The sequence below is a fragment of the Colius striatus genome, unplaced genomic scaffold (assembly GCF_028858725.1).
Source record: "Colius striatus isolate bColStr4 unplaced genomic scaffold, bColStr4.1.hap1 scaffold_46, whole genome shotgun sequence".
In the NCBI taxonomy this organism is placed as follows: Eukaryota; Metazoa; Chordata; class Aves; order Coliiformes; family Coliidae; genus Colius; species Colius striatus.
This window is the reverse complement of record NW_026908527.1, coordinates 340,001-411,544: the sequence shown is the minus strand read 5'-3', so window position 1 is coordinate 411,544 and position 71,544 is coordinate 340,001. Positions and strand designations below refer to the sequence as shown.

The 71,544-nt window shown below is 46.8% G+C and overlaps 1 protein-coding gene and 1 long non-coding RNA gene across 2 annotated transcripts; both read right to left on the bottom strand.

Moving 5' to 3' along the window:
- Window positions 1-49,409: 49,409 nt before the first annotated feature.
- LOC133629460 (DNA-(apurinic or apyrimidinic site) endonuclease-like) lies at window positions 49,410-55,718 on the bottom strand. The gene is made up of 4 exons (XM_062020089.1): window positions 55,675-55,718; window positions 53,475-53,607; window positions 51,748-51,934; window positions 49,410-49,936 (listed from the first exon to the last, which is right to left on the bottom strand). Exons 1-4 carry the CDS (start codon window positions 55,716-55,718, stop codon window positions 49,410-49,412), a joined length of 891 nt encoding a protein of 296 aa, XP_061876073.1.
- A 12,673-nt stretch (window positions 55,719-68,391) lies between these two features.
- On the bottom strand, window positions 68,392-70,655 carry LOC133629490 (uncharacterized). Its single transcript, XR_009821049.1, has 4 exons — window positions 70,607-70,655; window positions 70,103-70,180; window positions 69,520-69,616; window positions 68,392-68,478 (listed from the first exon to the last, which is right to left on the bottom strand). It is a non-coding gene; the product is annotated as an uncharacterized LOC133629490 (long non-coding RNA).
- Between the last annotated feature and the right edge of the window lie 889 nt (window positions 70,656-71,544).

The following is a 71,544-nucleotide window of genomic DNA, read 5'->3' as shown; positions in this document are numbered from 1 at the left end:
GATTGCCCGAGGGGTTCTGACTCAGGCCCTTGGTCCGTGCAAATGCCCAGTGGCCTATTTACCCATTATCAAAGCCTGCTGTTAACAGATCGTATCGTTTTCGCACCACCGGCTGTCCTGAATCCGGCCACCCTGCTGCCTGAGGTAGGGAATCTTCCTGTCCACAGCTGCGAGAATATACTGGTGGAAGAGACTGGTATTCGGGCAGATCTCCCAGACCAGCCCTTGCCAGGGGTGCAGTCGTGGTTCACAGATGGGAGTAGCTACCTCGTGGAAGGTAAGCGAAGGGCCGGAGCAGCAGTGGTAGATGGGAAGAGGGTCGTATGGGCCAGCGCCTTGCCTGAAGGGACCTCAGCGCAGAAGGCTGAATTAATAGCCCTGATACAGGCCCTATGATTGGCAGATGGGCGACTGATTAACATATACACAGATAGCCGGTATGCCTTTGCAACAGCACATGTACATGGCACCGTCTATCAACAGAGAGGACTATTAACCTCAGGGGGAAAAGACATAAAAAACAAGGAGGAAATACTAAGCCTCTTGGAAGCCATCCATCTTCCGAAGGAGGTAGCCATTATACACTGTCCTGGGCACCAGAAAGGAACAGACTTTATAGCAAAAGGGAACCAAATGGCTGATAAACATGCCAAGGAGGCGGCCCAAGGACCCATGATCCTACTGACCAAAATCAAAGAACTCACCTCGGTGGGAAGCTCAGAAACCAGAGAAAAGGTCATCCTGTCTGAAGAAGAGAGTGTGGCCTACCTTACTCATATCCACTAATTGACGCACTTGGGACCTGAGAAAATGCGGAGTCCCCAAGGTAATTGGGTCAGACAATGGACCTGCCTTTGTCGCCCAGGTAAGTCAGGGGCTGGCCAAACAATTGGGGATTGATTGGAAGCTTCATTGTGCTTACTGGCCCCAAAGTTCAGGACAGGTAGAAAGGATGAATAGAACTATAAAGGAGACTTTTAACTAAGTTGGTTACAGAGACCGGCGGGGGTGATTGGACAGCCCTTCTCTCCCTTGCTCTTTTCTGCGCGCGAAATACCCCAGGACCCACGGGGTTGACCCCCTTTGAGATTATGTATGGGGCGCCCCGCCCATTAATGAGACTTTGGGGAGCTGGGCACGTCCTGATGATGATATTGTTATGTTTGTTGTATTAGTAGCTATGATTTATGTTGTCTACAAGTGTATTTTAGGAATCATTGCCAGAGAAAAGCGCACCATCAGCCGACTTATGGGAGAAGGTTACATAAGAAGAGAGCTGAAGTAGCCTGAAAACTTCTGTCAGAAAAGGCTTGACAAGAGACTGGGGTCTGTGTGGATGGCTCGCACTGATCAACCTGGTCTCCAGCCTTGCTTTGTTACAATAATTAGTAGATTAGTTGTTTTTGTTAGATGATAGGATTGGTAATAAGCCCAACTCAATTACCCTGGAGCGTGAACATGAATTCTAAGATTAGAATTATTAACAAAAAGGAGTGGGGAATGAAAGAAAGGGAAAAAAATTGACATTACTACCCCGCCCCCTCCACGCTATCAGGGTGACCTGGGTTGGGGCTTGTTTGGGTTTTGGCTCGTTTGGGCATGTCTGGAAATGTTGGGGTTTGTATGGAATGGAACTGCCCAGGTGTGCTGGGATTTTCCACTCTCCTTCCCCACACTATTGATGTGCAGATGTGCTGGAATTTTCCGCTCTCCTCCCCTCTCTATATGAACCCTCCCCGCCGGGCCTCGTGGTCGCCTCCTCTATCTCCTGCGTGAGGTATGAGACGGCCCGGAGCTCCGAAATAAAGCCACCTCGTGTTTTTGCAGCAAGCTGGTCTGCACAGGAAAGCAGCTGCAAATGTGACACCGTGCTGGCTGATAGACTGCATGGAGACCTACTTACTACTGTAGCTGGGGTCTGCCGTCCTGCTTTCTTGTAGCTCCCATATTCAGTGGTATACCTTAACAGACACATGTATTTTTTCAATGGGAGTAGAACAGAAAAAGTGTGGTATTGAAGATAGCTCCCACAGGAAAGGAGCTGCAAATGTGACACCGTGCTGGCTGATAGACTGCATGGGGACCTACTTACTACTGTAGCTGGGGTCTGCCTTCCTGCTTTCTTGTAGCTCCAATACTCAGTGGCATAATTTAACATACACATATATTTTGTCAAAGGGAGCTGAGGATAAAAACTGTGGTATTGAAGATAGCTCCCAGAGGAAAGCAGCTGCAAATGTGACACCGTGCTGGCTGATAGAATGCATGGGGACCTACTTACTACTGTAGCTGGGGTCTGCCTTCCTGCTTTCTTGTAGCTCCCATACTCAGCGATATAATTTTACAGACAAAATGCATTTTATTCAATGGGAGCTGAACAAAAAAAGTGTGGTATTGAAGATAGCTCCCACAGGAAAGCATCTGCAAATGTGACACCGTGCTGGCTGATAGACTGCAAGGGGACCTACTTACTACTGTAGCTGGGGTCTGCCTTCCTGCTTTCTTGTAGCTCCCATACTCAGTGGCATAACTTAACATACACATGTATATTTCAATGGGAGCTGAGGATAAAAACTGTGGTATTGAAGATAGCTCCCACAGGAAAGCAGCTGCAAATGTGACACCGTGCTGGCTGATAGACTGCATGGGGACCTACTGACTACTGTAGCTGGGGTCTGCCTTCCTGCTTTCTTGTAGCTCCCATACTCAGCGGCATAATTTAACAGACAAAATGGATTTTTTCAATGGGAGCTGAGGAGAAAAACTGTGGTATTGAAGATAGCTCCCACAGGAAAGCAGCTGCAAATGTGACACCGTGCTGGCTGATAGACTGCATGGGGACCTACTTACTACTGTAGCTGGGGTCTGCCTTCCTGCTTTCTTGTAGCTCCCATACTCAGCGATATAATTTTACAGACAAAATGTATTTTTTCAATGGGAGCTGAGGATAAAAACTGTGGTATTGAAGATAGCTCCCACAGGAAAGGAGCTGCAATTGTGACACCGTGCTGACTGATAAACTGCATGGGGACCTACTTACTACTGTAGCTGGGGTCTGCCTTCCTGCTTTCTTGTAGCTCCCATAGTCAGCGGTACAACTTAACAGACAAAATGTATTTTTTTCAATGGGAGCTGAATAGAAAAAGTGTGGTATTGAAGATAGCTCCCACAGGAAAGCAGCTGCAAATGTGACACCGTGCTGGCTGATAGACTGCATGGGGACCTACTTACTACTGTAGCTGCGGTCTGCCTTCCTGCTTTCTTGTAGCTCCCATACTCAGTGGCATAACTTAACAGACACATGTATTTTTTCAATGTGAGCTGAACAGAAAAAGTGTGGTATTGAAGATAGCTCCCACAGGAAAGCAGCTGCAAATGTGACACCGTGCTGGCTGATAGACTGCATGGGGACCTACTTACTACTGTAGCTGGGGTCTGCCTTCCTGCTTTCTTGTAGCTCCCATACTCAGTGGCATAACTTAACAGACACATGTATTTTTTCAATGGGAGCTGAACAGAAAAAGTGTGGTATTGAAGATAGCTCCCACAGGAAAGGAGCTGCAAATGTGACACCGTGCTGGCTGATAGACTGCATGGGGACCTACTTACTACTGTAGCTGCGGTCTGCCTTCCTGCTTTCTTGTAGCTCCCATACTCAGTGGCATAACTTAACAGACACATGTATTTTTTCAATGGGAGCTGAAAAGAAAAAGTGTGGTATTGAAGATAGCTCCCACAGGAAAGGAGCTGCGAATGTGACACCGTGCTGGCTGATAGACTGCATGGGGACCTACTTACTACTGTAGCTGGGGTCTGCCTTCCTGCTTTCTTGTAGCTCCCATACTGAGTGGCATAACTTAACAGACACATGTATTTTGTCAAAGCGAACTGAGGATAAAAACTGTGGTATTGAAGATAGCTCCCAGAGGAAAGCAGCTGCAAATGTGACACCGTGCTGGCTGATAGACTGCATGGGGACCTACTGAATACTGTAGCTGGGGTCTGCCTTCCTGCTTTCTTGTAGCTCCCATACTCAGTGGCATAACTTAACAGACACATGTATTTTGTCAAAGCGAACTGAGGATAAAAACTGTGGTATTGAAGATAGCTCCCAGAGGAAAGCAGCTGCAAATGTGACACCGTGCTGGCTGATAGACTGCATGGGGACCTACTGAATACTGTAGCTGGGGTCTGCCTTCCTGCTTTCTTGTAGCTCCCATACTCAGTGGCATAACTTTACAGACAAAATGTATTGTATTCAATGGGAGCTGAACAGAAAAAGTGTGGTATTGAAGATAGCTCCCACGGGAAAGCAGCTGCAAATGTGACACCGTGCTGGCTGATAGACTGCATGGGGACCTACTTACTACTGTAGCTGGGGTCTGCCTTCCTGCTTTCTTGTAGCTCCCATACTCAGTGGTATACCTTAACAAACAAAATGTATTTGATTCTATGGGAGCTGAACAGAAAAAGTGTGGTATTGAAGATAGCTCCCACAGGAAAGCAGCTGCAAATGTGACACCGTGCTGGCTGATAGACTGCATGGGGACCTACTTACTACTGTAGCTGGGGTCTGCCTTCCTGCTTTCTTGTAGCTCCCATACTCAGTGGCATAACTTAACAGACACATGTATTTTTTCAATGGGAGCTGAACAGAAAAAGTGTGGTATTGAAGATAGCTCCCACAGGAAAGCAGCTGCAAATGTGACACCGTGCTGGCTGATAGACTGCATGGGGACCTACTTACTACTGTAGCTGGGGTCTGCCTTCCTGCTTTCTTGTAGCTCCCATACTCAGTGGTATACCTTAAGAAACAAAATGTATTTGATTCTATGGGAGCTGAACAGAAAAAGTGTGGTATTGAAGATAGCTCCCACAGGAAAGCAGCTGCAAATGTGACACCGTGCTGGCTGATAGACTGCATGGGGACCTACTTACTACTGTAGCTGGGGTCTGCCTTCCTGCTTTCTTGTAGCTCCCATACTCAGTGGTATACCTTAAGAAACAAAATGTATTTGATTCTATGGGAGCTGAACAGAAAAAGTGTGATATTGAAGATAGCTCCCACAGGAAAGGAGCTGCAAATGTGACACCGTGCTGGCTGATAGACTGCATGGGGACCTACTTACTACTGTAGCTGGGGTCTGCCTTCCTGCTTTCTTGTAGCTCCTATATTCAGTGGTATACCTTAACAGACAAAATGTATTTTATTCATTGGAAGCTGAGGAGAAAAAGTATGGTATTGAAGATAGCTCCCACAGGAAAGGAGCTGCAAATGTGACACTGTGCTGGCTGACAGACTGCATGGGGACCTACTTACTACTGTAGCTGGGGTCTGCCTTCCTGCTTTCTTGTAGCTCCCATATTCAGTGGTATACCTTAACAGACAAAATGTATTTCATTCAATGGGAGCTGAACAGAAAAAGTGTGGTATTGAAGATAGCTCCCACAGGAAAGCAGCTGCAAATGTGACACCGTGCTGGCTGATAGACTGCATGGGGACCTACTTACTACTGTAGCTGGGGTCTTGTCGAGGAGTGGTTAAGGGAGAATGGACATGGATCCCAGGGTATAACGTTAGGCCCGATGGGGCAAGACAATCTGAGTTCCAGTTATATGAATTTAATGCACAATCAAGACCAGAGTCAGAGCCATGGTTAAAGCACTTTCTGTCATGTAGACAGCAGGCCGCTTTCTCTTCCTTCAAGGTCGGGCTGTTTTCAGCTTACGACGTAACAGCCCAAGGTGGAAAACAACTACGGGGGAAAAACAAGATGGGAAAATGTGAGGGAGCTTGCTTATCGCAGAAACCGCAAGTAGGATGAGCATAAGAATGTAATCTATTAGCTGCTGTTGCTGAGCTAGCTGTGAAGCTGCTGTGTCTCTAAGTTAGAGCCTGCTCTCAATGAAGAAGAAGATTTCTGCTATCACTCACATTGAGTAGGACTGATTTCTTCCCATCCAGCTGAGAATCGGACCCTGGGTTGATCGCCGCATGAAGTAGGCTTCGTGCCTGGGTTTTTCAGGCTTTTGTGCCTGGGTTTCAGGCCTTCGTGCCTGGGTTTTTCTGGCCTTCGTGCCTGGGTTTTTCAGGCCTTCGTGCCTGGGTTTTTCAGGCTGTTGTGCCTGGGTTTCAGGCCTTCGTGCCTGGGTTTCAGGCGTTCGTGCCTGGGTTTCAGGCTTCTTGCCTGGGTTTTCAGGCTTCGTGCCTGGGTTTCCGGCATTCGTGCCTGTGTTTCAGGCCTTCGTGCCTGGGTTTCAGACTTCGTGCCTGGGTTTCAGGCCTTTGTGCCTGGGTTTCAGGCTTCGTGCCTGGGTTTCAGGGCTTCGTGCCTGGCTTTCAGCCCTTCGGGCCTGGGTTTCAGGCTTCAAGCCTGGGTTTTTCAGGCCAAGAGTCGAAAACTTCGCAGCAGGGTCTGCCTTCCTGCTTTCTTGTAGCTCCCATACTCAGTGGCATAACTTAACATACACATGTATTTTTTCAATGGGAGCTGAGGAGAAAAAGTGTGGTATTGAAGATAGCTCCCACAGGAAAGCAGCTGCAAATGTGAAACCGTGCTGGCTGATAGACTGCATGGGGACCCACTGACTACTGTAGCTGGGGTCTGCCTTCCTGCTTTCTTGTAGCTCCCATACTCAGTGGCATAACTTAACAGACAAAATGTATTTTTTCAAAGGGAGCTGAGGATAAAAACTGTGGTATTGAAGATAGCTCCCACAGGAAAGCAGCTGCAAAGGTGACACCGTGCTGGCTGATAGACTGCATGGGGACCTACTTACTACTGTAGCTGGGGTCTGCCTTCCTGCTTTCTTGTAGCTCCCATACTCAGTGGCATAACTTAACAGACACATGTATTTTTTCAATGGGAGCTGAGGAGAAAAAGTGTGGTATTGAAGATAGCTCTCACAGGAAAGCATCTGCAAATGTGACACCGTGCTGGCTTATAGACTGCATGGGGACCTACTTACTACTGTAGCTGGGGTCTGCCTTCCTGCTTTCTTGTAGCTCCCATACTCAGTGGCATAACTTTACAGACAAAATGTATTTTTTTCAATGGGAGCTGAGGAGAAAAACTGTGGTATTGAAGATAGCTCCCACAGGAAAGCAGCTGCAAATGTGACACCGTGCTGGCTGATAGACTGCATGGGGACCTACTGACGACTGTAGCTGGGGTCTGCCTTCCTGCTTTCTTGTAGCTCGCATACTGAGTGGCATAACTTAACGTACACATGTATTTTGTAAAAGGAAACTGAGGATAAAAAGTGTGGTATTGAAGATAGCTCCCACAGGAAAGCAGCTGCAAATGTGACACCCTGCTCGCTGATAGACTGCATGGGGACCTACTTACTACTGTAGCTGGGGTCTGCCTTCCTGCTTTCTTGTAGCTCCCATACTCAGTGGCATAACTTAACTTACACGTGTATTTTTTCAATGGGAGCTGAGGAGAAAAAGTGTGGTATTGAAGATAGCTCCCACAGGAAAGCAGCTGCAAATGTGACACCGTGCTGGCTGATAGACTGCATGGGGACCTACTTACTACTGTAGCTGGGGTCTTGTCGAGGAGTGGTTAAGGGAGAATGGACATGGATCCCAGGGTATAATGTTAGGCCCGATGGGGCAAGGCAATCTGAGTTCCAGTTATATGAATTTAATGCACAATCAAGACCAGAGTCAGAGCCATGGTTAAAGCAGTTGCTGTCACGCAGACAGCAGGCCGCTTTCTCTTCCTTCAAGGTCGGGCTGTTTTCAGCTAACGAGCTAACAGCCCAAGGTGGAAAACAACTACGGGGGAAAAACAAGATGGGAAAATGTGAGGCAGCTTGCTTATCGCAGAAACCGCAAGTAGGATGAGCATAAGAATGTAATCTATTAGCTGCTGTTGCTGAGCTAGCTTTGAAGCTGCTGTGTCTATAAGTTAGAGCCTGCTCTCAGTGAAGAAGAAGATTTCTGCTATTGAAAGAAAGGGAAAAAAATTGACATTACTCCCTCCCCCCCACGCTATCAGGGTGACCTGGGTTGGGGCTTGTTTGGGTTTTGGCTCGTTTGGGCATGTCTGGAAATGTTGGGGTTTGTATTGAATGGAACTGCGCAGGTGTGCTGGGATTTTCCACTCTCCTTCCCCACACTATTGATGTGCAGATGTGCTGGAATTTTCCGCTCTCCTCCCCTCTCTATATAAACCCTCCCCACCGGGCCTCGTGGTCGCCTCCTCTATCTCCTGCGTGAGGTATGAGACGGCCCGGAGCTCCGAAATAAAGCCACCTCGTGTTTTTGCAGCAAGCTGGTCTCTCGTCTTCCTTGAGGTGATCGCCGTCCGGTATTCAGAGAGAAAGTTCCGAATAAGGGAAGCTTTCATTTGGGGGCTCGTCTGGGATATCGACGAACACCTCAGGAAACGATGACCCCTTGGAGGTGAGCTTTTTGTGTGAATGTGCTTGTGAGTGTTTGTGAGTGTGTGGCGCCACATGAGTGATTGAAAAAGAATTTTTGTGCTGCTATAAAATCTTATGCTGTTTTAGGGATACACTACGAATGTTCTTGTGCATTTTTCTTGGGAATCTGGTTTGTACTGTGGGTGTCTTGCTGAGCTATATCTTGGGGGTCTGTTTCGTGTAAATTTTGGAAGGCTGGTCTGTGTCTCTTTAAATGTTTTAGTGAGTGTTGTTTATATTGTATACGACTGGGAGTTTGGATTGCAGGACTTATTCGTTTTTGTCGTCGTTCCGAGCCGCGTGAGAATAGTTGCAAAAAAACCAACAAAAAAACCCGAAGTAATCTAGCCTGTTAGAATAAGATCTGTTTGAAGGAAGCAAAATACCCGACACTGGTCTGAGGACAGGGATCGTGGGTTCGAGTCCCACCCCTGGTTGTGGGTTTAAGTCCCACTCGTGGGTTAAAGTCCCACTTTTGGTTCACTGGTCTGAGGACAGGGATCGTGGGTTCGAGTCCCACCCCTGGTTGTGGGTTTAAGTCCCACTTGTGGGTTAAAGTCCCACTTTTGGTTCACTTGGCGTGTTGGCGATTTGGGATCCCGTTGGTATTTTGATGCAGCTGTCACTGAGGACCGTGAGGACTCAGTGACTGCGGGGATAGACGTGTCCGGAACCGCAGGCTTCGGCCCTGAGGGACGCCTCAAGGGTGGAAGGGAGTCAGGAGGGTCTGACTGCCCGGAATTCAGTGAACCGCTGGTCTTGTTTCTGTGGTCTTGTTTCTGTTAATGAGGTGTCCGTATCGGTATTTAACAGGCGATTGTGGTCTTTGTTGAATGGGAAGGAGAGGCCTCAGGCCATCTGAAGTAATGCTTCAGTCTTTGCTGTCTGAGTGCAAACAGAGTTGGTTGGAAATAGGCTCGGTGTTAGTGTTTTTCTTTGTTTTCGTGCTAGGAAGTCTCGGTTTTTATTGGAGTAAAATGGGTCAAGCTGAATCTACTCCTTTATCTTTGATTCTGGACCATTGGGCGGACGTTACGGCTAGAGGACGGAATTTATCGTTAATTGTAAAAAAGGGAAAATGGCAAGTCTATTGTGAAAGCGAATGGTCCACCTTTAAAGTGGGCTGGCCTCGGACTGGTACTTTTGATATCACAACCATTCGAGCAGTCCAGGCTATTATCAAGGGAGGGCACCCGGACCAGGTACCTTACATCTCAGTATGGGAAGACCTGGTTCTCTAACCCCCTAACTGGGTTAGACCTTTTCTCCCCCCGCGGGGATTAATGGATTTACCCGCAGAAGTTAGTGCTTTGACATTAAATACTGGGGAAGGGGCTGACCGAGATAATGAGGAGAAAAGTGAGAAAAGTAAAAAAGAACCGCCCAAAATTTACCCTGAAACAGAAGGGCCTCCTGAATGGCCCACGGCGCCACCGCCAGAACCAATTCAGCCCCCTCCTTATTACCCCCCCCTTCCTCAAGTGCCTGCCGGGGGACCGCCCGCCGGCACCCGCAGCAGGAGACGGGCGTGGGCGAATGGGCCTGATTCGACCGTCACTTTGCCCCTTCGAGCGGTTGGGCCACCCCCGGCAGACCAAAATGAGTTGCAGGTGTTGCAATATTGGCCTTTTTCTTCATCTGATCTATATAACTGGAAAACTAATCACCCTCCTTTTTCGGAGAATCCTGCTGCTCTTACAGGTTTAGTCGAGTCTCTGATGTACTCCCATCAACCGACTTGGGACGACTGTCAGCAATTACTAAACACCCTCTTTACCACCGAAGAGAGAGAAAGAATTGTCTCGGAGGCGCGAAAAGCTGTTCGTGATCCTGCCGGGCGAACAACGCTGACGGCGGCAGAAGTCGATGAGGCTTTTCCTTTGACACGGCCACAGTGGGACTATAATACAGCAGCAGGTAGGGAACGGCTGTCCATCTATCGCCGGGCTCTGGTGGCAGGACTTAGGGGGGCTGCAAGGAAACCTACTAATTTGGCTAAGGTAAGGGAAATTATGCAAGGTTCTAACGAACCTCCCTCTGTGTTCCTTGAGAGGCTTATGGAAGCCTATCGGATATACGCTCCTTTTGATCCGACATCAGAAGGGCAGAGGGCGTCTGTTATTATGTCATTTATTGGGCAGTCTGCCCCAGACATAAAAAGAAAATTGCAGCATATAGAAGGGTTACAGGACTATACTCTTCGGGATGTGGTAAAAGAGGCTGAGAAAGTATATCATAAGAGAGAAACAGAGGAGGAGAAACAAGAGAGAGAAAAAAAAGGAAAGGGAGGAAGCAGAAGAAAGAAGACAGAAGTGTCAGGATAGGAATTTAACTAGGATTTTAAGTACAGTAATACAAGAGGGAAAGCGACAAGGAGCAGAGAGATCCAGACAGGGAGGGAACCTGGGTGACAGTCAAAGGCAAGGGCCAAGGAGACCCGGAAGAGGATGGGTGCCCTTGGAAAATGATCAATGTGCTTTTTGCAAAAAGAAGGGACATTGGGCCCGAGAATGCCCTAAGAAGAAAGGGTTGAAAGTCATGATCTTGGAAGACGAAAATTAGGGGAGACGGGGCTCAGCCCCCCTCCCCGAGCCGATGCAGGAGCTTTAATATTCTGTACTCAAGAAACCAATGGGAAAAACAAAAGAGAAACAGACTCTGGTAATTGGGGCCACCGGACAAAAATAAATGGGATTGCCCGAGGGGTTCTGACTCAGGCCCTTGGTCCGTGCAAACGCCCAGTGGCCTATTTACCCATTATCAAAGCCTGCTGTTAACAGATCGTATCGTTTTCGCACCACCGGCTGTCCTGAATCCGGCCACCCTGCTGCCTGAGGTAGGGAATCTTCCTGTCCACAGCTGCGAGAATATACTGGTGGAAGAGACTGGTATTCGGGCAGATCTCCCAGACCAACCCTTGCCAGGGGTGCAGTCGTGGTTCACAGATGGGAGTAGCTACCTCGTGGAAGGTAAGCGAAGGGCCGGAGCAGCAGTGGTAGATGGGAAGAGGGTCGTATGGGCCAGCGCCTTGCCTGAAGGGACCTCAGCGCAGAAGGCTGAATTAATAGCCCTGATACAGGCCCTATGATTGGCAGATGGGCGACTGATTAACATATACACAGATAGCCGGTATGCCTTTGCAACAGCACATGTACATGGCACCGTCTATCAACAGAGAGGACTATTAACCTCAGGGGGAAAAGACATAAAAAACAAGGAGGAAATACTAAGCCTCTTGGAAGCCATCCATCTTCCGAAGGAGGTAGCCATTATACACTGTCCTGGGCACCAGAAAGGAACAGACTTTATAGCAAAAGGGAACCAAATGGCTGATAAACATGCCAAGGAGGCGGCCCAAGGACCCATGATCCTACTGACCAAAATCAAAGAACTCACCTCGGTGGGAAGCTCAGAAACCAGAGAAAAGGTCATCCTGTCTGAAGAAGAGAGTGTGGCCTACCTTACTCATATCCACTAATTGACGCACTTGGGACCTGAGAAAATGCGGAGTCCCCAAGGTAATTGGGTCAGACAATGGACCTGCCTTTGTCGCCCAGGTAAGTCAGGGGCTGGCCAAACAATTGGGGATTGATTGGAAGCTTCATTGTGCTTACTGGCCCCAAAGTTCAGGACAGGTAGAAAGGATGAATAGAACTATAAAGGAGACTTTTAACTAAGTTGGTTACAGAGACCGGCGGGGGTGATTGGACAGCCCTTCTCTCCCTTGCTCTTTTCTGCGCGCGAAATACCCCAGGACCCACGGGGTTGACCCCCTTTGAGATTATGTATGGGGCGCCCCGCCCATTAATGAGACTTTGGGGAGCTGGGCACGTCCTGATGATGATATTGTTATGTTTGTTGTATTAGTAGCTATGATTTATGTTGTCTACAAGTGTATTTTAGGAATCATTGCCAGAGAAAAGCGCACCATCAGCCGACTTATGGGAGAAGGTTACATAAGAAGAGAGCTGAAGTAGCCTGAAAACTTCTGTCAGAAAAGGCTTGACAAGAGACTGGGGTCTGTGTGGATGGCTCGCACTGATCAACCTGGTCTCCAGCCTTGCTTTGTTACAATAATTAGTAGATTAGTTGTTTTTGTTAGATGATAGGATTGGTAATAAGCCCAACTCAATTACCCTGGAGCGTGAACATGAATTCTAAGATTAGAATTATTAACAAAAAGGAGTGGGGAATGAAAGAAAGGGAAAAAAATTGACATTACTACCCCGCCCCCTCCACGCTATCAGGGTGACCTGGGTTGGGGCTTGTTTGGGTTTTGGCTCGTTTGGGCATGTCTGGAAATGTTGGGGTTTGTATCGAATGGAACTGCGCAGGTGTGCTGGGATTTTCCACTCTCCTTCCCCACACTATTGATGTGCAGATGTGCTGGAATTTTCCGCTCTCCTCCCCTATCTATATAAACCCTCCCCGCCGGGCCTCGTGGTCGCCTCCTCTATCTCCTGCGTGAGGTATGAGACGGCCCGGAGCTCCGAAATAAAGCCACCTCGTGTTTTTGCAGCAAGCTGGTCTGCACAGGAAAGCAGCTGCAAATGTGACACCGTGCTGGCTGATAGACTGCATGGAGACCTACTTACTACTGTCACTGGGGTCTGCCTTCCTGCTTTCTTGTAGCTCCCATACTCAGCGATACAATTTTACAGACAAAATGCATTTTATTCAATGGGAGCTGAACAAAAAAAGTGTGGTATTGAAGATAGCTCCCACAGGAAAGCAGCTGCAAATGTGACACCGTGCTGGCTGATAGACTGCATGGGGACCTACTTACTACTGTAGCTGGGGTCTGCCTTCCTGCTTTCTTGTAGCTCCCATACTCAGTGGCATAACTTAACAGACAAAATGTATTTTTTTCAAAGGGAGCTGAGGATAAAAAGTATAGTATTGAAGATAGCTCCCACAGGAAAGCAGCTGCAAATGTGACACCGTGCTGGCTGATAGACTGCATGGGGACCTACTTACTACTGTAGCTGGGGTCTGCCTTCCTGCTTTCTTGTAGCTCCCATACTCAGCGATATAATTTTACAGACAAAATGTATTTTTTCAATGGGAGCTGAGGATAAAAACTGTGGTATTGAAGATAGCTCCCACAGGAAAGGAGCTGCAATTGTGACACCGTGCTGACTGATAAACTGCATGGACACCTACTTACTACTGTAGCTGGGGTCTGCCTTCCTGCTTTCTTGTAGCTCCCATAGTCAGCGGTATAACTTAACAGACAAAATGTATTTTTTTCAATGGGAGCTGAATAGAAAAAGTGTGGTATTGAAGATAGCTCCCACAGGAAAGGAGCTGCAAATGTGACACCGTGCTGGCTGATAGACTGCATGGAGACCTACTTACTACTGTAGCTGGGGTCTGCCTTCCTGCTTTCTTGTAGCTCCCATACTCAGTGGCATAACTTAACAGACAAAATGTATTTTTTTCAATGGGAGCTGAGGAGAAAAAGTGTGGTATTGAAGATAGCTCCCACAGGAAAGCAGCTGCAAATGTGACACCGTGCTGGCTGATAGACTGCATGGGGACCTACTTACTACTGTAGCTGGGGTCTGCCTTCCTGCTTTCTTGTAGCTCCCATACTCAGCGATATAATTTTACAGACAAAATGTATTTTATTCAATGGGAGCTGAACAAAAAAAGTGTGGTATTGAAGATAGCTCCCACAGGAAAGCAGCTGCAAATGTGACACCGTGCTGGCTGATAGACTGCATGGGGACCTACTTACTACTGTAGCTGGGGTCTGCCTTCCTGCTTTCTTGTAGCTCCCATACTCAGTGGCATAACTTAACAGACAAAATGTATTTTTTTCAATGGGAGCTGAGGAGAAAAACTGTGGTATTGAAGATAGCTCCCACAAGAAAGCAGCTGCAAATGTGACACCGTGCTGGCTGATAGACTGCATGGGGACCTACTGAATACTGTAGCTGGGGTCTGCCTTCCTGCTTTCCTGTAGCTCCCATACTCAGTGGCATAATTTAACAGACACATGTATTTTTTCAAAGGGAGCTGAGGATAAAAACTGTGATATTGAAGATAGCTCGCACAGGAAAGCAGCTGCAAATGTGACACCGTGCTGGCTGATAGACTGCATGGGGACCTACTTACTACTGTAGCTGGGGTCTGCCTTCCTGCTTTCTTGTAGCTCCCATACTCAGTGGCATAACTTAACATACACATATATTTTGTCAAAGGGAGCTGAGGATAAAAACTGTGGTATTGAAGATAGCTCCCAGAGGAAAGCAGCTGCATATGTGACACCGTGCTGGCTGATAGACTGCATGGGTACCTACTTACTACTGTAGCTGGGGTCTTGTCGAGGAGTGGTTAAGGGAGAATGGACATGGATCCCAGGGTATAACGTTAGGCCCGATGGGGCAAGACAATCTGAGTTCCAGTTATATGAATTTAATGCACAATCAAGACCAGAGTCAGAGCCATGGTTAAAGCACTTTCTGTCATGTAGACAGCAGGCCGCTTTCTCTTCCTTCAAGGTCGGGCTGTTTTCAGCTAACGAGCTAACAGCCCAAGGTGGAAAACAACTACGGGGGAAAAACAAGATGGGAAAGTGTGAGGGAGCTTGCTTATCGCAGAAACCGCAAGTAGGATGAGCATAAGAATGTAATCTATTAGCTGCTGTTGCTGAGCTAGCTTTGAAGCTGCTGTGTATGTAAGTTAGAGCCTGCTCTCAATGAAGAAGAAGATTTCTGCTATCACTCACATTGAGTAGGACTGATTTCTTCCCACCCAGCTGAGAATCGGACCCTGGGTTGATCGCCGCATGAAGTAGGCTTCGTGCCTGGGTTTTTCAGGCTTTTGTACCTGGGTTTCAGGCCTTCGTGCCTGGGTTTTTCTGGCCTTCGTGCCTGGGTTTTTCAGGCCTTCGTGCCTGGGTTTCAGGCCTTCGTGCCTGGGTTTCAGACTTCGTGCCTGGCTTTCAGACTTCGTGCCTGGGTTTCAGGCCTTTGTGCCTGGGTTTCAGGCTTCGTGCCTGGGTTTCAGGCCTTCGTGCCTGGGTTTCAGGGCTTCGTGCCTGGGTTTCAGGGCTTCGTGCCTGGGTTTCAGGCTTCAAGCCTGGGTTTTTCAGGCCAAGAGTCGAAAACTTCGCAGCAGGGTCTGCCTTCCTGCTTTCTTGTAGCTCCCATACTCAGTGGCATAACTTAACAGACAAAATGTATTTTTTCAAAGGGAGCTGAACAGAAAAAGTGTGGTATTGAAGATAGCTCCCACAGGAAAGGAGCTGCAAATGTGACACCGTGCTGGTTGATAGACTGCATGGGGACCTACTTACTACTGTAGCTGGGGTCTGCCTTCCTGCTTTCTTGTAGCTCCCATACTCAGTGGCATAACTTAACATACACATATATTTTGTCAAAGGGAGCTGAGGATAAAAACTGTGGTATTGAAGATAGCTCCCACAGGAAAGCAGCTGCAAATGTGACACCGTGCTGGCTGATAGACTGCATGGGGACCTACTTACTACTGTAGCTGGGGTCTGCCTTCCTGCTTTCTTGTAGCTCCCATACTCAGCGATATAATTTTACAGACAAAATGTATTGTATTCAATGGGAGCTGAACAGAAAAAGTGTGGTATTGAAGATAGCTCCCACAGGAAAGCAGCTGCAAATGTGACACCGTGCTGGCTGATAGACTGCATGGGGACCTACTTACTACTGTAGCTGGGGTCTGCCTTCCTGCTTTCTTGTAGCTCCCATACTCAGTGGTATACCTTAACAAACAAAATGTATTTGATTCTATGGGAGCTGAACAGAAAAAGTGTGGTATTGAAGATAGCTCCCACAGGAAAGCAGCTGCAAATGTGACACCGTGCTGGCTGATAGACTGCATGGGGACCTACTTACTACTGTAGCTGGGGTCTGCATTCCTGCTTTCTTGTAGCTCCCATACTCAGTGGCATAACTTAACAGACAAAATGTATTTTATTCAATGGAGCTGAACAGAAAAACTTTGGTATTGAAGATAGCTCCCACAGGAAAGGAGCTGCAAATGTGACACCGTGCTGGCTGATAGACTGCATGGGGACCTACTTACTACTGTAGCTGGGGTCTGCCTTCCTGCTTTCTTGTAGCTCCTATATTCAGTGGTATACCTTAACAGACAAAATGTATTTTATTCATTGGAAGCTGAGGAGAAAAAGTATGGTATTGAAGATAGCTCCCACAGGAAAGGAGCTGCAAATGTGACACTGTGCTGGCTGACAGACTGCATGGGGACCTACTTACTACTGTAGCTGGGGTCTGCCTTCCTGCTTTCTTGTAGCTCCCATACTCAGTGGCATAACTTAACAGACAAAATGTATTTTTTTCAATGGGAGCTGAGGAGAAAAAGTGTGGTATTGAAGATAGCTTCCACAGGAAAGCATCTGCAAATGTGACACCGTGCTGGCTGATAGACTGCATGGGGACCTACTTACTACTGTAGCTGGGGTCTGCCTTCCTGCTTTCTTGTAGCTCCCATACTCAGTGGTATACCTTAACAGACAAAATGTATTTCATTCAATGGGAGCTGAACAGAAAAAGTGTGGTATTGAAGATAGCTCCCACAGGAAAGCAGCTGCAAATGTGACACCGTGCTGGCTGATAGACTGCATGGGGACCTACTTACTACTGTAGCTGGGGTCTTGTCGAGGAGTGGTTAAGGGAGAATGGACATGGATCCCAGGGTATAACGTTAGGCCCGATGGGGCAAGACAATCTGAGTTCCAGTTATATGAATTTAATGCACAATCAAGACCAGAGTCAGAGCCATGGTTAAAGCACTTTCTGTCATGTAGACAGCAGGCCGCTTTCTCTTCCTTCAAGGTCGGGCTGTTTTCAGCTTACGACGTAACAGCCCAAGGTGGAAAACAACTACGGGGGAAAAACAAGATGGGAAAATGTGAGGGAGCTTGCTTATCGCAGAAACCGCAAGTAGGATGAGCATAAGAATGTAATCTATTAGCTGCTGTTGCTGAGCTAGCTGTGAAGCTGCTGTGTCTCTAAGTTAGAGCCTGCTCTCAATTAAGAAGAAGATTTCTGCTATCACTCACATTGAGTAGGACTGATTTCTTCCCATCCAGCTGAGAATCGGACCCTGGGTTGATCGCCGCATGAAGTAGGCTTCGTGCCTGGGTTTTTCAGGCTTTTGTGCCTGGGTTTCAGGCCTTCGTGCCTGGGTTTTTCAGGCCTTTGTGCCTGGGTTTTTCAGGCCTTCGTGCCTGGGTTTTTCAGGCTGTTGTGCCTGGGTTTCAGGCCTTCGTGCCTGGGTTTCAGGCGTTCGTGCCTGGGTTTCAGGCTTCTTGCCTGGGTTTTCAGGCTTCGTGCCTGGGTTTCCGGCATTCGTGCCTGTGTTTCAGGCCTTCGTGCCTGGGTTTCAGACTTCGTGCCTGGGTTTCAGGCCTTTGTGCCTGGGTTTCAGGCTTCGTGCCTGGGTTTCAGGGCTTCGTGCCTGGCTTTCAGCCCTTCGGGCCTGGGTTTCAGGCTTCAAGCCTGGGTTTTTCAGGCCAAGAGTCGAAAACTTCGCAGCAGGGTCTGCCTTCCTGCTTTCTTGTAGCTCCCATACTCAGTGGCATAACTTAACATACACATGTATTTTTTCAATGGGAGCTGAGGAGAAAAAGTGTGGTATTGAAGATAGCTCCCACAGGAAAGCAGCTGCAAATGTGACACCGTGCTGGCTGATAGACTGCATGGGGACCCACTGACTACTGTAGCTGGGGTCTGCCTTCCTGCTTTCTTGTAGCTCCCATACTCAGTGGCATAACTTAACAGACAAAATGTATTTTTTCAAAGGGAGCTGAGGATAAAAACTGTGGTATTGAAGATAGCTCCCACAGGAAAGCAGCTGCAAAGGTGACACCGTGCTGGCTGATAGACTGCATGGGGACCTACTTACTACTGTAGCTGGGGTCTGCCTTCCTGCTTTCTTGTAGCTCCCATACTCAGTGGCATAACTTAACAGACACATGTATTTTTTCAATGGGAGCTGAGGAGAAAAAGTGTGGTATTGAAGATAGCTCTCACAGGAAAGCATCTGCAAATGTGACACCGTGCTGGCTGATAGACTGCATGGGGACCTACTTACTACTGTAGCTGGGGTCTGCCTTCCTGCTTTCTTGTAGCTCCCATACTCAGTGGCATAACTTTACAGACAAAATGTATTTTTTTCAATGGGAGCTGAGGAGAAAAACTGTGGTATTGAAGATAGCTCCCACAGGAAAGCAGCTGCAAATGTGACACCGTGCTGGCTGATAGACTGCATGGGGACCTACTGACGACTGTAGCTGGGGTCTGCCTTCCTGCTTTCTTGTAGCTCGCATACTGAGTGGCATAACTTAACGTACACATGTATTTTGTAAAAGGAAACTGAGGATAAAAAGTGTGGTATTGAAGATAGCTCCCACAGGAAAGCAGCTGCAAATGTGACACCCTGCTCGCTGATAGACTGCATGGGGACCTACTTACTACTGTAGCTGGGGTCTGCCTTCCTGCTTTCTTGTAGCTCCCATACTCAGTGGCATAACTTAACTTACACTTGTATTTTTTCAATGGGAGCTGAGGAGAAAAAGTGTGGTATTGAAGATAGCTCCCACAGGAAAGCAGCTGCAAATGTGACACCGTGCTGGCTGATAGACTGCATGGGGACCTACTTACTACTGTAGCTGGGGTCTTGTCGAGGAGTGGTTAAGGGAGAATGGACATGGATCCCAGGGTATAATGTTAGGCCCGATGGGGCAAGGCAATCTGAGTTCCAGTTATATGAATTTAATGCACAATCAAGACCAGAGTCAGAGCCATGGTTAAAGCAGTTGCTGTCACGCAGACAGCAGGCCGCTTTCTCTTCCTTCAAGGTCGGGCTGTTTTCAGCTAACGAGCTAACAGCCCAAGGTGGAAAACAACTACGGGGGAAAAACAAGATGGGAAAATGTGAGGCAGCTTGCTTATCGCAGAAACCGCAAGTAGGATGAGCATAAGAATGTAATCTATTAGCTGCTGTTGCTGAGCTAGCTTTGAAGCTGCTGTGTCTATAAGTTAGAGCCTGCTCTCAATTAAGAAGAAGATTTCTGCTATTGAAAGAAAGGGAAAAAAATTGACATTACTCCCTCCCCCCCACGCTATCAGGGTGACCTGGGTTGGGGCTTGTTTGGGTTTTGGCTCGTTTGGGCATGTCTGGAAATGTTGGGGTTTGTATTGAATGGAACTGCGCAGGTGTGCTGGGATTTTCCACTCTCCTTCCCCACACTATTGATGTGCAGATGTGCTGGAATTTTCCGCTCTCCTCCCCTCTCTATATAAACCCTCCCCACCGGGCCTCGTGGTCGCCTCCTCTATCTCCTGCGTGAGGTATGAGACGGCCCGGAGCTCCGAAATAAAGCCACCTCGTGTTTTTGCAGCAAGCTGGTCTCTCGTCTTCCTTGAGGTGATCGCCGTCCGGTATTCAGAGAGAAAGTTCCGAATAAGGGAAGCTTTCATTTGGGGGCTCGTCTGGGATATCGACGAACACCTCAGGAAACGATGACCCCTTGGAGGTGAGCTTTTTGTGTGAATGTGCTTGTGAGTGTTTGTGAGTGTGTGGCGCCACATGAGTGATTGAAAAAGAATTTTTGTGCTGCTATAAAATCTTATGCTGTTTTAGGGATACACTACGAATGTTCTTGTGCATTTTTCTTGGGAATCTGGTTTGTACTGTGGGTGTCTTGCTGAGCTATATCTTGGGGGTCTGTTTCGTGTAAATTTTGGAAGGCTGGTCTGTGTCTCTTTAAATGTTTTAGTGAGTGTTGTTTATATTGTATACGACTGGGAGTTTGGATTGCAGGACTTATTCGTTTTTGTCGTCGTTCCGAGCCGCGTGAGAATAGTTGCAAAAAAACCAACAAAAAAACCCGAAGTAATCTAGCCTGTTAGAATAAGATCTGTTTGAAGGAAGCAAAATACCCGACACTGGTCTGAGGACAGGGATCGTGGGTTCGAGTCCCACCCCTGGTTGTGGGTTTAAGTCCCACTCGTGGGTTAAAGTCCCACTTTTGGTTCACTGGTCTGAGGACAGGGATCGTGGGTTCGAGTCCCACCCCTGGTTGTGGGTTTAAGTCCCACTTGTGGGTTAAAGTCCCACTTTTGGTTCACTTGGCGTGTTGGCGATTTGGGATCCCGTTGGTATTTTGATGCAGCTGTCACTGAGGACCGTGAGGACTCAGTGACTGCGGGGATAGACGTGTCCGGAACCGCAGGCTTCGGCCCTGAGGGACGCCTCAAGGGTGGAAGGGAGTCAGGAGGGTCTGACTGCCCGGAATTCAGTGAACCGCTGGTCTTGTTTCTGTGGTCTTGTTTCTGTTAATGAGGTGTCCGTATCGGTATTTAACAGGCGATTGTGGTCTTTGTTGAATGGGAAGGAGAGGCCTCAGGCCATCTGAAGTAATGCTTCAGTCTTTGCTGTCTGAGTGCAAACAGAGTTGGTTGGAAATAGGCTCGGTGTTAGTGTTTTTCTTTGTTTTCGTGCTAGGAAGTCTCGGTTTTTATTGGAGTAAAATGGGTCAAGCTGAATCTACTCCTTTATCTTTGATTCTGGACCATTGGGCGGACGTTACGGCTAGAGGACGGAATTTATCGTTAATTGTAAAAAAGGGAAAATGGCAAGTCTATTGTGAAAGCGAATGGTCCACCTTTAAAGTGGGCTGGCCTCGGACTGGTACTTTTGATATCACAACCATTCGAGCAGTCCAGGCTATTATCAAGGGAGGGCACCCGGACCAGGTACCTTACATCTCAGTATGGGAAGACCTGGTTCTCTAACCCCCTAACTGGGTTAGACCTTTTCTCCCCCCGCGGGGATTAATGGATTTACCCGCAGAAGTTAGTGCTTTGACATTAAATACTGGGGAAGGGGCTGACCGAGATAATGAGGAGAAAAGTGAGAAAAGTAAAAAAGAACCGCCCAAAATTTACCCTGAAACAGAAGGGCCTCCTGAATGGCCCACGGCGCCACCGCCAGAACCAATTCAGCCCCCTCCTTATTACCCCCCCCTTCCTCAAGTGCCTGCCGGGGGACCGCCCGCCGGCACCCGCAGCAGGAGACGGGCGTGGGCGAATGGGCCTGATTCGACCGTCACTTTGCCCCTTCGAGCGGTTGGGCCACCCCCGGCAGACCAAAATGAGTTGCAGGTGTTGCAATATTGGCCTTTTTCTTCATCTGATCTATATAACTGGAAAACTAATCACCCTCCTTTTTCGGAGAATCCTGCTGCTCTTACAGGTTTAGTCGAGTCTCTGATGTACTCCCATCAACCGACTTGGGACGACTGTCAGCAATTACTAAACACCCTCTTTACCACCGAAGAGAGAGAAAGAATTGTCTCGGAGGCGCGAAAAGCTGTTCGTGATCCTGCCGGGCGAACAACGCTGACGGCGGCAGAAGTCGATGAGGCTTTTCCTTTGACACGGCCACAGTGGGACTATAATACAGCAGCAGGTAGGGAACGGCTGTCCATCTATCGCCGGGCTCTGGTGGCAGGACTTAGGGGGGCTGCAAGGAAACCTACTAATTTGGCTAAGGTAAGGGAAATTATGCAAGGTTCTAACGAACCTCCCTCTGTGTTCCTTGAGAGGCTTATGGAAGCCTATCGGATATACGCTCCTTTTGATCCGACATCAGAAGGGCAGAGGGCGTCTGTTATTATGTCATTTATTGGGCAGTCTGCCCCAGACATAAAAAGAAAATTGCAGCATATAGAAGGGTTACAGGACTATACTCTTCGGGATGTGGTAAAAGAGGCTGAGAAAGTATATCATAAGAGAGAAACAGAGGAGGAGAAACAAGAGAGAGAAAAAAAAGGAAAGGGAGGAAGCAGAAGAAAGAAGACAGAAGTGTCAGGATAGGAATTTAACTAGGATTTTAAGTACAGTAATACAAGAGGGAAAGCGACAAGGAGCAGAGAGATCCAGACAGGGAGGGAACCTGGGTGACAGTCAAAGGCAAGGGCCAAGGAGACCCGGAAGAGGATGGGTGCCCTTGGAAAATGATCAATGTGCTTTTTGCAAAAAGAAGGGACATTGGGCCCGAGAATGCCCTAAGAAGAAAGGGTTGAAAGTCATGATCTTGGAAGACGAAAATTAGGGGAGACGGGGCTCAGCCCCCCTCCCCGAGCCGATGCAGGAGCTTTAATATTCTGTACTCAAGAAACCAATGGGAAAAACAAAAGAGAAACAGACTCTGGTAATTGGGGCCACCGGACAAAAATAAATGGGATTGCCCGAGGGGTTCTGACTCAGGCCCTTGGTCCGTGCAAACGCCCAGTGGCCTATTTACCCATTATCAAAGCCTGCTGTTAACAGATCGTATCGTTTTCGCACCACCGGCTGTCCTGAATCCGGCCACCCTGCTGCCTGAGGTAGGGAATCTTCCTGTCCACAGCTGCGAGAATATACTGGTGGAAGAGACTGGTATTCGGGCAGATCTCCCAGACCAGCCCTTGCCAGGGGTGCAGTCGTGGTTCACAGATGGGAGTAGCTACCTCGTGGAAGGTAAGCGAAGGGCCGGAGCAGCAGTGGTAGATGGGAAGAGGGTCGTATGGGCCAGCGCCTTGCCTGAAGGGACCTCAGCGCAGAAGGCTGAATTAATAGCCCTGATACAGGCCCTATGATTGGCAGATGGGCGACTGATTAACATATACACAGATAGCCGGTATGCCTTTGCAACAGCACATGTACATGGCACCGTCTATCAACAGAGAGGACTATTAACCTCAGGGGGAAAAGACATAAAAAACAAGGAGGAAATACTAAGCCTCTTGGAAGCCATCCATCTTCCGAAGGAGGTAGCCATTATACACTGTCCTGGGCACCAGAAAGGAACAGACTTTATAGCAAAAGGGAACCAAATGGCTGATAAACATGCCAAGGAGGCGGCCCAAGGACCCATGATCCTACTGACCAAAATCAAAGAACTCACCTCGGTGGGAAGCTCAGAAACCAGAGAAAAGGTCATCCTGTCTGAAGAAGAGAGTGTGGCCTACCTTACTCATATCCACTAATTGACGCACTTGGGACCTGAGAAAATGCGGAGTCCCCAAGGTAATTGGGTCAGACAATGGACCTGCCTTTGTCGCCCAGGTAAGTCAGGGGCTGGCCAAACAATTGGGGATTGATTGGAAGCTTCATTGTGCTTACTGGCCCCAAAGTTCAGGACAGGTAGAAAGGATGAATAGAACTATAAAGGAGACTTTTAACTAAGTTGGTTACAGAGACCGGCGGGGGTGATTGGACAGCCCTTCTCTCCCTTGCTCTTTTCTGCGCGCGAAATACCCCAGGACCCACGGGGTTGACCCCCTTTGAGATTATGTATGGGGCGCCCCGCCCATTAATGAGACTTTGGGGAGCTGGGCACGTCCTGATGATGATATTGTTATGTTTGTTGTATTAGTAGCTATGATTTATGTTGTCTACAAGTGTATTTTAGGAATCATTGCCAGAGAAAAGCGCACCATCAGCCGACTTATGGGAGAAGGTTACATAAGAAGAGAGCTGAAGTAGCCTGAAAACTTCTGTCAGAAAAGGCTTGACAAGAGACTGGGGTCTGTGTGGATGGCTCGCACTGATCAACCTGGTCTCCAGCCTTGCTTTGTTACAATAATTAGTAGATTAGTTGTTTTTGTTAGATGATAGGATTGGTAATAAGCCCAACTCAATTACCCTGGAGCGTGAACATGAATTCTAAGATTAGAATTATTAACAAAAAGGAGTGGGGAATGAAAGAAAGGGAAAAAAATTGACATTACTACCCCGCCCCCTCCACGCTATCAGGGTGACCTGGGTTGGGGCTTGTTTGGGTTTTGGCTCGTTTGGGCATGTCTGGAAATGTTGGGGTTTGTATCGAATGGAACTGCGCAGGTGTGCTGGGATTTTCCACTCTCCTTCCCCACACTATTGATGTGCAGATGTGCTGGAATTTTCCGCTCTCCTCCCCTATCTATATAAACCCTCCCCGCCGGGCCTCGTGGTCGCCTCCTCTATCTCCTGCGTGAGGTATGAGACGGCCCGGAGCTCCGAAATAAAGCCACCTCGTGTTTTTGCAGCAAGCTGGTCTGCACAGGAAAGCAGCTGCAAATGTGACACCGTGCTGGCTGATAGACTGCATGGAGACCTACTTACTACTGTCACTGGGGTCTGCCTTCCTGCTTTCTTGTAGCTCCCATACTCAGCGATACAATTTTACAGACAAAATGCATTTTATTCAATGGGAGCTGAACAAAAAAAGTGTGGTATTGAAGATAGCTCCCACAGGAAAGCAGCTGCAAATGTGACACCGTGCTGGCTGATAGACTGCATGGGGACCTACTTACTACTGTAGCTGGGGTCTGCCTTCCTGCTTTCTTGTAGCTCCCATACTCAGTGGCATAACTTAACAGACAAAATGTATTTTTTTCAAAGGGAGCTGAGGATAAAAAGTATAGTATTGAAGATAGCTCCCACAGGAAAGCAGCTGCAAATGTGACACCGTGCTGGCTGATAGACTGCATGGGGACCTACTTACTACTGTAGCTGGGGTCTGCCTTCCTGCTTTCTTGTAGCTCCCATACTCAGCGATATAATTTTACAGACAAAATGTATTTTTTCAATGGGAGCTGAGGATAAAAACTGTGGTATTGAAGATAGCTCCCACAGGAAAGGAGCTGCAATTGTGACACCGTGCTGACTGATAAACTGCATGGACACCTACTTACTACTGTAGCTGGGGTCTGCCTTCCTGCTTTCTTGTAGCTCCCATAGTCAGCGGTATAACTTAACAGACAAAATGTATTTTTTTCAATGGGAGCTGAATAGAAAAAGTGTGGTATTGAAGATAGCTCCCACAGGAAAGGAGCTGCAAATGTGACACCGTGCTGGCTGATAGACTGCATGGAGACCTACTTACTACTGTAGCTGGGGTCTGCCTTCCTGCTTTCTTGTAGCTCCCATACTCAGTGGCATAACTTAACAGACAAAATGTATTTTTTTCAATGGGAGCTGAGGAGAAAAAGTGTGGTATTGAAGATAGCTCCCACAGGAAAGCAGCTGCAAATGTGACACCGTGCTGGCTGATAGACTGCATGGGGACCTACTTACTACTGTAGCTGGGGTCTGCCTTCCTGCTTTCTTGTAGCTCCCATACTCAGCGATATAATTTTACAGACAAAATGTATTTTATTCAATGGGAGCTGAACAAAAAAAGTGTGGTATTGAAGATAGCTCCCACAGGAAAGCAGCTGCAAATGTGACACCGTGCTGGCTGATAGACTGCATGGGGACCTACTTACTACTGTAGCTGGGGTCTGCCTTCCTGCTTTCTTGTAGCTCCCATACTCAGTGGCATAACTTAACAGACAAAATGTATTTTTTTCAATGGGAGCTGAGGAGAAAAACTGTGGTATTGAAGATAGCTCCCACAAGAAAGCAGCTGCAAATGTGACACCGTGCTGGCTGATAGACTGCATGGGGACCTACTGAATACTGTAGCTGGGGTCTGCCTTCCTGCTTTCTTGTAGCTCCCATACTCAGTGGCATAACTTAACATACACATATATTTTGTCAAAGGGAGCTGAGGATAAAAACTGTGGTATTGAAGATAGCTCCCAGAGGAAAGCAGCTGCATATGTGACACCGTGCTGGCTGATAGACTGCATGGGTACCTACTTACTACTGTAGCTGGGGTCTTGTCGAGGAGTGGTTAAGGGAGAATGGACATGGATCCCAGGGTATAACGTTAGGCCCGATGGGGCAAGACAATCTGAGTTCCAGTTATATGAATTTAATGCACAATCAAGACCAGAGTCAGAGCCATGGTTAAAGCACTTTCTGTCATGTAGACAGCAGGCCGCTTTCTCTTCCTTCAAGGTCGGGCTGTTTTCAGCTAACGAGCTAACAGCCCAAGGTGGAAAACAACTACGGGGGAAAAACAAGATGGGAAAGTGTGAGGGAGCTTGCTTATCGCAGAAACCGCAAGTAGGATGAGCATTAGAATGTAATCTATTAGCTGCTGTTGCTGAGCTAGCTTTGAAGCTGCTGTGTATGTAAGTTAGAGCCTGCTCTCAATGAAGAAGAAGATTTCTGCTATCACTCACATTGAGTAGGACTGATTTCTTCCCACCCAGCTGAGAATCGGACCCTGGGTTGATCGCCGCATGAAGTAGGCTTCGTGCCTGGGTTTTTCAGGCTTTTGTACCTGGGTTTCAGGCCTTCGTGCCTGGGTTTTTCTGGCCTTCGTGCCTGGGTTTTTCAGGCCTTCGTGCCTGGGTTTCAGGCCTTCGTGCCTGGGTTTCAGACTTCGTGCCTGGCTTTCAGACTTCGTGCCTGGGTTTCAGGCCTTTGTGCCTGGGTTTCAGGCTTCGTGCCTGGGTTTCAGGCCTTCGTGCCTGGGTTTCAGGGCTTCGTGCCTGGGTTTCAGGGCTTCGTGCCTGGGTTTCAGGCTTCAAGCCTGGGTTTTTCAGGCCAAGAGTCGAAAACTTCGCAGCAGGGTCTGCCTTCCTGCTTTCTTGTAGCTCCCATACTCAGTGGCATAACTTAACAGACAAAATGTATTTTTTCAAAGGGAGCTGAACAGAAAAAGTGTGGTATTGAAGATAGCTCCCACAGGAAAGGAGCTGCAAATGTGACACCGTGCTGGTTGATAGACTGCATGGGGACCTACTTACTACTGTAGCTGGGGTCTGCCTTCCTGCTTTCTTGTAGCTCCCATACTCAGTGGCATAACTTAACATACACATATATTTTGTCAAAGGGAGCTGAGGATAAAAACTGTGGTATTGAAGATAGCTCCCACAGGAAAGCAGCTGCAAATGTGACACCGTGCTGGCTGATAGACTGCATGGGGACCTACTTACTACTGTAGCTGGGGTCTGCCTTCCTGCTTTCTTGTAACTCCCATACTCAGCGATATAATTTTACAGACAAAATGTATTGTATTCAATAGGAGCTGAACAGAAAAAGTGTGGTATTGAAGATAGCTCCCACAGGAAAGCAGCTGCAAATGTGACACCGTGCTGGCTGATAGACTGCATGGGGACCTACTTACTACTGTAGCTGGGGTCTGCCTTCCTGCTTTCTTGTAGCTCCCATACTCAGTGGCATAACTTAACAGACACATGTATGTTGTCAAAGGGAACTGAGGATAAAAACTGTGGTATTGAAGATAGCTCCCAGAGGAAAGCAGCTGCAAATGTGACACCGTGCTGGCTGATAGACTGCATGGGGACCTACTGAATACTGTAGCTGGGGTCTGCCTTCCTGCTTTCTTGTAGCTCCCATACTCAGCGATATAATTTTACAGACAAAATGTATTGTATTCAATGGGAGCTGAACAGAAAAAGTGTGGTATTGAAGATAGCTCCCACAGGAAAGCAGCTGCAAATGTGACACCGTGCTGGCTGATAGACTGCATGGGGACCTACTTACTACTGTAGCTGGGGTCTGCCTTCCTGCTTTCTTGTAGCTCCCATACTCAGTGGCATAACTTAACATACACATGTATTTTTTCAATGGGAGCTGAGGAGAAAAAGTGTGGTATTGAAGGTAGCTCCCACAGGAAAGCAGCTGCAAATGTGACACCGTGCTGGCTGATAGACTGCATGGGGACCTACTTACTACTGTAGCTGGGGTCTGCCTTCCTGCTTTCTTGTAGCTCCCATACTCAGTGGTATACCTTAACAAACAAAATGTATTTGATTCTATGGGAGCTGAACAGAAAAAGTGTGGTATTGAAGATAGCTCCCACAGGAAAGCAGCTGCAAATGTGACACCGTGCTGGCTGATAGACTGCATGGGGACCTACTTACTACTGTAGCTGGGGTCTGCATTCCTGCTTTCTTGTAGCTCCCATACTCAGTGGCATAACTTAACAGACAAAATGTATTTTATTCAATGGAGCTGAACAGAAAAACTTTGGTATTGAAGATAGCTCCCACAGGAAAGGAGCTGCAAATGTGACACCGTGCTGGCTGATAGACTGCATGGGGACCTACTTACTACTGTAGCTGGGGTCTGCCTTCCTGCTTTCTTGTAGCTCCTATATTCAGTGGTATACCTTAACAGACAAAATGTATTTTATTCAGTGGAAGCTGAGGAGAAAAAGTATGGTATTGAAGATAGCTCCCACAGGAAAGGAGCTGCAAATGTGACACTGTGCTGGCTGACAGACTGCATGGGGACCTACTTACTACTGTAGCTGGGGTCTGCCTTCCTGCTTTCTTGTAGCTCCCATACTCAGTGGCATAACTTAACAGACAAAATGTATTTTTTTCAATGGGAGCTGAGGAGAAAAAGTGTGGTATTGAAGATAGCTTCCACAGGAAAGCAGCTGCAAATGTGACACCGTGCTGGCTGATAGACTGCATGGGGACCTACTTACTACTGTAGCTGGGGTCTGCCTTCCTGCTTTCTTGTAGCTCCCATACTCAGTGGTATACCTTAACAGACAAAATGTATTTCATTCAATGGGAGCTGAACAGAAAAAGTGTGGTATTGAAGATAGCTCCCACAGGAAAGCAGCTGCAAATGTGACACCGTGCTGGCTGATAGACTGCATGGGGACCTACTTACTACTGTAGCTGGGGTCTTGTCGAGGAGTGGTTAAGGGAGAATGGACATGGATCCCAGGGTATAACGTTAGGCCCGATGGGGCAAGACAATCTGAGTTCCAGTTATATGAATTTAATGCACAATCAAGACCAGAGTCAGAGCCATGGTTAAAGCACTTTCTGTCATGTAGACAGCAGGCCGCTTTCTCTTCCTTCAAGGTCGGGCTGTTTTCAGCTTACGACGTAACAGCCCAAGGTGGAAAACAACTACGGGGGAAAAACAAGATGGGAAAATGTGAGGGAGCTTGCTTATCGCAGAAACCGCAAGTAGGATGAGCATAAGAATGTAATCTATTAGCTGCTGTTGCTGAGCTAGCTGTGAAGCTGCTGTGTCTCTAAGTTAGAGCCTGCTCTCAATGAAGAAGAAGATTTCTGCTATCACTCACATTGAGTAGGACTGATTTCTTCCCATCCAGCTGAGAATCGGACCCTGGGTTGATCGCCGCATGAAGTAGGCTTCGTGCCTGGGTTTTTCAGGCTTTTGTGCCTGGGTTTCAGGCCTTCGTGCCTGGGTTTTTCAGGCCTTTGTGCCTGGGTTTTTCAGGCCTTCGTGCCTGGGTTTTTCAGGCTGTTGTGCCTGGGTTTCAGGCCTTCGTGCCTGGGTTTCAGGCGTTCGTGCCTGGGTTTCAGGCTTCTTGCCTGGGTTTTCAGGCTTCGTGCCTGGGTTTCCGGCATTCGTGCCTGTGTTTCAGGCCTTCGTGCCTGGGTTTCAGACTTCGTGCCTGGGTTTCAGGCCTTTGTGCCTGGGTTTCAGGCTTCGTGCCTGGGTTTCAGGGCTTCGTGCCTGGCTTTCAGCCCTTCGGGCCTGGGTTTCAGGCTTCAAGCCTGGGTTTTTCAGGCCAAGAGTCGAAAACTTCGCAGCAGGGTCTGCCTTCCTGCTTTCTTGTAGCTCCCATACTCAGTGGCATAACTTAACATACACATGTATTTTTTCAATGGGAGCTGAGGAGAAAAAGTGTGGTATTGAAGATAGCTCCCACAGGAAAGCAGCTGCAAATGTGACACCGTGCTGGCTGATAGACTGCATGGGGACCCACTGACTACTGTAGCTGGGGTCTGCCTTCCTGCTTTCTTGTAGCTCCCATACTCAGTGGCATAACTTAACAGACAAAATGTATTTTTTCAAAGGGAGCTGAGGATAAAAACTGTGGTATTGAAGATAGCTCCCACAGGAAAGCAGCTGCAAAGGTGACACCGTGCTGGCTGATAGACTGCATGGGGACCTACTTACTACTGTAGCTGGGGTCTGCCTTCCTGCTTTCTTGTAGCTCCCATAGTCAGTGGCATAACTTAACAGACACATGTATTTTTTCAATGGGAGCTGAGGAGAAAAAGTGTGGTATTGAAGATAGCTCTCACAGGAAAGCATCTGCAAATGTGACACCGTGCTGGCTTATAGACTGCATGGGGACCTACTTACTACTGTAGCTGGGGTCTGCCTTCCTGCTTTCTTGTAGCTCCCATACTCAGTGGCATAACTTTACAGACAAAATGTATTTTTTTCAATGGGACCTGAGGAGAAAAACTGTGGTATTGAAGATAGCTCCCACAGGAAAGCAGCTGCAAATGTGACACCGTGCTGGCTGATAGACTGCATGGGGACCTACTGACGACTGTAGCTGGGGTCTGCCTTCCTGCTTTCTTGTAGCTCGCATACTGAGTGGCATAACTTAACGTACACATGTATTTTGTAAAAGGAAACTGAGGATAAAAAGTGTGGTATTGAAGATAGCTCCCACAGGAAAGCAGCTGCAAATGTGACACCCTGCTCGCTGATAGACTGCATGGGGACCTACTTACTACTGTAGCTGGGGTCTGCCTTCCTGCTTTCTTGTAGCTCCCATACTCAGTGGCATAACTTAACTTACACTTGTATTTTTTCAATGGGAGCTGAGGAGAAAAAGTGTGGTATTGAAGATAGCTCCCACAGGAAAGCAGCTGCAAATGTGACACCGTGCTGGCTGATAGACTGCATGGGGACCTACTTACTACTGTAGCTGGGGTCTTGTCGAGGAGTGGTTAAGGGAGAATGGACATGGATCCCAGGGTATAATGTTAGGCCCGATGGGGCAAGGCAATCTGAGTTCCAGTTATATGAATTTAATGCACAATCAAGACCATAGCCAGAGCCATGGTTAAAGCAGTTTCTGTCATGTAGACAGCAGGCCGCTTTCTCTTCCTTCAAGGTCGGGCTGTTTTCAGCTAACGAGCTAACAGCCCAAGGTGGAAAACAACTACGGGGGAAAAACAAGATGGGAAAATGTGAGGCAGCTTGCTTATCGCAGAAACCGCAAGTAGGATGAGCATAAGAATGTAATCTATTAGCTGCTGTTGCTGAGCTAGCTTTGAAGCTGCTGTGTCTATAAGTTAGAGCCTGCTCTCAGTGAAGAAGAAGATTTCTGCTATTGAAAGAAAGGGAAAAAAATTGACATTACTCCCTCCCCCCCACGCTATCAGGGTGACCTGGGTTGGGGCTTGTTTGGGTTTTGGCTCGTTTGGGCATGTCTGGAAATGTTGGGGTTTGTATTGAATGGAACTGCGCAGGTGTGCTGGGATTTTCCACTCTCCTTCCCCACACTATTGATGTGCAGATGTGCTGGAATTTTCCGCTCTCCTCCCCTCTCTATATAAACCCTCCCCACCGGGCCTCGTGGTCGCCTCCTCTATCTCCTGCGTGAGGTATGAGACGGCCCGGAGCTCCGAAATAAAGCCACCTCGTGTTTTTGCAGCAAGCTGGTCTCTCGTCTTCCTTGAGGTGATCGCCGTCCGGTATTCAGAGAGAAAGTTCCGAATAAGGGAAGCTTTCATTTGGGGGCTCGTCTGGGATATCGACGAACACCTCAGGAAACGATGACCCCTTGGAGGTGAGCTTTTTGTGTGAATGTGCTTGTGAGTGTTTGTGAGTGTGTGGCGCCACATGAGTGATTGAAAAAGAATTTTTGTGCTGCTATAAAATCTTATGCTGTTTTAGGGATACACTACGAATGTTCTTGTGCATTTTTCTTGGGAATCTGGTTTGTACTGTGGGTGTCTTGCTGAGCTATATCTTGGGGGTCTGTTTCGTGTAAATTTTGGAAGGCTGGTCTGTGTCTCTTTAAATGTTTTAGTGAGTGTTGTTTATATTGTATACGACTGGGAGTTTGGATTGCAGGACTTATTCGTTTTTGTCGTCGTTCCGAGCCGCGTGAGAATAGTTGCAAAAAAACCAACAAAAAAACCCGAAGTAATCTAGCCTGTTAGAATAAGATCTGTTTGAAGGAAGCAAAATACCCGACACTGGTCTGAGGACAGGGATCGTGGGTTCGAGTCCCACCCCTGGTTGTGGGTTTAAGTCCCACTCGTGGGTTAAAGTCCCACTTTTGGTTCACTGGTCTGAGGACAGGGATCGTGGGTTCGAGTCCCACCCCTGGTTGTGGGTTTAAGTCCCACTTGTGGGTTAAAGTCCCACTTTTGGTTCACTTGGCGTGTTGGCGATTTGGGATCCCGTTGGTATTTTGATGCAGCTGTCACTGAGGACCGTGAGGACTCAGTGACTGCGGGGATAGACGTGTCCGGAACCGCAGGCTTCGGCCCTGAGGGACGCCTCAAGGGTGGAAGGGAGTCAGGAGGGTCTGACTGCCCGGAATTCAGTGAACCGCTGGTCTTGTTTCTGTGGTCTTGTTTCTGTTAATGAGGTGTCCGTATCGGTATTTAACAGGCGATTGTGGTCTTTGTTGAATGGGAAGGAGAGGCCTCAGGCCATCTGAAGTAATGCTTCAGTCTTTGCTGTCTGAGTGCAAACAGAGTTGGTTGGAAATAGGCTCGGTGTTAGTGTTTTTCTTTGTTTTCGTGCTAGGAAGTCTCGGTTTTTATTGGAGTAAAATGGGTCAAGCTGAATCTACTCCTTTATCTTTGATTCTGGACCATTGGGCGGACGTTACGGCTAGAGGACGGAATTTATCGTTAATTGTAAAAAAGGGAAAATGGCAAGTCTATTGTGAAAGCGAATGGTCCACCTTTAAAGTGGGCTGGCCTCGGACTGGTACTTTTGATATCACAACCATTCGAGCAGTCCAGGCTATTATCAAGGGAGGGCACCCGGACCAGGTACCTTACATCTCAGTATGGGAAGACCTGGTTCTCTAACCCCCTAACTGGGTTAGACCTTTTCTCCCCCCGCGGGGATTAATGGATTTACCCGCAGAAGTTAGTGCTTTGACATTAAATACTGGGGAAGGGGCTGACCGAGATAATGAGGAGAAAAGTGAGAAAAGTAAAAAAGAACCGCCCAAAATTTACCCTGAAACAGAAGGGCCTCCTGAATGGCCCACGGCGCCACCGCCAGAACCAATTCAGCCCCCTCCTTATTACCCCCCCCTTCCTCAAGTGCCTGCCGGGGGACCGCCCGCCGGCACCCGCAGCAGGAGACGGGCGTGGGCGAATGGGCCTGATTCGACCGTCACTTTGCCCCTTCGAGCGGTTGGGCCACCCCCGGCAGACCAAAATGAGTTGCAGGTGTTGCAATATTGGCCTTTTTCTTCATCTGATCTATATAACTGGAAAACTAATCACCCTCCTTTTTCGGAGAATCCTGCTGCTCTTACAGGTTTAGTCGAGTCTCTGATGTACTCCCATCAACCGACTTGGGACGACTGTCAGCAATTACTAAACACCCTCTTTACCACCGAAGAGAGAGAAAGAATTGTCTCGGAGGCGCGAAAAGCTGTTCGTGATCCTGCCGGGCGAACAACGCTGACGGCGGCAGAAGTCGATGAGGCTTTTCCTTTGACACGGCCACAGTGGGACTATAATACAGCAGCAGGTAGGGAACGGCTGTCCATCTATCGCCGGGCTCTGGTGGCAGGACTTAGGGGGGCTGCAAGGAAACCTACTAATTTGGCTAAGGTAAGGGAAATTATGCAAGGTTCTAACGAACCTCCCTCTGTGTTCCTTGAGAGGCTTATGGAAGCCTATCGGATATACGCTCCTTTTGATCCGACATCAGAAGGGCAGAGGGCGTCTGTTATTATGTCATTTATTGGGCAGTCTGCCCCAGACATAAAAAGAAAATTGCAGCATATAGAAGGGTTACAGGACTATACTCTTCGGGATGTGGTAAAAGAGGCTGAGAAAGTATATCATAAGAGAGAAACAGAGGAGGAGAAACAAGAGAGAGAAAAAAAAGGAAAGGGAGGAAGCAGAAGAAAGAAGACAGAAGTGTCAGGATAGGAATTTAACTAGGATTTTAAGTACAGTAATACAAGAGGGAAAGCGACAAGGAGCAGAGAGATCCAGACAGGGAGGGAACCTGGGTGACAGTCAAAGGCAAGGGCCAAGGAGACCCGGAAGAGGATGGGTGCCCTTGGAAAATGATCAATGTGCTTTTTGCAAAAAGAAGGGACATTGGGCCCGAGAATGCCCTAAGAAGAAAGGGTTGAAAGTCATGATCTTGGAAGACGAAAATTAGGGGAGACGGGGCTCAGCCCCCCTCCCCGAGCCGATGCAGGAGCTTTAATATTCTGTACTCAAGAAACCAATGGGAAAAACAAAAGAGAAACAGACTCTGGTAATTGGGGCCACCGGACAAAAATAAATGGGATTGCCCGAGGGGTTCTGACTCAGGCCCTTGGTCCGTGCAAACGCCCAGTGGCCTATTTACCCATTATCAAAGCCTGCTGTTAACAGATCGTATCGTTTTCGCACCACCGGCTGTCCTGAATCCGGCCACCCTGCTGCCTGAGGTAGGGAATCTTCCTGTCCACAGCTGCGAGAATATACTGGTGGAAGAGACTGGTATTCGGGCAGATCTCCCAGACCAGCCCTTGCCAGGGGTGCAGTCGTGGTTCACAGATGGGAGTAGCTACCTCGTGGAAGGTAAGCGAAGGGCCGGAGCAGCAGTGGTAGATGGGAAGAGGGTCGTATGGGCCAGCGCCTTGCCTGAAGGGACCTCAGCGCAGAAGGCTGAATTAATAGCCCTGATACAGGCCCTATGATTGGCAGATGGGCGACTGATTAACATATACACAGATAGCCGGTATGCCTTTGCAACAGCACATGTACATGGCACCGTCTATCAACAGAGAGGACTATTAACCTCAGGGGGAAAAGACATAAAAAACAAGGAGGAAATACTAAGCCTCTTGGAAGCCATCCATCTTCCGAAGGAGGTAGCCATTATACACTGTCCTGGGCACCAGAAAGGAACAGACTTTATAGCAAAAGGGAACCAAATGGCTGATAAACATGCCAAGGAGGCGGCCCAAGGACCCATGATCCTACTGACCAAAATCAAAGAACTCACCTCGGTGGGAAGCTCAGAAACCAGAGAAAAGGTCATCCTGTCTGAAGAAGAGAGTGTGGCCTACCTTACTCATATCCACTAATTGACGCACTTGGGACCTGAGAAAATGCGGAGTCCCCAAGGTAATTGGGTCAGACAATGGACCTGCCTTTGTCGCCCAGGTAAGTCAGGGGCTGGCCAAACAATTGGGGATTGATTGGAAGCTTCATTGTGCTTACTGGCCCCAAAGTTCAGGACAGGTAGAAAGGATGAATAGAACTATAAAGGAGACTTTTAACTAAGTTGGTTACAGAGACCGGCGGGGGTGATTGGACAGCCCTTCTCTCCCTTGCTCTTTTCTGCGCGCGAAATACCCCAGGACCCACGGGGTTGACCCCCTTTGAGATTATGTATGGGGCGCCCCGCCCATTAATGAGACTTTGGGGAGCTGGGCACGTCCTGATGATGATATTGTTATGTTTGTTGTATTAGTAGCTATGATTTATGTTGTCTACAAGTGTATTTTAGGAATCATTGCCAGAGAAAAGCGCACCATCAGCCGACTTATGGGAGAAGGTTACATAAGAAGAGAGCTGAAGTAGCCTGAAAACTTCTGTCAGAAAAGGCTTGACAAGAGACTGGGGTCTGTGTGGATGGCTCGCACTGATCAACCTGGTCTCCAGCCTTGCTTTGTTACAATAATTAGTAGATTAGTTGTTTTTGTTAGATGATAGGATTGGTAATAAGCCCAACTCAATTACCCTGGAGCGTGAACATGAATTCTAAGATTAGAATTATTAACAAAAGGGAGTGGGGAATGAAAGAAAGGGAAAAAAATTGACATTACTACCCCGCCCCCTCCACGCTATCAGGGTGACCTGGGTTGGGGCTTGTTTGGGTTTTGGCTCGTTTGGGCATGTCTGGAAATGTTGGGGTTTGTATCGAATGGAACTGCGCAGGTGTGCTGGGATTTTCCACTCTCCTTCCCCACACTATTGATGTGCAGATGTGCTGGAATTTTCCGCTCTCCTCCCCTCTCTATATAAACCCTCCCCGCCGGGCCTCGTGGTCGCCTCCTCTATCTCCTGCGTGAGGTATGAGACGGCCCGGAGCTCCGAAATAAAGCCACCTCGTGTTTTTGCAGCAAGCTGGTCTGCACAGGAAAGCAGCTGCAAATGTGACACCGTGCTGGCTGATAGACTGCATGGAGACCTACTTACTACTGTAGCTGGGGTCTGCCGTCCTGCTTTCTTGTAGCTCCCATATTCAGTGGTATACCTTAACAGACACATGTATTTTTTCAATGGGAGTAGAACAGAAAAAGTGTGGTATTGAAGATAGCTCCCACAGGAAAGCAGCTGCAAATGTGACACCGTGCTGGCTGATAGACTGCATGGGGACCTACTTACTACTGTAGCTGGGGTCTGCCTTCCTGCTTTCTTGTAGCTCCCATACTCAGTGGAATAACTTAACAGACACATGTATTTTTTCAATGGGAGCTAAGGAGAAAAAGAGTGTGAGATTGTCATAAATTAGGAACACAATGAGTCATAATCCAATTATAATTGTATTAATTATAGTAAATAGAATATGAGCAAAGACAGCGCTGGACGGCAGGGGAGTCTGCGCTCCGCCAACTGCCGTACTGATTAGTTTAAACAGTCCCTTTTTATACATTTTACATCCGTGGCCGTATAGTAGGAGAACTGCTCTGCGATGCTTCAGGTGCTGTGAGGGGTCTTTTTTTTCTTCTGTCTTTCGATGGTTGCTGAGTAAGAAGTTTTCCTTCTTTGTTTTATAATTGATCCCTCACTTAGATAGAGTTGTTTATCTTATCTTCGCCAGTCCCTTAGAACATCTTGTAGTCATCCTTGAGCAGTATCTCTCCTGTTTACACAAATGGTGTCTGGTATGTGAAGGCAATTGCAGTTATCTTATCTCACATGAGTGATGTCCTGCAGCTGTTCGCATAAGCACTTTCCTTTCTTTTGTCGCTTAACCTTTACATTGAGCTTAACATAAATTTTAATAAACAATACCCTAATTCATAGTTTCTTACAATCCCCCCTTTTTCTTTTATCCTATTATTGTTTATTAGACGCTATTTTCATTTTTGACACTGCAGGCAAACTTTTTTCCACAATCCCGACATGTATCATAACACTCACAAGATAATACCTTACAATTACAATCATAGTTTTCACGTGGCATATCGCATTCACAACAGTCTTCATCATCTTCATCTTCATTAGTAGATACACTTCTATAGTCTGTCTCAGACCTTGTAGTTGAAATAAGTAGTTTAGCTATGTCAAACCGCTCCTTAATAAAATGTAAAATGTAGCGTAATATACATGGTCCAAACACAAGTCCCAGAATCAACATAATAAGCGGTCCTGCTAAGGCAGACAACAAAGTGCTTAGCCAGGGTGAAACGTTAAACCAATTTTCATACCATGATCTGCCCATCTCACGATCTTTTTTACGTTGCTCTAATCTTTTCCGAAGTTCAGACATGGTGTCTTGGACTACTCCTGTATGGTCAGCAAAAGAACAGCATTCTTCATTGAGAGCTACACATAGCCCTCCTTCCTTTAAGAACAATAGGTCTAATCCTCTTCTGTTTTGCAACACTACTTCTGGTAAAGACTTTACTGAGGTGGCTAAACTTTGAATAGATTGTTCTATTTTTGCTAAATCCTCATCTACAGCCATCTGCAAACTTTGTAATTCCTGTCCTTTCACTAGGGAGGTTATGCCTGTACCTGCTCCAACTCCGCCCGCTATCAGCAGTGTAGCTAAGGTTACTACTGTAATTGGCTCTCGTTTTTGTCTATTCAGATTTCCTTCAAAGTGGTGCAACACCTCCTCAGAGGTGTGATAGATCAGACGAGGAACAATAATCACCTGTACGCAAAACTGAGATTGATTAAACACATCTAGGGATAAACAAGGCGTTACTCCGATGTCTGAGCAAACCCACTTAGCTCCTGGTGTCGGGATAACCCATTTGTCATTTTGGTTCTTGTGTCTCTCTATATTGATGTTAGTGGCTGTTCGGTTGCACAGAGGCTGATATTTTTCGGGCACTGTACCTATACATTTTCCTTGACCTGTTATGAATTGAATAGTAATTCCTTGCGTATGGTTCCTTAAGTCATCCCATGGACATTCTTGTGGGTTTGAACCATTAGACCATTGAATTTTAGCTGGTTTTCCAATTGCTTCAAAATACGGTGGTCTAACATTATAACATAACCAGCATTCCTTAGTTAAATTCGGTTTGCTTTCATTAAGGGCACGATAAGAGGCTTGCATTAGATTCCATAAGGGGTCCTTGGATTCTGACAACTCTGCATCCCTGGATAAGGAGAATTCAGTTACAGTGTCATCAGTTGTTTCCGAAAAGGAGTTTGGAGAAGTGGTTGTGACACTTATGGGGGCAACCTTTTCTTTAGAGAAAGTGGGTGGATTCAGGACCAGATTTGGTCTCATTGGCTTCTCTTTAGGGAGAGTGGGTGGATTCAGGACCAGATTTGGTCTCATTGGCTTCTCTTTAGGGAGAGTGGGTGGATTTAGGACCAGATTTGGTCCTATTGGCAAAGGATCATGAGGAAGCTTTTCTTTGACTATTCTAAAGAAACTTCTCCTATCTGTTCCTGGTTCCCAATATCTAATTCCCCAGATACGGCCAATTAACCATGTGTCATCTTGGGGTTGCTTGACTTTAATTTCTATTTTATCACATTCTGATGGGGATGATTTCATTCCCCTTACGGACCCCCAGACCCCGGAGCCGTCAGATCCATGCTGTGGTGGACTGCATCCTGGGGGACCCCAAGTAATGTTTATATATCTATCTCCTGCTGTTTTCCAATCTGAGGCTATTGTCTCGCACCCCCAATAACCACAATAATAATGGCCTGGATAATTACAATAACTCTTCCCAGGGTTGGAAGCTGGACACACATAGAATGCTTTAGAGTTGGCTTCCGTTTCCTCCCAGCCTCTTTGAATATCGACAGGAATCAGTGAGACTAATGGCACAGTAAAATTCCAGTCTCCTGGAGAGGTTTGACTTTGGACTAGTTTAGATTCTTGTAGATTATATAGTTTCCAGAGCATCAGCTCATGGGGGTTTCCATCTGCTTGAGTTAAGATCAATATCAAAACTAACAGTATACCAGGAAAAACGGTATTTGTCAATTTTACCATTTTAAATATAATTTTACCAGTCCTAGGGAAGTTCGACCATGGTTGCTTTTGCATCCCATTGTTTTGGTTCCTTTCTCCACGGTTTGTTTCTCCTCTGCCTCGCCCGTCGACTCGGTTGCTTCGAGCCACGGGGTATACCATCTTCTTGGCAGCAGGGGAATTCTTCAGGAGAACAGCTGTTTCGGGCTTTCTGCCTGTTTACATAGGCTTCCCACTTCGCAGCTTTAACTAATGGGACAAAGCAAGACACAGTTAGCACTCCCCTTCTGCACTTTATAGCCAAGGTTTTTGCTACAAAAGGGAACTGGTTTGTTGGAATTGTTTTAACTTTGCTCAATGAAAGTTCTTTAGATTCTCCAATACTGTGTGCGAACTTTAATATTCACAATGTGTCTACCGTTTATCCTGGCATACCTTACACCTAAAACAAGCAAATGGATAGCAATTGTGATTCATTTAATTCATATATCTTGTATATATATTCATATCTTCTATATTCAATATTGTATGGTCACATAAGTTTAGCAATTTCCCTCAGCACACTTTGTATGTTTCCATATATAATAGATAAACAAAGAAAAAATTATTGCCAATATAAACAACAATACACACTTTACAGCAAAAGGTAACTCAGCAAAATAATCAAATAAAGTCTCTATCATTGTATTATCTTTTCAGAGTTATCCTGGTGTCACCTGGAGCACTGATTACTTTCCAGTGGGGTCTTGTCACTGGACCTTTAATTCGACTGGCATGAGTCCATCCACGCTCAGCAGTCCGAACAGCCGTTTCTGTTGTAACCAAAACAAGATAAGGTCCCTCCCAATTGGGTTTTAGGGTTTCTTCCTTCCACACTTTAATCAATATCCAATCGCCAGGTTTAACATTGTGAATTTTTAGGTCTAATGGGGGTCGTTGCACAATCAATCCATGTTCCCAAAGCTCTTTACGATGTTCTGCTAATTGCGAAACATATTCATTAATTACACGATCTCGAATTAAAACATTTGTTTGTGGGCTTTCAATTCTATATGACATTCCATACACCATTTCAAATGCTGATATTCCTACATCTGCTCGGGGCCTGGTTCTGAGAATTAATAGTGCCATAGGTAGGCACTTAATCCATGATAATTTGGTTTCTATCATTAATTTAGTCAAAGTAGTTTTGATTTCTCCATTCATCCTTTCAACCTTTCCCGAACTTTGTGGATGCCATGGTGTATGGTATTCCCATTTAATACCCAAGTTTTCTGTTAGATCTCTAACAATTTTTGACACAAAGTGTGTTCCTCTGTCCGAATCAATTACATCAGGTACTCCATATCGAGGTATAATGTGTTCAAGTAATATCTTAGTAACTTGGTTAGCAGTTGCCTTGGAGGTAGGAAAAGCCTCAACATAATGTGTTAAATGATCCACCATTACTAATAAATATTTGTAACGCCCTCTCCTAGGTAGTTCAGTAAAATCCACTTGTATGTGTGAGAAGGGTCGGTATGCTGGGGAACGTCCTCCAAGAGGTTTTTGTCTCATGTTGTTTCGATTTACCCTTTGACAGGTCTCGCAGGCTGCTGTCACCGTTTTTGCTATGTTATATACGCCTATACAGGCAAACTGTCGATTGAAATGATCAACTAACACCTGGGTTCCCCAGTGTGTTTTACTGTGTATTTTTGAAAATATTTCGAGTGCTATGCCCTTTGGTAGGACTTCTCTCCCATCTGGCAATATGTACTTACTATCCTGTTCTTTAGCTCCCATTTGTTCTAGTTTTTCCTTTTCTACAGGCTCAAAACTCAAATTTTTACTAACAGGTACTTGTTGCATAGTCAAAATCGTATTATAATTGCCTGCCACTCGCTTTACTTCTGTGTCAGCTGCATTATTTCCCCTAACTTGATAATTTGTACCTCGCTGGTGTCCCTTTATATGTACAACTGCTATTTTATTCGGCAATTTTAATGCCCCCAGAACTCGCCAAATCAATTCCGGGTGTATCAATTCCTTTCCCTGTGAGTTAACAAATCCTCTTTCCTCCCATATTTTTCCAAAAGTGTGTACTACTCCGAACGCATAACGTGAGTCTGTATATATAGTTCCATCCTTTCCCTTCAGTGACACTAATGCTTTCCACAATGCATATAATTCATAAGCTTGAGCCGACCAGCTGGCACTCAGGGGGCCTGATTCTACTGTCTTAAACTCTCCTTTTTCCATCTTAACAATGGCATATCCGGACAGTCGTTTACCTTCCACTATTCGTGATGACCCATCTATAAATAATACTTCCCCATATTGTAGTTCTTCTTCTTCTAAGTCTGGCCTAATATGTGTCTGCTGTTCAATTGTTTGAAAACAATTGTGCAATAGTTCATTACTTTCTCCTGGGTACAGAAATTCAGCGGGGTTAGCTGCTCCAATAGTTTTCAAAGATAGTTTAGGGGATTCTACAAGTATTCCCTCATACTTTAATAATCGGCTATCTGTAAGCCATTTCTCTGCTTTTTGTTGTAACACTCCTCTGATGTTATGTGGAGCATATAAGACAACTTCTCCATTAAAGGTAATGCGATTTGTTTCCTCAAGTAATAAGGCAGCAGCAACAATGATTTGTAAGCAGCTCGGCCAACTCCTGCTCACAGGGTCTAACAGCTTTGATAGGTATGCCACCGGTTTCTTTTGTCCAGCCCATTCCTGAGTTAATACTCCGAATGCCGTTCCTTCATGTACGTTAACAAATAAATGGAACGGCCGCTTTAAGTCTGGTAAACTTAAAACTGGTGCTTGACTTAGCTCTCTCTTTAGACTGGCAAACTGCTCTTGATCCTGAGAGGTCCACTTGGGTATTTTGTCTTTGGACAGTTGTTCATATAAAAATTTAACTTTAAAGCTATAATTCTCTATCCATTGCCTACAATACCCAAATAGCCCTAATGCCTGCCGAATTTGCCTCTTAGTGACAGGCATGGGTAATTCCAGAATTCCTTTCATGCGCTCTGGATCCAATATCTTTTTTCCGTTAAACAAATAATGTCCCAAATATTTCACTTTTTCCTCCACAAATTGTAACTTTTCCTGTGATAGCCGTACTCCCTTTTGTGCAAGGAAGTTTAGGAGTCGAATGCTTTCTTTTCTTACATCTTCCTTATTATTCCCTGCTATGAGCAGATCATCTACATATTGTAACAGCAAGTTTCCCGTTTGTACCTGGTATTCTTTTAAAAGCTCTTCCAGGGCCTGTCCAAACAGATTAGGGGACTTGGTGAACCCTTGGGGGAGCACAGTCCATCTCAATTGCTGTCTACGGCCTGTTTCTATGTCTTCCCATTCAAAGGCAAAATAATCACGGCATTCTTCTGCCAGTGGACAGGCCCAAAAGGCATCCTTTAAATCAACCACACTATACCAGGAGTTATGGGGTCATAGCTTGCTTAGCAATGTATATGGATTTGCTACTACAGGGAACCGGGTGATAGTTCTTTTGTTTATTTCCCTTAAATCATGCACAAGCTGATATTTTCCATTTGGTTTTTTTACAGGCAGAATGGGGGTGTTAAAGGGTGACATGCAAGGCTCTAAGATTCCTTGTGCTAATAATCGATCAATTTCTGGTTTTAATCCTCTCCGTCCTTCTAGGGATATGGGATATTGCTTTACCCTCACAGGTATGTGGGGTTCAGAAATTTGGACTTTAATCGGTGGGATTTCCAGTCTACTAATTGTGTCCGGAGAGTACCAGACATCGGGGTTAATTTGTTTTTGATCATCCACGGTCAAAGGATAAGCAGATACTGTTAGCTCTTGATTCTTTACTTTGATTTCTAATTGCAACTCAACAATTAGATCTCGTCCTAGCAAATTAAATTCTGCTTCAGGAACGAGCAAGAGTTCACCCATTCCGAATTTATTTTCTGTTTCGAAGACCACATTTTTTATTTTATTTACCTTAAAGGGTTCTCCTTTTGCCCCAATCACTTGTACTCTTTCAGGGGATACTTTACATCCCTCAGGTATTTGCCTAATAGTCGATTTCTCAGCCCCAGTGTCTACTAAAAAGGTGAACTCTTGTTTATGGGGACCTACTTTTAATTTTATCAAGGGCTCATGATGACTCCGGTCCCCCAGAATATAGAGCCCCTGACTTTCCTATTCCGCTTTCAATATTTCCTCATCCCTGATCCTTTCTCTGCAATCCTTCTTTATATGTCCCTTTTTTCCACAGTAGAAACAACATCTCTGTTCCTTCTTTACTACTACATTCCCTTGTTTCATTCCAGCAGACTTATGTCCATTAGTCCGTTCTTTACGGTCCTCTCTGACCGCCGCGACCATCATCTTTACTTGCCGCTTGCTATTCTCTTCTTCTCGCCTTACGTAAACTTTCTGAGCTTCCCTCAATAATTCATCCAATCCTCTACTCTGCCAGTCCTCTAACTTTTCAATCTTCTTTCTAATATCTTCCCATGATTTTGCCACAAACTGAATCTTGAGAAGCGCCTGCCTTAAAGGGTCGTCTGGATTCATTCCAGAATACAGCTGAAGGGCTTTCCTCAGTCGTTCCAGCCACTCAGCAGGGCTCTCATCTTTCTTTTGCATTTCATTAAATGCTTTATTGATATTTTGGCCACGGGGTACTGCTTCTCTAATTCCCTGAATTACTATAGTTCTCAGGTCCTGCATATGAGTTCTATGCACCGGGTCCTGATTATCCCAATTAGGTCTTTGGAGTGGCCATTTAATATCTGCTTGAGGTCCCTGGGCATGTTGGGTATCCCACAGCCTCATTCCTGCTCGTCTAATCATATCTCTTTCCTTGGTAGTAAATAATTGACCAAGGATAGATTGCATCTCATCCCAAGTATAAAGGTTTGGTCCCAAGAATTGATCTAATTTTTCAGCCACTCCGAGTGGGTCCTCAATTAAATTTCCCATCTTGGTTCTTTTAAAATCTCTTACGTCTGCCGAGTTCAGGGGTACAGCAATGTATCCAATCACGGGTTGAGGTCCCCCCATGGGCATTTCCCTTAGGGGGTACATCTGAGCTGCCCCTTTGTGGCTTCTAGTTACATGTCTAGGAGGAGGGGGAGACTCTTGCTCCGACTCCGGTGGGGGAGTGGGCGCTCTAGGGACCTCTGGAGGGGTTGTGGGAGCAGGAGGGGAAATGTAAGGAGGGGGGGTTAGAAGGATTTCGTCTATTTCTTCCTTCTTTTTCTTTTGTTTAGTTTTTATTTCACTCAGTGGGTAAAGTCTAGCCCCCGGTCTTTTTAGCCACACTTCCGCATACTGACTTTCTTCCGGGTTAAGGGGTTTTTTATTATTAACCCAGAGATTTAATTGTTGTCTTATCCAATCTTCTTCTGATCCATAGACTGGCCAAAAGACATTTTCAGAAATCTTCTTCCCTCCCCATGTCTTAGTACAGTATTCTATCATTTTCTGCTTATCTTTCCCTAGTGTTCCAGGGAAATATCTCCAATTGTCTAAGATATATGCCAGAGGGGTATTCTTAGGTACAGCGGGTACCCTCCCCATGGGTGTCGAAGGCTTGCTGCCCTTCGCCCCCATCTTCTGGATTATCCACAAACACACACTCACTCACTCCCCTTGTTCCTGGCCCAGTCCCTCGCAGGAGATGGGAAACGCAGTACTTAAGGGTCCACACTCGCTTGGTTCAGTATATCGAACCTCTCATTCGTTATAATCCAGGATACCCAATCCCGCCCGAACGGATAACCCGCGAACCAATTTCGCAATATACTTACGCGTCCTGCGCCTTCGTCCGGACTCCCGTGCACAGAATTTTTATGGGATTTTACCGGTTTTCCCTTTGCTCATTATTCTAGTATTTAGGTTCGTCGGTAAGGTTGAGGTAGGCTGTCAGTCGCGGGGCCGCGGATTGCCGCGGGGCGCCTCCCCGGAGGACTGAAGCTCACCGTTCCTTATCCGAGTCACGGCACCAGGAAATTGTCATAAATTAAGACCACAGTGGATCATAATCCAATTATAGTTTTATTAATTGTAGCAAGTAGAATATGAGCAAAGACAGCGCTGGACGACAGGGGAGTCTGCGCTCCACCAACTGCCGCCCTGATCAGTTCGAACAGTCCTTTTTTATACATTTTAAATTCGTGGACGTGAAGTAATGTAGGTATTCTGTACGTGCTCCAGGTGCTGTGAGATGGTCGTTTTCCTGTGAGGGGGTCGTTTTCCGCCTTCCGGTGGTTGTTGAGCAAGGAGTCTTCCTCCATTGTTCCATAGTTGATTTCTCACTTGTATGTCTTTATATGGAGTCGTTCGTCCCACATCTGCCAGTTTCTCAGAACATCCTATGGTTATTTTTGACCAGTATATCCCCTGCTTGCATAATCGATATCCGTTTTGTATATGCCATTTCAGTTATCTTATCTCACACAAGGATGTCTGGTAGCTGTTTGCATAAGCGACTTCCTGTCTTCTGTTGTTTAACCTTTACATCGAGCCCAGCATAAATTTTCAATAAACAATACCCTGATTCTTAGTTTCTCACACTGGGAAGAGGTTTGAGGTTACTGGGATTTACTGGGAGGGGTTTGGGGTCACTGGGAGTTACTGGGAGGGGGTTTGGGGTAACTGGGAGCTACTGGGAGGGGCTTTGGGGGCTACTGGGAGTTACTTGGAGGGGGTTTGAGGTAACTGGGGGCTACTAGGAGGGAGTTTGGGGTAACTGGGAGCTACTGGGAGTTACTGGGAGGGGCTTTGGGGGCTACTGGTAGTTACTGGGAGGGGGTTTGGGGTAACTGGGGGCTACTGGGAGGGAGTTTGGGGTAACTGGGAGCTACTGGGAGTTACTGGGAGGGGCTTTGGGGGCTACTGGTAGTTACTGGGAGGGGCTTTGGGGGCTACTGGGAGTTACTGGGAGGGGGTTTGGGGTAACTGGGGGCTACTGGGAGGGAGTTTGGGGTAACTGGGAGCTACTGGGAGTTACTGGGAGGGGGTTTGGGGGTTACTGGTAGTTACTGGGAGGGGGTTTGGGGGTTACTGGGAGCTACTGGGGCTTTGGAGGACCCTTCTCCCCCAGAGCCGGATCTAGATGTGCCCCAATGGGATCCCTCCGCCAATGAGGTTTGGCCCCTTTCCCCGCGGATCCTTCCGCCGCTCAATAAAAGCCGCCGCTCCAGTGTGTCAACTGGGTTGAACTGGGATGGACTAGGGAGACTCTTGCATCCAAACCCCACCAAACTGGAACTCTTACACACCAAGTTGCACCAAAACCTCACTTTTTCCTCTCGGAAATGCCTCAAAACCCCACTTTTCACCTCAAAACTCCACCCAAACCCCACTTTTCCCCTCAGAATTGCCCCAAAACCACATTTTATCCCCCAAAATTGCCCCAAAACCTCACTTTTCTCCTCAAAACCCCACGTTTCCTATCAGAATTGCCCCCAAACCTCATTTTATCCCTCAGAAATAGCCCAAAACCTCACTTTTCCACTCAAAACTTTACCCAAATCACACTTTTCCCCTCAGAAATACCCCAAAACCCCCCTTTTCCCCTCAAAACTCCACCGAAACCCCACTTTTCCCATCAGAATTGCCCCAAACCCTCATTTTATGCCTCAGAAATACCCCAAAACCTCACTTTTGCCCTCAAAATGTCACTCAAATCACACTTTTCCCCTCAGAAATACCCCAAAACCCCAGTTTTCCCCTCAGAAATACCCCAAATCCTCACTTTTCACCTCAAAACTCCACCAAAACCCCACTTTTCCCCTCAGAATTGCCACAAACCCTCATTTTATCCCTCAGAAATACCCCAAAACCTCATTTTATCCCCCCAAATTGCCCCAAAACCTCACATTTCCCCTCAAAACCCCACTTTTCCCCTCAGAAACACCCCAAACCCCCACTTTTCCCCTCAAAACTCCTCCAAAACCCCACTTTTCCCCTCAGAATTGCCCCAAAACCTCACTTTTCACCTCAAAACTCCTCCAAAACCCCACTTTTCCCCTCAGAATTGCCCCAAAACCTCACTTTTCACCTCAAAACTTCTCCAAAACCCCACTTTTCCCCTCAGAATTGCCACAAAAGCTCATTTTATCCCCCCAAATTGCCCCAAACCCCCACTTTTCCCCTCAGAATGGATGTGCAGCCTACCCAGACTCTGACCTTTGGCACTGGGAGGCAACTGGGAGGGAACTGGGAGGCAACTGGGAGCGGCTCCTGCTCCAGAGCGCGGCCACGGGCGCTGATTGGACGGAGAGAGGAGGGCGCCGAGCACTGATTGGTTGCTACGGGAGTGGAGTCTGCCCGGCAACGGGACTAAAGAGAGATGATTGGCTGAGAGGCGGAGCGGCGTCTGGGGGGCGGGGGGGAATGGGAGGGAACTGGGGAGGGAACTGGGGAGGGACGGGGATGAGCTGGGAGGGAACTGGGAGGGAACTGGGACGAACTGGGAGGGCACTGAGAGGGAACTGGGAGCAACTGGGATGAGCTGAGGGCACTGGGAGGGACTGGGAGCAACTGGGAGGGACTGGGAGCAACTGGGAGGGAACTGGGAGCAACTGAGAGGGAACTGGGATAAACTGGGATGAGCTGGGAGGGCACTGAGAGGGAACTGGGAGCAACTGGGAGGGAACTGGGAGCAACTGGGATGAGCTGGGGGGACTGAGGGGGCTGGGAGCAACTGGGAGGGGACTGGGATGAACTGGGAGGGAACTGAGGGGAACTGGAGGGAACTGGGAGCAACTGGGATGAGCTGGGGGGACTGAGGGGACTGGGATGAACTGGGATCAATTGGGAGGGGACTGGGACAAATTGAAGGGAACTGGGAGGGACTGGGAAGGAGTTTTGATTTTTTATCCCACTTTCAGCCAGTTTTGACCCATTTTTGACCCATTTATTCCATTATCCCCCAATTTTATCCCATTTTCAGACAGTTTTGACCCATTTTGACCCATTTTTTACCCCATTTATTCCATTAACCCCCAATTTTATCCCACTTTCAGCCATTTTTTACCCATTTTGACTCATTTCTCCCCATTTTTCACCCATTTTTCACCCATTTTTGACCCATTTTAACCCCCTTTATTGCATTATCCTCCAATTTTATCTCATTTTCAGCCATTTTTGACCCTTTTCGACCCATTTCCCCCCATTTTCAGCCATTTTTGACCCATTTTTGCCCCATTTCCCCCCATTTTGACCCATTTTTGACCCATTTCCCTCCATTTTTGACCCATTTCTCATTTTCAGCCATTTTGACCCATTTTCGACCCATTTCCCCCCATTTTGACCCATTTTTGCCCCATTTCCCCCCATTTCCCCCAAATTTTGACCCATTTCCCCCCATTTTCGACCCATTTCCCCAGCCTCCAGCCCACGTTCCTGGCCCTGACCTCGCTTACGGCGGGACACACTGTCCGCACTCACCTCTCACACACCTTTCACCCCTTTTGACCCCATTTATCTCATTGTCCCCCAGTTTTATCCCACTTTCAGCCATTTTTGACCCATTTTGACCCCATTTATTGCATTATCCTCCAATTTTATCCCACTTTCAGCCATTTTTGACCCGTTTTTGACCCATTTCGACTCATTTCCCCCCATTTTTGACCCCATTTATTCCATTTTCCCCCATTTTTTACCCATTTTGACCCATTTTTGACCCATTTATTGCATTATCCTCCAATTTTATCCCACTTTCAGCTATTTTTGACCCATTTCCCCCCATTTTCAGCCATTTTTGAGCCATTTCCCCCCATTTTCAGCCATTTTTGAGCCATTTCCACCCATTTTGACCCATTTCTGCCCCATTTCCACCCCATTTCCCCCCATTTCTGCCCCATTTCCCCCCATTTCCCTCCATTTTGACCCATTTTTGCCCCATTCCTGCCCCATTTTTGCCCCTCAGCCTGCCCTCTCCAGCACCAGGTAGATCCCCACAGGACAGTGGTCGCTGCCCTGGGCCCGCTGCTCGATCCTGCTGTCGCACAGATCCTTCCTGCCCCTCTGGGACCACAGGCAGTAATCCAGCCTCCAGCCCACGTTCCTGGCCCTGGCCCCGCTCAGGTAGGTCCAGAAGGTGAAGGCGTTGGGCAGCGAGGGGTTAAACACCCGGAAGCTGTCGAGGAAGCCGGCCCCCAGCAGCTCCCTGAACGTCTCCCGCTCCTCCCGTGTGAACCCGGGGCTCCTCTTGTTCCCCGACGGGTTCCTCAGGTCCAAGGGCTGGTGGGCGACGTTGAGGTCGCCGCAGATGGCGACCGGTTTGGACCGGTCCAGCTGGGACACGAAGGAGCGGAAGCGCTCGTCCCAGGCCTGCCGGAAGCTCAGGCGGCCCAGGCCTCGCCCGGAGTTGGGCACGTAGACGCAGACGACGCGCAGGGCAGGGAACTCGGCCGTCAGCACGTGGCCCTCGGCGTCCAGCTCGGGGTCACCTGGCAAGGGGACACACAGACAGGGATAAAAAGGGGCTTTAGGGGCCCAAAAAGGGGCTCTAGAGGCCCAAAAAGTCACTTTAGTCCTCAAAAATCAACTTTGATGGCCTAAAAAGGCACTTTAGTGGCTCAAAAAGTCACTTTAGAGGCCTAAAAAGGGACTTTAGAGGCCGAAAAATCACTTTAGAGGTCAAGAAGGGGATTTATTGACTCAGAAAGGGGCTTGAGTGGCCCAAAAAGGGACTTTAGAGGCCTAAAAAGTCAATTTTGTACCTAAAAAGGGACTTCAGTAGCTCAAAAAGGGGCTTTAGTGGCCCAAAAAGTCACTTTAGTGGCCAAAAAGGGGCTTTAGAGGCCTAAAAAGTCACTTTAGAGGATCAAAAAGTCACTTTAGAGGTCAAAAATGGGGTCCAGTGGCCTAAAAATACACTTTAGTGGCTCAAAAAGTCACTTTAGTAGCCAAAAAGGTCGTTTAGTGGCCAAAAAAGTCACTTTAGGGGCCCAAAAAGGGGCTTTAGAGATCAAAAAGGGGCTTTAGCAGCTCAAAAAGAGGGTTTAGAGGTCTAAAAAGTCACTTTCGTAGCCAAAAGGGACTTTAATGGCCTAAAAAGACATTTAGAGGCCTAAAAAGGGGCTTGAGAGGCCCAAAAAGTCACTTTAGAGGTCAAAAAGGGGCTTGAGAGGCCCAAAAAGTCACTTTAGTGGCCAAAAAGTCCCTTTAGAGGCCCAAAAAGTCACTTTAGAGGCCTAAAAAGTCACTTTAGAGGTCAAATAGGGGCTTTAGAGGCCTAAAAAGTCACTTTAGAGGTCAAAAATTCACTTGAGTGGCACAAAAATGGACTTTAGAGGCTTAAAAAGTCATTTTAGTAGCCAAAAAGTCATTTTAGAGGCCCAAAAAGTCACTTTAGTGGCCAAAAAGGGGCTCTAGAGGCCTAAAAATTCCCTTTTGTAGCCAAAAAGTCACTGTATTGTCCCAAAAGTCACTTTAGTAGCCAAAAAGGGGCTCTAGAGGCCTAAAAAGTCCCTTTTGTAGCCAAAAAGTCACTGTAGTGTCCCAAAAGTCACTTTAGAGGCCTAAAAAGACACTTTAGTAGCTAAAAAGAGGGTTTAGAGGTCTAAAGAGTCACTTTAATGGCTCAGAAAGTCATTTTATTGCCCAAAAAGGGGCTTTAGAGGCCTAAAAAGTCACTTTAGAGGTCAAAAAGGGGCTTTAGAGGCTCAAAAAGGGGCTTTAGAGGCCTAAAAAGTCACTTTACTGGCCAAAAAGTCAATTTAGAGGCCCAAAAAGTCAATTTTTGGGCCAAAAAGTCATTTTACTGGCCTAAAGAGTCACTTTAGAGGCCTAAAAAGAGGCTTTAGAGGCCTAAAACGTCACTGTCGTGGCTTTAATGGCTCCTGAGGGCCCCAAATGGCCACTTAAGGCCTCAAAATGGCCACTTAAGGCCTAAAAATGGCTCCTAAAGGGCCCCAAATGGCCACTGAAGGGCCCCAAATGGCACTTAAGGCCTCAAAATGGCTCCTGAGAGCTTCTGGTGGCCATTAAGAGCCCCAAATGGCCACTTAAGGCCTCAAAATGGCTCCTGAGAGCCCCAAATGGCCACTTAAGGCCTGAAAATGGCCACTGAAGGCCCCAAATGGCCACTTAAGGCCTCAAAATGGCTACTTAAGGCCCCAAATGGCCACTTAAGGCCTCAAAATGGCTCCTGAGACCCCCAAATGGCCACTGAAGTCCTCAAAATGTCTCCCGCGAGCCTGTGGCGGCCACCCAGGGCCTGGAAACGGCCAGCAGCGCCCCAGCTTTGGCTACTCACCCATGCCATAGGTGACAGCCAGGGGTTTGGTCCTGCTGAGCAGCCCCATGCCGATGTAGCTGGGCCGGTCGCTGGGGCTGTGCTGGTGAGGGAAGGCCCCGAGGCTCCGCAGCTCCTCTGGCACCGACTCAGCCCCACATTTGGTCTCCTGGAGGCAAAGGACGTCGGGGGCATCGGCCTGGACCCACTGGGGGGGGGGAAAGGGAGGTTTTGGGGCGGTTTGAGGCGGTTTCGGGGCCGTTTTGAGCCCGTTTCAGGCGCCATGTTGAGTCTCTTGGCAGGCGCCATTTCGTGGGGGGGTTTTGAGGCATTTTTGGGTCGTTCTGAGGCACTTTTGGGTCATTTTCTGAGTCATTTCTTTGGATCTGTGTTTAAGAGGGTTTTTTGGGTCATTTTGGGTCTTTTTGAGTGATTTTGAGTCACTTTATGTGGTTTTTTAGGGCCTTTTTCATCCATTTCTGGCTCCATTTTGTGTCTCTTTGTGGGGAGTTTCTGAGGCATTTTTGGGTCATTCAGAGGCACTTTTGGGTCATTTTTTGAGTCATTTCTTTGGACCTGTGTTTAAGAGTTTTTTTGGGTCATTTTGGGTCATTTTGAGTGATTTTGAGTCACTTTATGTGGTTTTTAAAGCCCTTTTTGCATCCATTTCTGGCACCATTTTGTGTTGGGTTTTTGAGGCATTTTTGGGTCATTCTGAGGCACTTTTGGGTCATTTTTTGAGTAATTTCTTTGAATCTGTGTTTAAGAGATGTTTTTGGGTCATTTTGAGTGATTTTGAGTCACTTTTAAGAGGTTTTTAAAGTCGTTTTTGCATCCATTTCTGGCACCATTTTGTGTCTCTTTGTGGGTCATTCTGAGGCATTTTTGGGTCATTCTGAGGCACTTTTGGGTCATTTTTTGAGTAATTTCTTTGAATCTGTGTTTAAGAGGTTTTTCTGGGTCATTTTGGGTCATTTTGAGTGATTTTGAGTCACTTTTAAGTGTTTTTTTAAGGCTTTTTGCATCCATTTCAGGCACCATTTTTAGGCCTTTGTTGGAGCCATTTTGAGGCATTTTGGGGTTATTTTGGGCCATTTTGGCTCATTTTATGTTCCATTCTTTAACCAATTTTTAAATCATTTTCAGTTTCATTTTCAGCTCAGTTTTGGGCTCATTTTGACCCATTTTAGCCTCATTTTGCCCAATTTTACCTCATTTCAGGCCGATTTTGGGCCCATTTTGAGCCTTTTTCACCCCATTTTTGGGTCAAAATCCCTCATTTTTGGCCCATTTTCATTCCCTTCCTTTGAACCAACTTCTCAACCACTTCAAGACCCATTTTTAGCTCCATTTTGGGCTCATTTTGACCCATTTTGGCCTCATTTTGGCTCCATTTTGCCCAATTTTACCACATTTCCGGTCCATTTTGAGCCTTTTTCACCCCATTTTTGGGTCAAAATCCCTCATTTTTGGCCCATTTTCATTCCCTTCCTTTGAACCAACTTCTCAACCACTTCAAGACCCATTTTTAGCTTCATTTTGGGCTCATTTTTACCCATTTTGGGCTCATTTTGGCCCATTTTGGCCTCATTTTGGCTCCATTTTGCCCCATTTTCCCTCATTTCAGCTGCCATTTTGAACCTTTTTCACCCCATTTTTGGGTCAAAATCCCCCCTTTTTGAGTCCTGTCCAGCCCCATTTCTCTGGGGCGCCCCAGTCTGGTCCAGTTTCAGCCCAGTTTAACCCACCTCCAGGCCTCCTTTCTTCACCCAGGCCCTGAGACCGTCCACGTTCCACGACGTCACCTTGAAGTTGAACCTTCGCCCGTCTTCCGTCGTGTCCCAGGGCGGGGGGGGGACACGTACAGGACACTGGGAGAAACTGGGAGGCCACTGGAACTTACTGGGAGGGACTGGGAAGGGGGTTGGGGTGGTTTGGGGTGGTTTTGGGGTGGTTTAAGGGGGATTTGGAGTGTTTTTGGGGCACTTGACAGTACTGGTTTGTACTGGGAGGGCACTGGGAGTTACTGGGAGGGACTGGGAAGGGGGATTGGGGTGGGTTTGGGGTGGTTTGGGGGGGGTTTGGGGTGGTTTAAGGGGGATTTGGGGTGGTTTTGGGGCACTTGGTATGGTTTGTACTGGGAGGGCACTGGGAGTTACTGGGAGGGACTGGGAAGAGGGTTGGGGTGGTTTGGGGGGGGTTGGGGTCACTGGGAGTTACTGGGAGCTACTGGGAGTTACTGGGAGGGGGATTGGAATCACTGAGAGTCACTGGGAGTCACTGGGAGGGGGTTTGTGGGTCACTGGGAGTTACTGGGAGCAACTGGGAGGGACTGGGAGTGGGTTTGTGGGTCACTGGGAGCTACTGGGAGGGACTGGGAGGGGGTTTGGCGTCACTGGAAGCCACTGGAAGCTACTGGGAGGGACTGGGAGAGGGTTTGGGGGTCACTGGGAGTCACTGGGAGCAACTGGGAGTCACTGGGAGGAGGTTTGGGGTCACTGGGAGTCACTGGGAGCTACTGGGAGTCACTGAGAGGGGGTTTGGGGTCACTGGGAGTTACTGGGAGCTACTGGGAGAGGGGTTTTGGGTCACTGGGTGTTACTGGGAGCTACTGGGAGTCACTGGGAGTTACTGGGAGGGGGTTTTGGGTTGACTGGGAGCTCCTTGGAGCTACTGGGAAGGGCTTTGGGGTTAATGGAAGCTACAGAGAGGGGGTTCTGGGTTACTGGGAGTGACTTGGAGCTACTGGAAGGGACTGGGAGGTGGTTTGGGGGTAACTGGGAGTTACTGGGAGCCCCACCAGGGTCGTACTGGTCTGTACTGGTTTATACTGGCGCCTCTCACCCTCTATAAGTCTATAACTTAACCGACAACATGTATTTTTTCAATGGGAGATGAGGTGAAAAAGAGTGTGGGATTGAAGAGAGCTCCCACAGGAAAGCAGCTGCAAATGTGACACCGTGCTGGCTGATAGACTGCATGGGGACCTACTTAGTACGGTAGCTGGGGTCTGCCTTCCTGCTTTCTTGTAGCTCCCATACTCAGTGGTATAACTTAACCGACAACATTTATTTTTTCAATGGGAAAAGAGGAGAAAAAGAGTGTGGGATTGAAGAGAGCTCCCACAGGAAAGTAGCTGCAAATGTGACACAGTGCTGGCAGATACACTGCATGGGGACCTCTTTATCACTGTAGTTGAGGTCTGCATTCCTGCTTTTTTGTAGCTCCCATACTCAATGGTATAAGTTCAGGGAGTGCCGCGAATTTTTCGGCTCTTGGCCTGAAAAACCCAGGGTCGAAGCCTGAAAAATGAACCAGACTTGAAGTCTGAAACCCAGGCTCGAAGCCTGAAAAACCCAGGTTCGAAGCCTGAACAACCAGCTCCAAGCCTACTTCATGCGGCGATCAACCCAGGGTCCGATTCTCAGCTGGGTGGGAAGAAATCAGTCCTACTCAATGTGAGTGATAGCAGAAATCTTCTTCTTCATTGAGAGCAGGCTCTAACTTACATACACAGCAGCTTCAAAGCTAGCTCAGCAACAGCAGCTAATAGATTACATTCTTATGCTCATCCTACTTGCGGTTTCTGCGATAAGCAAGCTCCCTCACATTTTCCCATCTTGTTTTTCCCTCGTAGTTGTTTTCCACGTTGGGCTGTTACCTCGTTAGCTGAAAACAGCCCGACCTTGAAGGAAGAGAAAGCGGCCTGCTGTCTGCGAGACAGCAACTGCTTTAACCATGGCTCTGACTCTGGTCTTGATTGTGCATTAAATTCATATAACTAGAGCTCAGGCTGCCTTGCCCCAACAGACCTAACATTATACCCTGAGATCCATGTCCATTCTCCCTCATTTTCTGCACAGGAAAGAGCTGCAAAGGTTGCACAGTCCTGACTGATAGGCTACACAGGGACCTACGTACCACTGTAGGTGGGGTAGGCGTACTTACTTTACTTTACTTCCCAGACGCCGTGATATAACTTCTACCACCATACTGTATTTCAAACGGGAGCTGAGCAGGCAGAGAGCGCGGGATTGCAGAGAGCTCCCACAAGAAAGCAGCTGCAAAGGTTGCATGGTGCTGACTAATAGGTTTCATGGGGAACAACGTACCACTGTAGGTGTGGTCTGCGTTGCTACTTTTTTGTTGCTCCACAACGCAGAGGTGTAAATTCTACTGGCAACTTTTATTTATACACTGGGAGCTGAGCAGGTCAAGTGACCACGATTGGAGATAGCTCCCACAGGAAGGCAGCTGAAAAGGTGGCACAGTGTTGGTTGTTAGGCTACATGGGGATCTATGTACTACTGTCGGTGGGGTCTGCGTACCTGTTTCTTGTAGCTCCCAGAGGCAGAGGCGTAACATCTACCGGCAGCCGGTATTTTCAAAGGGAGAAAACGAGGCCAGAGCGTGGGATTGGAGATAACTCCCACAGGAAAGCAGCTTCAAAGGTGGCACAGTGCAAGCTGATAGACCACAATGGGACCTACATACCACTGTAGGTGGAGTCTTCCTTCCTGCTTTCTTGTAGCACCAAGACTCAGTATTCTAACTTCTACCGACAGCATGTATTTTTTCAATGGGAGCTGAGCAGTCCTAGTGTTCGGCATTGGAGATAACTCCCACAGGGAAGCAGCTGCAAATGTGACACCGTGCTGGCTGATAGACTGCATGGGGACCTACTTACTACTGTAGCTGGGGTCTGCCTTCCTGCTTTCTTGTAGTGCCCATACGAAGTGGTGTAACTTTTACAGGCAGTCTGTATTTTTTCAATGGGAGCTGAGCAGGCCAAGTGCCTGGGACTGAAGATAGCTCCCACAGGAAAGCAGGTGCAAATGTGACACAGTGCTGGCTGATAGATTACAAAGGGACCTACGTACCACTGTAGCTGGGGTCTGCCTTCCTGCTTTCTTGTAGTGCACAGACGCAGTGGCGTAATTTCTACTGGCAGCATGTATTTTTTCAATGGGAGCTGAGCAGTCCAAGTGAGTGGGATTGGAGATAGCTCCCACAGGAAAGCAGTTGCAAAGGTGGCACAGTGCTGACTGATAGAGTACAGGGGTGTTGAGGGATCTGCAGCTTATCTACACAGGAATGCAGATTAGCAGGCACTTCTTTATTATGCAGATATTAGTCCCTTTGTTTTAGTTACAACTAAGGTAACAGCCAAGGTAACCTAACAAATACATTTACCAGGGTCTTGTAGTTAAGGTAACAGCTAAGGTAACTGTTGGGACCTGGGCTATAATGAATGTTATGGAGTCAGTTAGAAATAGAGAACGTTTGTAGTTTGTCTTTGAATTGCCTTCTACAGCAAAAAAGGCCAGAAAGGAATGTCTATGTGATAGCAAGCTTGAGCAAGGGGAAAACCGAAACAGCAGATTGTAACAGAAACAAGGTCAAAGCAAGAAGATAGGACAGGACATTAAACTAAGCATTGGTAGAAGACTGAATATAGCATTCAATTTAGCATTGTATGATTGCTTGTACTTGACTAATAAATTGTAACATATGTAACTAACAATAATATAAAGGTAACTAAATGTAAGGTAAGCATAACCATAGTGTGAGAGAAAACTAACTGAAGGCCGAACAGATGGGGTGATATTTTAGACACAATAAGGCTGATGTTTTATGCACAATAAGGATGGTGTTTAAACACAGTGAGGTTGGTGTTTAAGTTGTTACAAAAATGAAACTTTGAGGCCTTATGCATAGCACATGATGCTTAGTATTAACTATTTGCCATGAATTGTGGCACGTACACAGCATTTGGAAAAGGTATAGAAGTGATGATGATGTGACAATAAATTGGAGCTGATGCACATCAGATTGGTGTCTGGTCACTCCCGTTTCACGCAACAAAGAAGAACCCCTGCACAAAGAAAAAGAAACCCTGCAGAACAGGCTGCCCAGAGGGCTTGTGGAGTCTCCTTCCTTGGAGGATTTCAGCACAAGCCTGGACACGTTCTTGTGCGACCTGATCTAGGTGAACTGAATTCTGGGGGAGGGGGTTGCTCTAGATGATCTCTAATGGTCCCTTCCAACCCCTACCACTCTAGGATTCTATGATGTCACACAGTCTAGATGCAGTACCCAGATGTGCTGTGATGTCACAGAGCACTGTTGAGGCATCCAGAGGTGATGTGATGTTATAGAGAACTGTTGCCATGCCCTCGTCTGCTGTGATGTCACAGAGTCTCATTTCAGTGCCCAGATCCTATGTGACATCTCAGAGCACTGTGTGTCCAGTGTCCAGACGTCCTGTGATGTCACAGAGCACTATTGCAGTGCCCAGATGTGCTGTCAAATCACACAGCCCTGCTGCAAAGCCCAGATGTGCTGTTGCGTTACATAGTCCTATTGCAGTGCACACGTCTTATGATGTCACAGAGTACTGTTGCCTTTCCCAGATGTGCTGTGATGTCACAGAGCACTGTTGCACTGCCTAGTACTAGGACGTCACAGAACCCCACAGCAGTGTCTGGATGTGATGTGGTGTCAAACACTCTTGTTGCAGTGCCCAGATTTTCTGTGATGTCCTACAGCCCCGTTCCAGTGCCTAGATATGCTATGATGTCACGGAGCAGTGTAGCACTGCCAGATGTGCTGTGATGCGACGCACACCGCACATCCTCTGCAATGCCCACATGTATTGCTGTGCCACACAGTCCTGTTGTAGTGCCTAGATGTTCTCTGATTTCACACACCCCCTTGTCATGCCCAGATGTGCTGTGATGTCACACGGCCCTGTTGCAGGGCCCAGATGTGCTATGATGTCACAGAGCACTGTTGCAGGGCCCAGATGTGCTATGATGTCACGGAGCAGTGTAGCACTGCCCAGATGTGCTGTGATGTCACAGAGTACCACTGCAATTCCCACTTGTGCTGTGATCTCACAGGCACTGTAGCAATGTCCCCTTGTGATAGGATGTTTCAGAGCACTGTTGCAGTGCCCACGTCTGCTGTGATGACAGAGTCTCGTTTCAGTACCCAGATACTATGTGAAGTCTCAGAGCAGTGTGTATCCAGTGCCCAGACGTCCTGTGATGTCACAGAGCACTATTGGAGTGCCCAGATGTGCTGTAAGGTCACACAGTCCTGCTGCAAAGCCCAGATGTGCTGTTGTGTTACACAGTCCTGTTGCACTGTGCACATATTCTGTGATGTCACAGAGCACTGCTGCCTTTCCCAGATGTGCTGTGATGTCACAGAGCACCGTGCCAGTGCCTAGTGATGCTGTTATATATCACAGCAGTGATTGAGTGCTCAGATGTCTTGTAATGTCACAGAGCACTGTAGCAGTGTGCAGTTGAGATAAGATGTTATAGAGCACTGTTGCAGTGCCCAGATGTGCTGTGATGTCAGAGAGTCCTGTTTCAGTGCCCAGATATGATGTGAAGCCTTAGAGCACTGCTACAGTGCCCAGACGTCCTGTGATGTCACACAGCACTGTTGCTGTGCCCAAAGGTGATGTGATGTCACAGAATACTGCCGCAGTGTCCGGATGTGATGTGATGTCACAGAGCCCCATTCCAGTGCCTAGATAAGCAATGATGTCACAGAGCAGTGTAGTGGTGCCCAGATGTGCTGTGATGCAATACACACAGCACAACCTCTGCAATGCCCACATCTCCTGCAATGTCACACAGCTGTGTTGCAGTACCTAGTTGTGCTGTGATGTCACAGAGCACTGTTGCAGTGACAACGTCTGCTGTGATGCCACAGAAACCCGTTTCAGAGCCCAGATATGATGTGAAGTCTTAGAGCACTGCTACAGTGCCCAAAAGTGCTGTCATGTCACACAGTGCCGCTGCAAAGCCCAGATGGGCTGTTGTATTACACACTCCTGTTGCAGTGCACACCTGTGCTGTGATGTCACAGAGCACTCTTGAGTGTTCAGTTGTGCTGTGATGTCAAATGTCCGCGGAAGAGGAAGATGGAGCACTGGAACAGGCTGCCCACAGGGTTTTTGGAGTCTCCTTCCTTGGAGGACTTCAGCATAAGCCTGGACACGTTCCTGTGCGACCTGATCTACGTGAACTTGATTCTGGAGGAGGGGGTTGGTCTAGATGATCTCTAATGGTCCGTTCCAACCCCTACCATTCTAGGATTCTATGATGTCACACAGCCTGGATGCAGTACCCACATGTGCTGTGATGTCATGGATCACTGTTGCAGCGTCCAGAGGTGATGTGATGTCACAGAGCACTGTAGCAGTGCCCAGATGAGCTGTGATGTCACACAGCCTCTCTGCAATTCCCACATGTGCTGCAATGACAGAGCCCCGTTGCAGTACCAACATGTGCTGCAATATCACACAGCCCTGTTGCAGTTCCCAGATGTGATGTCGCAGAGAACTCTTGCAGTGCCCAGATGTGCTGGATGTAATAGACTCCCACTGCAGTTCCCAGATTTGCTGTGATGTCACAGAGCACTCTTGCAGTGCCCTGGAGTGCTGTGATGTCACAGAGCCCTGTTACAGGGCCCACACATCCTGTGATGTCACAGAGCACTGTTGCAGTGTTCAGATGTGCTGTGATGTCAAACGTCCGCGGAAGAGGAAGGTGAAGCACTGGAACAGGCTCTCCAGAGGACCTTAATCTGAATGAACAAATTGGGTAATGTCACTCACAGTAGAAAAACAAAAGGTTCAAAACCATTGCTCCCCATGCACTGCAGCAAAAATGTGTCTTAAACATTTGACCCTTAAGGGGGAAGATCTGTTCCAATATATACACCCTCTCTCACTTACCCGCTCCCCAACATGAACCTGAACAGGGACCCAGCAACCTGACAAGGATACATCCTGGAGGGCTGGTTCTAGGGAGGGCTCCCAGCCCTGTTCAGATAATAGTAATGTGGAAAAATGAGGACTCTGACACGGAATCTTCCTCATTGGTGTCCATGAGCACTCAATGCTGTACTCATTTAATAACCACCTTAAAGATCCCCTTAAATTCTAAAGTCAAACAGCATATAATTGCCCCATTAAGGCAAGGGGTTGGGCAGGGTGAGCCAGTACACATGAAAGTGCCTTTCTCACCTTCTGATTTAATTCTCTGAGAAAAAATCAACTGATCAATACTATAAGGAGCATCCAGATAAAGTTGGAAAGATAAAAAAAAAAACAAAAGAGGAAAAAAACCCCACCAAAAAAAAGGAAAAAAAAACCCAACAGAGAACAGAACCCAATATAAACATGGGAGTAATGCATTCAGTTTTAAATACATGTAGAGGCACAAAAGGAACTAAAACTGCAAATATTGTGGCAACCACAGGGAAAGAGGAAAATGGTCCATTTTTGCAACCCTTAAATTTGCAATTTGGCAATAAAGTGATAACATATGAATTTTTGTATGTTCCAGAATGTCCCATACCCCTGATGGGGAGGGACTTGTTGCCTAAATTAAATGCACAAATTGTCTTTGAAAAGGGAGACTTGTTACTAAAAATATTTGCATCAAAGACAGGACAAATATTGATGATAAAAGAAAAACTAAAGGTGCTAGAATTACCTCCAGAAGTGGAGAATGCAGCGATCCCAATGGTGTGGGAAACTGAGATTCCAGGAAAATCACAATTGACACAACCAGTAAAAATTGAAATAAAAAAAAAAGTAAAATCAGTCAGGGTGAGACAATACCCAATAAAACCTGAGGCAAAACAAGGATTAAAAGTACCAATTGACAAATTTCTGAAATATCAAATTCTAGAAGAATGTCAGTCAGAGGATAACACACCTATTTTACCAGTACGGAAATTGAATGGAGAGTATAGGTTAGTTCAGGACTTAAGGCCCATAAATCAGATTGTGAAAGATACACATCCAGTTGTAGCAAATCTATATACCTTACTCACAGCTCTGAGAGAAAATGATCAGTGGTTTACAGTGCTTGATTTAAAAGATACTTTCTTTTGTATCCCTTTGGAAAAGGAAAGTCGTAAACTATTTGCTTTTGAGTGGGAAAGCCCCCAAACAGGATGCAAGGTGCAGTTAACATGGACACGGCTACCCCAAGGATCCAAGAACAGCCCGACTATCTTTGGAAGACAACTGGCAAAAGAACTGGAACTCTGGACTAATGAAACGACAGTGAAACTGAGACCAGAGCATCTGCTTCTCCAATATGTGGATGACACCCTAATTGCCACAAGGGAAAGGTCAGCCTGGATACAGGTAACCATTGAACTTTTAAACTTTTGGGGATTAAACGGGTACAAGGTATCAAAAGAAAAAGCTCAAATAGCAGCCAAACAGTGATCTATTTGGGCCTTGAAATTTCAAAAGGAGAACGGAGGCTGGGCACAAATGGAAAGGAAGTGATTTGTGCTGTTCTGGAGCCACACACTGTGCATGAGTTACGGGCATTTTTGGGAATGACAGGATGGTGCAGGCTCTGGATCATGGATTATGGTCTTATAGTCAAACCATTATATGAAGCCCAAAAATCTACCCTTTTACATGGGGCAAAGAACAGCAGGAAGCTTTCCGGAAGCTTAAAATAGCTCTGCTGACAGCGCCAGCCTTAGACTTGCCAGATTGAGCCAAAGACTTTCAGTTATTTGTTCATGAAAACCAGCATTTGTCTCTAGGAGTTCTGACACAGAAACTAGGAAGCTGGAAGAGACTGGTGGGATATTTTTCCAAACAACTGGACTTGGCGAGCAAGGGATGACCTTCTTGCCTGCAAGCAGTAGCTGCCACTGTCACACTGATCCAAGAAGCAAGAAAGATGACCTTGGGAAGGACTGTTACAGTCTATGTCCCACATATGGTAACCACAGTCTCGGAGCAAAAGGGGGGACATTGGTTATCCCCGAGCCAAATGATGAAATACCAGGTAATTCTCACTGAGCAGGATGATGTGGTGTTGAAAACAACTCACCTTCTAAATCCTGCAGTGTTTCTGAGCACTTCACAGGAAGAGCAACAACTGGAACATGACTGCATTGCAACCATTGAACATACATATTCCAGCAGAGAGGACCTGAAGGATGATCCTCTTGAAAACCCGGAATGGGAACTGTTCACAGGTGGCAGCAGCTTTGTCATGAATGGAACTCGCCACGCAGGATTTGTGGTAACAACCGAAAACATGATAATAGAAGCAAATGCATTGTCAAGCACAACTTCTGCACAGAAGGCAGAACTGATTGCATTGAGAAGTGCTTTGGAATTCAGTAAAGGAAAACGAGTTAGTATTTGGACTGATTCAAAATATGCTTTTGGAGTAGTCAGGTCCATGGCACCCTGTGGAAAGAAAGAGGACGACTGTCTTCCCAGGGAACAAACAATAAGCATCAAAAGGAAATCTTGCAACTGTTAGTGGCAGTGCAGGAACCAGTTCAAGCAGCAATCATGCACTGTAAAGTACATCAGACAGGGAACTCAAGGAGAGTAAAATAGCACAACACACAGTCTCACAAATGGCAATCATCCCCACCAGAACAGTAGCGCTTCCTAAGGAGCCACCAAAATATTCCGGGGAGGATGAGAAATTGTCTGAGTTACTAAATGCAGAAAAAATTCAGAAGGGTGGTGGACGACAAGTACAGGTCAGGTAGTATTGCCTCCCTTAGGTCAGGTAGTATTGCCTCCCTTAGTCATGAGAGAGGTTTTGCAAACAAAGCACAGGGAGTGTCATTGGAGTGCAGAAGCTATGACTCAGCTTCTGAAAAGTGTGATATCAATACAAATGTTGGAAATGGCCAAATGAGTAATTGTGAAATGTGAAATTTGTTTAAAGAACAATCCAATAGTAAAAAAAAGGGCACAGATGGGCAAAATAAAAACTGGAGTGGAACCAGGAGATTATTGGCAAATTGATTTTACAGAATTACCTAAATGCAATGGATATAAATATGTGTTGGTTGGGGTTGACACCTTTTCAGGATGGCCAGAAGTCTTTCCCTGACGCACCAATCAGGCTACGGAAACAGTTAAATGGCTCCTGCAAGAAATTATTCCAAGGTTTGGAGTTCCATTTGGAATATCTTCAGACAGAGGACCACATCTCATGGCCAATGTGGTACAAGAGGTAAGCAAAGTCCTAGGAATTTCCTGGGATTTACATGCCCCTTGGAGACAGCAATTGAGTGGAAAAGTGGAAAGAATGAATCAGACCCTAAAAAGAGAGATTAGAAAAATCTGTCAGGACGCTAAATTGAAATGGCTTCAGGCACTTCCACTTGCATTGCTACAAAAATAAGAGTGAAAGCTCAAAGTGGAATGTCAGTAAGTATGTATGGAAAAGCCTATGAGGTTCCTGAACCAAATCCAAACATGCATGTGATGGGAAAACAAGATGTGTATAAGTATTTACTTCCTCTTGGAAAAAACCCTGAACAGACTCCGAAGTGCAGTATATGAACTTGATTGTGGGGGAGAGGGTTGGTCTAGATGATCTCTAATGGTCCGTTCCAACCCCTACCATTCTAGGATTCTATGATGTCACACAGCCTGGATGCAGTACCAAGATGTACTGTGATGTCACAGAGCACTGTTGCAGCGTCCAGAGTTGATGTGATGTTATAGAGAACTGTTGCAGTGCCCACGTCTGCTGTGATGTCACAGAGCATTGTAGCAGTACCCAGATGAGTTGTGATGTCACGCAGCCTCTCTGCAATTCCCAAATGTGCTGCAATGTCACTGACTCCTGTTGCAGTACCCACATGTGCTGTGATGTCACAGAGCCCTGTTGCAGTGCCCAGATGTGCTGTATGTAAGAGAGTCTCACTGCAGTTCCCAGATGTGCTGTGATGTCACACAGCCAGGTTTACAGACCTGTTGCACTTCCCAGATGTGATGTCACAGAGAACTGTTTCAGCACTCAGAAGTGCTGTGGTGTCACAGAGTCTCTCTGCAATGCCCAAGTGATCTTGGATGTCACACGTCAGTGCCCAGGTGTCCTGTCATTTCAGAGGAAACTGTTGAAGTGCCCACATGTGCTGTGATGTCACAGACCTGTTGCAGTGTCCAGACATCCTGTGATGTCACACAGCACTGTTGCAGTGCCCAAATACGCTGTTATATATCAGAGCAGTGATTGAGTTCCCAGATGTCTTGTTATGTCACAGAGCACTGTTGCAGTGCCCAGTGGTGATGTGACATCACAGAACCCATACGTGATGTCACAGAGAACTGTTGCAGCACTCAGAAGTGCAGTGGTGTCACAGAGTCTCTCTGCAATGCCCAAATGATCTTGGATATCACACATGTCAGTGCCCAGATGTCCTATGATTTCACAGGAAACTGGTGCAGTGCCCACATGTGCAGTGATGTCATATAGCCCTGTTGCAGTGCCCAGATGTGCTGTTATAGATCAGAGCAGTGATTGAGTACCCACATCTGCTGTGATGTCACAGAGCACTGTGACAGTGTCCAGTGGTGATGTGACATCACAGAACCCCACGACAGTGTCTGGATGTGATGTGATGTCAAACACTTGTTGCAGTGTCCAGATGTTCTGTGATGTCACACAGCCCCGTTCCAGTGCCTAGATATGCTATGATGTCACAGAGCAGTGTAGCACTGCCCAGATGTGCTGCAATGTCACACAGCCCTGTTGCAGTTCCCAGATGTGCTGTGATATCACAGAGCACTGTAGCAATGTCCTCGTGATATGTTTCAGAGCACTGCTGCAGTACCCACGTCTGCTGTGATGCCAGAGTGTCTTTTCAGTGCCCAGATACTATGTGAAGTCTCAGAGCACTATTGAAGTGCCCAGATGTGCTGTCATGTCACACATGTGCTGTGATGTCACAGAGCATTGTTGTAGAGCCCAGTGTTGCTGATATATGTAAGAGCAGTGATTGAGTACTCAGATGTAATGTCACAGTGCACTGTAACAGTGCACATCTGTGCTGTGATGTCACAGAGCACTCTTGTAGTACCCAGATGTGCTGTCAGGTCACAGAGCACTGTAACAATGTCCATTTGTGCTGTGATGTCACAGAACACTCTTGCAGTGCCCTGGAGTGCTGTGATGTCACAGAGCACTGTTACAGGGCCCACACATCCTGTGATGTCACAGAGCACTGTTGCAGTGTTCAGATGTGCTGTGATGTCAAACGTCCGTGGAACAGAAAGAACAGGAGCAGGCTGCCCAGAGGGCTTGTGGAGTCTCCTTTCTTGGAGGATTCAGCACAAGTCTGGACAAGTTCCTGTGCGACCTGACCTAAGTGAACTTGATTGTGGGGGAGGGGGTTGGTCTAGATGATCTCTAATGGTCCGTTCCAACCCCTACCATTCTAGGATTCTATGATGTCACACAGCCTGGATGCAGTTCCCACATGTGCTGTGATGTCACAGAGCACTGTTGCAGCGTCCAGATGTGATGTGATGTTATAGAGCACTGTTGCCGTGCCCATGTCTGCTGTGACGTCACACAGCACTGTAGCAGTGCCCAGATAAGCTGTGATGTCACACAGTCTCTCTGCAATTGCCACAAGTGTGGCAATGTCACTGAACCCTGTTGCAGTGTCCACGTGTGCTGTGATGTCCCCATGTCTATCAGCCAGCACTGTGTCACATTTGCAGCTGCTTTTGTGTGGGAGCTATCTTCAATCCCACTCACTTGGACTGCTCAGCTCCCATTGAAAAAATAGATGTTGTCGGTTAAGTTATACCACTGCGTATGGGAGCTACAAGAAAGCTGGTACGGAGACCGCAACCACAGTGGTAAGTATGTCCCTATGTAGTCTATTAACCAGCACTGTGCCACATTTGCATCTGCTTTCCTGTGGGAGCTATCTTCAATCCCACTCACTTGGACTGCTCAGCTCCCAGGGAAAAAAATATATGCTGTCAGTTAAGCTATAGCACTGTATATGGGAACAACAAGAAAGCAGAAAGGCAGACCTCAGTTACAGTGGTAAGTAGATCTCGGTGTACCCTATCAGCTAGCACTGTGTCACAGTTACAGTTGCTTTCTTGTGGGAGCTATCTTCAATCCCACTCACTTGGACTGCTCAGCGCCCATTGAAAAAATACATGTTGTCGGTGGAAGTTATACCACTGCGTATGGGAGTTACAAGAAAGCAGGAAGGCAGACCCCAGCTACAGTAGTAAGTAGGTCCCCATGCAGTCTATCAGCCAGCACAGTGTGACATTTGCAGCTGCTTTCCTGTGGCAGCTACCTTAGATACCACACTTTTTCTCCTCAGCTCCCATTGAAAAAATACATGTTGTCGGTTAAGTTCTACCACTGAGTATGGGAGCTACAAGAAAGCAGGAAGGCAGACTCCACCTATAGTGGTAAGTAGGTCCCATTGCAGTCTATCATCTTGCACTGTGTCACATTTGCAGCTGCTTTCCTGTGGGACTTATCTCCAATCCCATGCACTTGGCCTGCTCAGCTCCCATTGAAAACACACAGGCTGCCAGTAGAAGTTACGCCACTGCGTGTGGACACTACAAGAAAGCAGGTACACAGACCCCAACTACAGTGGTAAGTAGGTCCCCATGTAGTCTATCAGCCAGCACTGTGTCACATTTCCAGCTGCTTTCCTGTGGCAGTTATCTCCAATCCCATGCACTTGGCCTGCTTAGCTCCCATTGGAAAAATACAGGCTGCCGGTACAAGTTACGCAACTGCGTCTGGGCACTACAAGAAAGCAGGTACACAGACCACAACTACAGTGGTAAGTAGGTGTGGTAGTTTGAGCCTGGCTGGATGCCAGGTGCCCACCACACCGCTTTATCCCCCACCTCCTCAGCAAGCCAGGGAAGGGGAGAAAATAAGATGGGAGTCTCGTGGGTTGAGATAAAAGCAGTTTAATAAAGAAGCAGCAAAGCCGCGCACGGGAAGCAAAGCAGAAGCAGATAAAGCTGTTCCTCTCCACTTCCCATCAGCAGCGATGTCCGGCCACCTCCCGAGAAGCAGTGCTGCGGTACGCGTAGCGGTTGCTTTGGGAAGGCCAGAAATGCATCTCGCCTCCCCTTCCTGCTCCTTTCCCCCAGTTTATATTACTGAGCTGACGTCATATGGTATGGAATATCTCCTTGGTCAGCCTGGGTCAGCTGTCCTGGCCATAGTCCCTCCCAAGATCATGCCCACTCATAGCTATTGGTGAAGGTGGGGGAAGGAATGCTGGAGGGACAGCCCTGATGCTGTGCGAGCGGTAGTCATAATATTGATATCAACAGTAAGCACAGCACTGCAGGAGCTGCTGTGGAAAATCACTACCGTCCCAGACCCACTACAGACAGTCACAGGAATGCAGACATATTACAAACACTATTGTTTCTGTGTTCAAACGAAACACACAGTCAGTAATATCAATCATGAAAACATCTCCTTAATTGTAGCATTCTTTTTTCATAAAGTGTATGCTCAAAAGACCTTGTAAACTCTTACAAGGGCTCCAAGTTTTCTGCATGTCCAATATGTTCATGTGGCTGCACAGCTTCTGAAGTTGTGTTCTATGTTCTGCATTGTCAGTTCCCAGACCTGTAGGCAAAACCTCAGATTGAACGTCGTATTCGTTAACTGACATCTTCAAGTCTGGAAGCCTGGTAACCCGGACCTTGGATAACAAAACACATCAAGTTGAAACCACAACTCATCAGTAGTCTCTCTCTAACTCTAAGCTGCTCTAAGTGAAACTGTAAACATGTACCCATTTATTGATACCTGGAAGTAATTGGTTTTCTCCCAGTGTCCCAACAGGCACGTTCCCATGTTTAATTCTTCTCCAGATATTGCCATCTTTTTCATCATAATAGTGTCGTAAGGAACTCGTAGTTAACTCCATGGAACACAACCAAGAGAGCAACCAAGTAAACAACCCAAGCCCTGATTACACAAGTTACAGCTGAAATACACACCACACAGAATAACTTCCTAGACCAAAATAGAAGAAGAAAACTGCTGGGGGGACACAGTTAGAAAAACTCTAAACAATAGCATAGCAATCAGAAAAAGGCTGAGATGTGCCATATAGGAAAGGAAGCTGCTAAAGAGAATTACTTCCAGTAATTCCCCGTTTCCATTTTATTTTTCATCTGAAATTGACTGAATGGTCAGATGGAAAACAGCATCACACATTATAAAACACTAACTAACTGTACTCTTGGACAGGACCAAGCAGCCACAAGAGGCACGTCACGATCCTGAGATGGAGGGGTGGCCTTTCTGATGAACTTGTCCAGACAATTAAAAAATAACCAACTCTTTAAGCAAAACTCATCTCTAAGTCAATCTCCTACCAACAAGGTTTTGGGAGAATAGGAGAATGCTGAGAGGAAACACTCACTGCATGGAGGGCTGTTACCTTCTAGTCAGTCTTACCCAGAAGAATATTTGCCAGTGCCTTTATTACAGGCCAGGGAACTGACAGAACAATACAAACATGGCACTGACTAATATTTTCTTTTCAGGAAAACCTGAAGAGTTGACTCTGAGAAAACCAATAATTAAAACAATTTCATCCCATGCCTGAGATTATTGCCATGAGAAGTTATCTCAGTTTACCACAGAATGGCTGTGGCTGGAATGGCCCTCTGGAGATAATTTCATCCAAACTCCCTGCTCAAGCAGGGACACCTAGAATCATGTGCCCAGGACCACATCCTGGTTGCTTCTGCTTATTTCCAAGGACAGAGACTCTACAGTCTCTGAGAAACCTGTTCCAGTGGTCAGACACCACCACAGTAAATTATCCAACAGTATTACCTGAATACCGTGTGGAATCAAATTGAACTTGGAACGGACAGAAGCAAAGAAAAGAACAGGTGCTCTTGGTAAAGGAGTTTAGATACAAATATTTTGTAATGCTGCAATTCTATACCTCCCATTGGGTCAATCCCAGTTGTGTTTCCCAAGGTCAGTACTACTTTTACTTTGTGTAGTTCTCCTTTAACTGTTTGATGAATAGAATTAGTTACCTAAGGAAAAAAAGTCACTGCACTTGAGGTGAATTCCAACATAACTTTACAATAACTGTAATGAAACAAATCTTCCAAGCTTAAACATGACACGAGTATTAAACAAATAAAACCAGATTTTGTTACTCATTAAGGAAGGAGCTTCCTGAATGGGACAGTACTCAAACACAGTTTCATTTACAGAGGCTACCCTTCCCCCGTTGAATCCCCACAGATGCAAAAGCAGCAATAACGTTTTCTGGAAGAAGATACTGAATTCAGAAGAATTGAAGAAAAAAAAATCGCATAAATCTCACTTGACTTTGCAGGAAAACAAACCAAGAAAGCTGACTTCTCAGAATCTGGCCAATAGTAGATATTTCTTGTCAATACTAATGAGGAGTTAAATTTGAAAACTAAGTTTGCAGTCCATTACTGCTTTCTTACAGAAAATAACACACAAAGAGCAATAAAAGAACATACCATTGAAAATCTGATAAATATTACCTTTGGGTTCCACTCCAGTTCATTACCAATGGGTGTCACTCTACAAAGTCCCCAGCCTGAGGTGGCAGACACTGAAACCTGGCAGGTGAGTGAAGCAGCTGGTAACTTTGGACTTGACATGTTCTGCCTTCATCTATATAGTTAATTTTGACACTACAGAACATATTTTCCTTCTCTTTTGGGGAAATATCTAGCACCTGAGCCCTTCAGAGTTGGAGAGGAAACAAAGAATTATTATAGTTGTAAAGTTTCTTCACCTACTTGTGTCTAAAAAAGATTAAACTTTCACAGCACAATGTTCAGTGGTGTGTATGTGGAGCCATTCTGGCTTCCCTTCAGCACAGGCAGCATGGGAGAGCTTTTTAAAGAACAATTTGTACAGCAGAGATTTTTTTGCTACTTTTGATGGTGGGTTAACTTTAACTTAGCAGTAAAAGTTCTCAATTACTTTGTATTAAAAAGAGCACATGAATAATTTAAACCAAAACAAATCCACATTTTTACCTGTGAACAACTGTTTTCTGACATAAACCATGAAATGCCAGCTTCTCCACATTTTTAACAGCAATCTTATTACCAGGTTCCTTAAAATACCCAATAATTCCTTCAGCAAGAATTGTATATTGGTTCTTCTGCTGATCTACTCTTCGACGAAAGTAGTTTGTTGCATTTACAACGTGGAGAGGCAGAATCTGAAAGCATAAAATACGTTATAAAGACAACTGATGGTTTCTTAAGTTAATGAGACGTTTTCATGTTGAAGGTGACCTACCTCTTTCCAGCCTAAAGAGATGACAAATACTGCTGTACACATGCATTTCAGAAGATGATGACCTCTTATTACTCCAAAGATTAGGAATAATCCTGAATGAATGAATCCTTATGAATGGTAACTGTCCATAGCCCAGTCCAGACTGGACAGAGGTTTATAGAGCAAGATCCATTAGGTCTTGGTGGTATTCCACTTAAATGAACACTAGTGAACTACAGTATTACCTGTCAAGCTACTAACCACTAAGGCATTTCACATCATCCAAGCTTAATTTTAAGTGTTCTCCAACCTTACAATGAGATTTACAAGAACTGACTGGGGAAGCGTGACGCCTTCCCTCTTTTTGCACGGAAAATGCTTGACATAAGCTATCAAGAACACCAATTCACAAAATGCTGGGTGCATTTCATCCAAAGGCTCATGCTAGGCACAAGTACTGAGATACAGCTGAGTGTATGAGGCCAGACAGAAAAGAAGACCAGAATTTCCACTTACTAAAACCCTAAAACTCTCACAGTGCAACTAGAGATTCTTAAAGGAAAGCAACATGATACCGAGTTCTAAACAAAAGAGACAGTGAACACTTATCCAATTGACAACTGATTTGTAAGACATATATCCAGGCTCTGCAGTCAGCAGAAGCAGAACTAGATGAGGAAAGAGGCCACAA

Bases quoted from the DNA above. Each gene is read 5' to 3' on its own strand.
- LOC133629460 (XM_062020089.1), bottom strand. From the start codon at position 55,718: ATGGTGGTAGAAGTTATATCACGGCGTCTGGGAAGTAAAGTAAA. The intron at 51,935-53,474 runs GTGGGTTAAACT...CCCCCCCCCCAG, and splicing joins TGAAGAAAGGAGGCCTGGAG to TGGGTCCAGGCCGATGCCCC. The intron at 49,937-51,747 runs GTGAGTAGCCAA...TCCCCTTGCCAG, and splicing joins GGCTGTCACCTATGGCATGG to GTGACCCCGAGCTGGACGCC.